Source organism: Solanum verrucosum, unplaced genomic scaffold (assembly GCF_900185275.1).
Source record: "Solanum verrucosum unplaced genomic scaffold, falcon-dt-bn FXZP01000228.1, whole genome shotgun sequence".
Classification (NCBI taxonomy): domain Eukaryota; kingdom Viridiplantae; phylum Streptophyta; class Magnoliopsida; order Solanales; family Solanaceae; genus Solanum; species Solanum verrucosum.
In genome coordinates, this window is record NW_026020210.1 from 2421854 (window position 1) to 2482801 (window position 60948).

At 32.0% G+C, this 60948-nt stretch overlaps 2 protein-coding genes and 1 pseudogene across 2 annotated transcripts; 2 read left to right on the plus strand and 1 right to left on the minus strand.

Annotated features, from left to right (window-relative positions):
* Nucleotides 1-22455: 22455 nt before the first annotated feature.
* On the plus strand, nt 22456-23551 carry LOC125830362 (uncharacterized; annotated as a pseudogene).
* Nucleotides 23552-45357: 21806 nt separating this feature from the next.
* LOC125830394 (probable sulfate transporter 3.4) lies at nt 45358-49887 on the plus strand. Its single transcript, XM_049509586.1, has 12 exons — nt 45358-45794; nt 46526-46733; nt 47296-47467; nt 47569-47634; nt 47724-47837; nt 47918-48034; nt 48120-48246; nt 48418-48704; nt 48792-48982; nt 49063-49148; nt 49236-49312; nt 49399-49887. Exons 1-12 carry the CDS (start codon nt 45401-45403, stop codon nt 49552-49554), a joined length of 1995 nt encoding a protein of 664 aa, XP_049365543.1. The 5' UTR covers nt 45358-45400; the 3' UTR covers nt 49555-49887.
* Nucleotides 49888-50664: 777 nt separating this feature from the next.
* LOC125830448 (uncharacterized) lies at nt 50665-59824 on the minus strand. Its single transcript, XM_049509645.1, has 3 exons — nt 59567-59824; nt 54456-54682; nt 50665-50836 (listed from the first exon to the last, which is right to left on the minus strand). Exons 1-3 carry the CDS (start codon nt 59788-59790, stop codon nt 50829-50831), a joined length of 459 nt encoding a protein of 152 aa, XP_049365602.1. The 5' UTR covers nt 59791-59824; the 3' UTR covers nt 50665-50828.
* Nucleotides 59825-60948: the final 1124 nt, after the last annotated feature.

The window sequence follows — 60948 nt, forward strand, 5'->3', positions numbered from 1 at the left end:
TTTAGTTAAAAATTATTTAGCAATTATGTGTGTCAAAAATAAGTAATGGAGTTACCATTTCAAATTATTTGAGAATGTATGCTTTTTATTTGAGTCGTGTCCTTTAGTTATAAATTTGTCTTTTATTATTATTTGTGTTTCATAATATTTTAATTTGTTTAGATTGGGGTATAATAGTAGTAATTCATTATTATTTTATATTGGTAGTTAAATAGTACCCGATAAATTAATTTACTATTAACTATTATAATATATAATTATGCTAAATATACTAATATTCTTTCATATAAATTTTACAATATCATTTTATAATAAGTTTGATTTTTAAATTGTTCAATGAATATATTATAATTATATTTATCAATTAACCGTGCATCGTGCGGGTACGTATACTAGTTTTTATTAATATGTAATTGAAGTATTAATGGATAAAAAAAATGACAAATGAATCTTCTAGACCAACTCTTCTTTTTTGCTTTATTTATGTCTTATAATTAAAACATCTCCCCCACATTCTCATGTCATGTTAAGAGTTGAACATGTGAAGGACAAAAACAGTAGTCAAACTTGATTAATTGCATCTTCAATAAAGTCCAGGGTTCAAGAAATGGAAATATATACACTAAGTAGTGATACCAACTCACAAAACATAAATAACCATCTACATTTGGCAATATTAGCTTAGCATAGACAATTCAGTGAAGAGAACTCAAAGAGGGATTGTACTTACAATATTCTTTTCATTTCTGTACCAATTTAATTTAATTTGTCGTGTGCTCGATATTTTAAATTTGACTCAATATTTTAAAATTTTTGAGGGTTCACATGAGGTGTCTTTGAGTAACGATGATTTAGGTCATTATAAAGATTTTGTCTGAACAAGTCAAGAAAGTAAATAATTCATCACCTTGTAACATAGTTGAGCTTCATCGGCATTAAGAAAAGTTTCCATCCAAATAATTTTCATGTTAATTGGATGTCTTATTTTAGCGATGAACTTTTCGTTATTACTTTTTGCAACACTTTCTGAATATGGTCTAACATAAGTAATTATTGAAGTTTCTTTCATACTCAAAGAATAAAGAAGAAAATGTGATAGGAATATATACGCTACTGTAAAATCGTTTTACGGCTTACATTACACTGACTATTATATTCAACAGAAATATCAGAGACTTTAAAATTCCTAAATACCCCAAGAAGCTCAACCTCTCTTATATATAAGGACTAACTTGAAGTTTTATAGGCATCTTTATTCTATTTGTTCTTATTTGTAACGACCCTCTTAGTCGTTTTATGTATTTTAATCATTATTTTTTTTTATTAGCCCTTTTTAGTAGTTTTTCTAAATAAGTTATGACTTACAAGAATGAGTGGAATGATTTTCAGATTTAATAAAAGATTATTTTTGTTGCTAATAATAATAGAAAAGGAAAATAAATAAATAAATAATAAAAGGAAAAAAAGAAAAGAAATAAAAGGGTAAATGTTGCTGATTGTTGTGAACAACAGCAGTTCACTTGCGCAGCCGAGAAAAAGAAATAGAAAGGGTTGGAATACTCACCTGCGCCGTCGACAAGAGCATTCAGGTGAGAATTGTATCTCCAAATCTAGTGATTTTACAATTAAAGGCTTAGGCGAGAGAACAAACATATTACATTGACGTTAATGAAGTAATATGATAGTGGGATGGCAGGAGATTGTTGTTGTTGTGTATATTATTAGATAGGATTCAATTTTTAATAGTTAAATAGTGGTTAATAATGATTGGCAAGACCTTAGTTTAATGATTAGGTAATAATGGCCTAAATGATTGGAAGGAATATTGGTGGTGAATTGATGATTTCATGTTGTAACTTCCAGCGAATGAATTAAGGATTCACAAACTTTATTCGTCTTGGATATTTTGTTCTTTATCCGTATACTTATTATATTATAATTCAAAGTTTTTCTATACTGAAATAAGTAATTAAATATAATGGTATAAACTTATATGAATACCATTAGGTTGATATATGGAGAAATTGGAACTTAACCCTAGATTTGAAATTTGGAGAAAATTGAAGAGTTGACATGTTATTGGTATCAAGATTAGGAATTTGATTATAAACTTGGGTGAATTTTTGGGTCAAAGCTAAACACATAGTAATATGAGTGTTGTTAGTTTTGGGAATCTTACTGTGGTCATTCATTTGAATAGATTGCTTAGAGTTGGAAGTTCAACGAAAAGGGAAGGCTCAAGTTCCGGAGTGAATTCTTGATTGATTAAGGCAAGTGGATTTCTAAACCCTTGTTAAGCGTATGGAATTCGTGTATTTCCTTGTGGTATATGTTTGGGAGTAATGTGATCAATTATTTGTGTAATGTGTTGAGAATTGTTTGAAAGACTTGTTGAATCATCGTTGAACTTGTGATTTGTGCAATGTTATGAAAATGGTCATCTCCTCATTATTTGTGTGAACATGTCATTTGCATTATTCTGAGACATGGTTGTGACAAGTGTTATGTGCATTGAGAAAGAATAAGAAATTAAGGAGGATGTACCATTTCGAGGGACGTATCGCGCGCCGCGATGGATACTATATTTCGAGGGACGTGTCGCGCGCCGCGACGGATATTATATTTCGAGGGACGTATCGCGCGCCGCGATGGATGCATGGACAGATATGTCCCCCATGGGTCCCGGACTGAGAGACAGCGGGTGTGTATCATTAGGTCAGACATGCATCACTATAATTGACATTGCATTTCATTGCATTGCACATTTTTATTATTAATGAATTTGATCTTGTGTGTTGCTGATCTTGTGAGTGCCTTTCTGTGAAATTGGTTATTGACGAATATTGAGGTGTATTGAGAATATATGACCTGTTAGAGTGCTATTGTTGAGTTGTATGCTTTGTAAATTGTAAATTGTTAGGTTGGGTTGGTTTTATGCAGGTTGTAGTTATGGAGGTTAGGATGGGGTGTAAGGAGTACCCGTATTCTGTACTCTTAGCTTGTGTTTAGAGGTTTGCTTGTTGAGTACCGTGTGGTTTGGTACTCACCCCTTGCTTCTACAATCTTTTGTAGGTTACGAGCCCGGATCTTCGTGATACCTTCAATTCTCTTCGTTTCCGAGGTTTTCTGTGGAGATCTGAGAGGTAGCTGTTTGTCATCTCAGCGAACCTTCTTACTCCTGTTTATGATTTTGTTTTTACTTGAAAGACAACGTCATTTGAGACTTGCGTATTTTCTTTCAATTCTAGTATTTACATTAGAGGCTTGTGCACGTGACAACCAGGTTTTGGGGATTTAATTAAGTTGACTTGTTTTCGTAATAGTAATTGCTATTGAACTTTGCTTTATATCCGCACTTTATCAAAATGATTGGGTTTTAGGCTGACTTGTCTTGGTGGGATACGACGAGTGCCATCACATCCATTTTTGGGTCGTGACATTATTGAACATTACGTATTCGTATATATATATTTAAAGCTTTTTACTATTAATAGATATTATATTTACTTAATTTTTAAGGTAATATCACGAATCTATGACAATCTTTGAAGATGCAATTTGTGAAAAAATGATGATATTAGTCGTTCTTAATTTCATCGTACAACATATGCTTGATGAAATGGAAGTGGAGCTAAAAAAAACGTGAAGAATCAGTTACTAATGAAGAGATAAAGTTGAAGATTGAAAAAAAGAAATAAAAGAAAGAGAAGCACTTAGGTCAACAAATGGACATACGAAAATGCTGCAACTCGTCGAAGATCAAAGAAAAGAGAATGAACAACTTCGTAAGAGAGTAGTCGAGCTCGAGACAAAGAAAATCGCTCTGGATAAATCTCTTATTCAGTAACTTGAACTTTTGAAAGCAGACCTTGATGTATTCTGTAACAAGCCAAAGAATGTGGCTTGAACTTAATTTCTAATATGTTTGTTTTCTTCCTTTTAAGTTTTTATTTTATTTTATTTTATCAATGTCGTCATTTGTTTTTTATTTAAAAAGTTATTGTTATGTTATTTAATTAGTGTTGCTTTTATATATAACTAGGTAAAGAGTGGATGTGTAATTTTCTTATATAAATAAAGTATACTATAACTATATTAATTTAATATAAGATTTAGTTTTTCATTTTTTGTAGTCTTTCCTTTATTTTATCATTTATATTTTTTTAATTTATTGTCAGGCCCCGAGCCTACACCCTGGGCGGGACCGGCACCCGGAGACCATTGCTGGCCCCAAGCGAACCCTTGGCCTGACTTTCTTAACTCAGCGGAAACCTAACTCAACAGAATAACTCAATGCCATGCAAAGACATAAAACAACTTAACTGATAAAATCTGGCCCAAAAGGGCAACTCGAGTCTCAAAATAGAATATCTACATATATACATAGATGAGAGACTCAAAACTAACTGACTGACTGTCTATGAAGCCTCTAAAATACTGAGATGGATGTTGGGACAGACCCCGCAACATCCTAATAAAACAAAACTAGGAACACAAAAATATCTGAGTCCTCCGGAAAGCAAGGAGGCTCACCACTGACTCTGGAGTGCTCAGCTGGATCAACGGCGTGCTGGGTGCTGATCCTGGGTACCTGCGTCTGCATCATAAGACGATGCAGGCCAACTGGCATCAGTACATGGAATGTACGAGTATGCGAGCTGGAAAGCTAAACAACCACTTAAGCTTGAAAAGAGTAAAAAGGAACTCTTACCTTGGCTCTGTACGACTTATGAGTAAAAGAACTCAAATGTAAAGCAAGAAGACATGCAATACATATAAAGCTTGTAAAACAATGTAAACAACTTAGTTAGTTAAGGATAAAACGATAACAAACTCAACTTTACTTATATAAAAGTAATATAACTTTTGTGGGAGGTTCTTTAACCGACAACCACCACTATGAGCCCTAGTGATGATACAACATTTTACCTCACGTTGCCCAAGGACCATCCTATACCTTGCCGTGATATAGAACCTTACTTTACTTAGTGGATCCACTAGCTTAATCTTACGTGATCATCTAAAAAGAATGATACGTCAAGTGCCATGTTGGCGCATGGTTCTTATGGAGAGTTGAGTTAATATGAACTCGCTTCCCCAATTCGGTGCTCAATACTACTCCCAAAAATACTTTGGCTCATAAGTGTTTTAAACACCAACTTCTTTCTTTTAGTTTGAGATAATTGCTCAAAACTTAGCCCAAAGGCTCTTTTGGAAATCATAGTTCCTTTCTTACTTCAAATGTAAAAACATTTATAAACTTCTTTGGAAATACTTAGTTCCCTAATAACTTTTGAGAAATGGACTCAACTTTATGCTCTTGACTTAACTTAGAACTCTATAATCTTTACTTAACTTGAAACTCTATACTCTTCACTTAAATTGAAACTTGAGCCTTGAACAAAGTTAAAATGTTCAAAAAAGACTCTTGAAAAAAAACTTTAAAGACTTGCTTCTTAACTTTTAAGCTAGACTCTAACTTCACTTGACTTGGATCCTAACTTTCTTGAGTTGAATTATGGATTCAAGAGTAATGATTTGGGTTTGGAAGGACCCCATGATGTTTAGGAATAATTTAGGACAGCTAAACTTAAGAAAAATTACGAAATTAAATTATGAAAACAGTGGAGTCCGCGTCCTGTCCGCGACGCGGAGCAGATTTTGTTCACAGAGGGAACAAGTCTGCGACGCAGACTTGTTCCATGCAAGCTGCCCGACTTTTCTCCTTCATGTTGCCAACTCTAAACCCTCTTAACTTCAAAGGTTCCAGCAGCAAACACTTGGGATCATAAACCCCTCAACATACAGTGGATTTCAACTCAAAAACACAACTGGAAACATGTACTAAACATGGAAAAACCAGCAAGCTACGGCTTCAAAGCTTACCTTATTTAGAAAAGGAGAAAAGGCTTTTTTATAGATGTTGAGGTTGAGTAAGGGGGGCGGAAACAATCACAACCAATCTTTTCTCGGAAATAAAACGAGTTTGGCGTGTGGGGGAAAGAACGAACCCAATACTATGAACTCACATACCTTAATAGGGATCACCCCCGACGAAAACCACGATGATCTTGACGAAATCCTTGCTTCTTCTTCTCTTTCTCCTCTTCTTTCTCTCTTCTCTCCAAAACCCTAACTCTCACTTTAAAAAGGGAAAACTGATTTAAAATCAGTCTAACACTTCAATATAACCAAAAGAATTGGCTAGGGAAAAGACCAAAATACCCTTAAAATTTTCGGACTAAACTGCCCTGTGCGACTGTGCGACTGTGCCAACAGCCCAACTTCCAAAGGGCATAACTCACTCATACGAACTCGGAATCGAGCAAACTCAGCGGCGTTGGAAAGATCATTCCAAGGGCTTTCCAGACATAACTGGAAATTCGCCTAAATCATTCTGATAAAGAAGTTATGACTGTTTGAAGTTGACAAAAAAAAACTCATTTTTTTCCCATACTTAACTAAATTTCCAGATTCTGCCTTCTTCAAAAAATGACTAATTCCAATTATAAACTTCTTCATAGTTATTTCAAATTGCACGACGTTACATTTATTACTTTTGTCCTATCATTAATTATTTTTGTTCTTTTTAATTTTTTTAATCTTTTTTTTTAATTTTTAATTAGAGATATCATTTGATTATATTTTATTACTTATTTTCTTGTTGTAAATTAAGAAATGTGAATGTTATGTAGCAAATTCACTTATATGAGAATACTATGATTTTTCTTCATTATTATTTAGATGAAGAATTAAGGTGAAATATTTAAGAGTGAAAAATCAACTTGAATTGTAAGTGATTTAAAAGAAATGTATGATCATAATCAAATTTCAAATTCAATTTTTTCATAGAACTTTCAAGACAATTAACTCTGATACCATAAAGAACTTTGTTGACAAAAAGTTTTGATTTGATATTTTGCAAACTTTTAAGTATTTTATTAATTAAATGCTTCAAATTACATGTTTTGCAATTTTAATGCAATATATCAATAATTATCCTTATTTTTGAAAACGTTAGGATTTTTATCAATTAATTTTGATTATATTATTTTGAGAAAATGACCAAATGTCGCCCCAACATATTAACGAATTCTCAACTACACAATTAAACCTTATGGGGGTTCTATCACCCCCTGAACTGTCTTAAAATAAATAAATAACCCCTTTTGAATCTTTGGACAATGCATTTGTTCATTTTGAGGAGCATTTTTCAATATAAAACTACGAATTTCATCACACTTTTGAGCATAAAATGAATAAATCTTGAGAAAATTGTATTTATTAAGTGATAATGTAGATTCTTCATAACCTCGGAATGTCAAGCCTTGTTTCACAAGAAGTCTTACTACATCAATTGAAGCTGCTAATCGGATTCGATATCTATGCTTATCTTGATTAGATTGTTTCTCAAATGAAGCATGAATAGATTGTTGTTGCTGCATTAGATCTTCACATTTTCCTTTTGACTTATTGTAAATGCTAGTATGTCCACCAACATGTGTTTGTAAACAAGCCTTTTTATGCCAACTCCTAAACTCCATACTCGATAATGATTCACCTCCACCTTGACGATTGTTATTTTCGTTGAATAAATAACAATACAAACAATAAGTTGCATCTTTTACTTATTCTATACTCGAACCAATCAAGAAATTAATTAAATCATTTACAATTAAAATGACGCATATCTCCAGAAATATCAGTTTGTGGAAACTCTCTTGATAGAGATTGATGACAATGCTCTTTTTTATGGAGATAAGTGTTGACACCCAGTTTTGGCCTAATATTTTTAAAATTCATAAGTTTTAAGTTTGAAATACATTTTTTATAATTTTAAATAAGTTTATCAATATTTATCCTTATTTGTCAAATTTTCAGAATGTTTTATTAGTTAATTTTAATTACATTATTTTTGTTATAACCGATTGACTACGTTCAAATATTTATTTATTTTGATTAAATTATTATTTCTATTAAATTGTATTTTTAAATGTCATTGGTTACGTTCACAATATTTTTCAATATTTATTTTATTCGTTACATTTGTTAATATTTATTTTGATATCTTGCATAGTCTAGAAATTTATTTGAATAAAATTTGATACACAAATATTTTATTAACTAGTGAATTTGACCCACAGTAGTTTTAAGATGATAATATTATATTAACGCGGTTTTCAATTTCTTATTTAAATAATGTCTTAGTGACTAAGTTTTGGGGGTGGTGAAAAATTCTGAAATGAGTGAAACCCTAAGAGATTTTTCTATCATATTCTCAAAGTTGCCGCCACCCTCCTTCCTCATCACCTCCCAAAGTACATTTCCGGCCAGCTTCAACTTGCAAGCAGCAACCAAACAACACCACCACTGCTCCATCGTTCAACCATCCAAAACTCTACCATTAAATCCATCCGAACTCCATCAACGAACCAAACCCAACAACAACCAGCAAACCAGACCACCACAAAACCACACCGAAATCCGGCTGAACGAACACCGAATCACCACAAGCCGACCCCAAAACCCCCACTTTCATTTTTCTATTTTCCAACGAATATCCGACCCCAAACAACAAACAACCACCCTTCACCCTTCTCCAACCAGAAACCCCAAAAACCACTAGAAAATCCAACAACAACCAGTCCCAGAGGCGGATCTAGGATCTAGAGTCACTGGGTGCCAAGCAGAGGCAGACCCACATGATTTGATAGGGGTGAAAGTGCATCCGATCCGTTAACTTTAAAAAAAATCATGTGTATATATGTATATCTATCGTGAGAAACTGACATAAAGTAGGATATAATCAACAGTGCACCCATAAGAAGCGTAGGGGTGCTCTTGTTTAGTTGGTACAAGTCAGAGGAACCACTCGTGAGAATACGGTTCAAATCTAGCTAGAGTCTGATTTCATTATTTTTATTTTAGGTTTAGCTTAGAAATCATATTTGAGCCATTAGTTACCAATCAAATACTACATTATTCGCTAATTGTAGTAAAAGTTTCGTTAACTACCTAAATTAAGATAGTATTGGTGCACCGAAATCTTCAAATTTTTGACTTGTCTCTAATGCCCAGTAGACTCATCGATTAAATCAATTTTAGATTAAGATATAATTATTCGTCTTGTGGTTGGATGGGACAGAGGGATTGGGCGACGGACGAAAGGCAGAAGCTTTAATTAATGACAAATTTTTGTTGTTCAAAAGTTTAAAGGAAGAGCCAGAGTTTCAACGATGAAGAGATTTTTTTTTCCATATTTAATCATATAAAAGAAAAGTCAAAGAGTTGAATTAAATTAGTTAACAAATAATTATAGATTAATACTTAATAATAAGTTAACAAGTAAAAAAAAATCAAAAAAAACAAAAGAGAATGTGCCTTGTGGTTTAAAAGAGAAACGTTGCCTGCAGTTAAAAAGAAGAACTAAAACCAAAAAAGCTGCCTGCAGTGGAAAAAGATTAAAACAAAAAGCTGCCTGCAGTTGAAAAAGATTAAAACAATAAGGTGCTAGCTGGAATCGATCCCACGAACTAAGACCCGTTAAGTAGATGGTCTACCACTGCACCAAAGAATACTTTTGTTCGCTGGGTGGCACGTTTATTATTTATAATATATTGTATATAAATACTTATATATAAATAGAGTTTCCGTCGAAGTTTGTGGGTGGCGTGGCATCCCCCGGGCCTTAATAGATCCGCCCATGACCAGTCCCTTCCCCTTCTCTTTTTATGATTTTTCTTTTGTTTTGCAAGTGTTCTAGTCAATACCCGATGAACAACGACGAATTTGACCAACCACCGCATGCCTACTGCTTTCACGATCACTGATTAAGTCCAAATCTGGCTGGATTCATGATTTTTTGGTGAACACGCTTTTTCTCTTTGTGTATTTTTGTTTTGTATTTTCTTTTTATTACTATGTGTTTATCATATAGCTTTCTTTGGGACTGTTAATGTTTTTCGGTGAGCATCACTCTAAATCATCTCCGATAAATCACTGTTTGTGTTGTATTCTTTGTTTTTGGCTATATTTTTTTTACTACTGTTTTGAATATTTTCTATTATTTTTGTTTGTTGGTGAATCACATTTATTAGCTACTAGTTTGTCTTCTTTTATTTATTGTAAAGTGATATACATATAATAATTAAATTATTAATTAATGGATGTTTGGTGTTGTATCTTCAATTACGTATTGTTGGGATTTAATTTTGGTCACTGTTGTTGCTTCTAAATTTCTTTTTATTTTATTATTTGTTACAAAGTATAGATAAATGTTGTGGGTTAGATATATTTTTCACAAATCTTAATATGGTCTTAATTAATGGATGTTTGGTGTTGTATCTTCAATTGTGTTGTATGTATGTCATGGGCTATGAGTTTGGTTCTTTTTTTATGTCTATATTCTCATATTTTTAATAGTGTAATTGTCAAATATTAGCTATTTTGAAAACATAAAATTGGCCAATGAAGAAATCTCTCCGTCGATTTTTGAGGCCTCCCCATGTTAAAAGACAGAAAATTAGTTTAAGTTTATAATTTTTATATGTTAAAATTGGCTGATGAAGAAATTACCATCGATTTCCAAGGCCTCCCATGTATATAAGACGGATTTTTATTTTAAGTTATTATTTATTTCATTTATTTTTATTCGTATTTATTTATCACTAACATTTTTACTAAGTGTCTTTACAGGTACCCGGAGTTGCTTCCCAGTGAAGTTATTCGAATTAAATTTGAACTATATTCTTTATGCATTATTTTGTTTATATTGGCATTAGCCAAACCTTAGGTCGATTCTTACATTATTATTTTATTTTATTATTTGTGTATATTGCATGTTGATTGTACTTGTATATTTGTTTTTATCTCCTCCTCAATTTGAAAAAAATGAATTCAGTCGGGACCCACATTTGTGGATTTCGAAGGATGCCTAACACCTTTCCTTCGGAATAATTTGAACCCTTACCTAGAATCTAATGGTTTCGTAGATATTTTTTAATTGGTTTCCTAGTTTTTCAAAAATTAGGTGGCGACTCCTTCAAAACTCATTTATTCTTTAAATTCTTTCAAAATCGAATTAATTGATTATTTTTGGAGTCACCACGACGTTTCACCTTATTTGAATAAAGTAGGGATGTAAACAATAAACTCTTCTAATAGCGTCATGATGATTTGGATGAAATTCCAAGATTTGAGTTCTTTCACCTGGCTTAGCGTTTAAAGAATTTAAATCAAATTCTTGTGAAGAATGTGATGTAGCTTTTAAATAACTAACATTTTCTTCCCGATTATGTTGATTCTGAACAATAGAACTTGAATTTGATACTTTAAAAAAATACTTCTCCATTGACTATGAATCTATATAAAATAGTTGAATTATTAAAAGCACTAAAGATAATTTTTTTTACAAATTACACTAGATATTACCATCAAAAAATCAAATGGTATATAATTACAATTACCAAAGAAGTAGAAAAAACAATCTAAAAAATTTCACAATTTAAAATGAAGATAGTCAATATTCAATCAAGAAAGACAAACTTTTGAAGAATATGGAGAGAAGAGCTTACCTTCAGAAAAGACAAACAATAACTCTTTAGATTTTAGCTTTGAGCCTCCACTTCAGATAATCAGAGCTACTACAACCTTAAAAAATAAGGACCCATTTATTTTTTAAAAACTTTTGCTACAAATTTTTTAGTTTGAATTTTTTGAAAATTGAAAGAAAAGAAGAAGGAAGAGAAAAATGTTTTCATCTTTTAAGCAATAGCATGAGTTTTGACTTTTCATTTCAAATTGAATGTGAGATTTAAGTGTGAAGTATCAAGTATGAAACAAATCAATAATAATAAAAATTATGGGAGATGCTTTTAATATTTGACTTTTGAGTGTTGGGGAAGAACTAAAGAAGTGATTTAGGGATTTGGGATGTGAAAAGTTATTTAGCCTTTAGGAATGCGACCCTTGAATTCTTTTGGGTTTAAAACACTTTTAGCATGCTTTTTTTTTTAAAAAAAAAAGCTAAAAAAATGTGAAATAACGAAACTGAAACTAAAAACTAAAAACATAAAATGCTTACACTGGAATTCAAACTCTAGACACAAAAATTAACTTAAAGGAGACCTAGCGCTACGCTGTAAGTTTCTTCTTGTGATTGAGGGGATTCAAAATTAATATATCTACATAAATACAGAAAATTTACCTTAATATACACTATAATTTTTTTGCCGAGGGAGTTCGGGTGCACCTTCAGAAACCCACGTGGGTCCACTCCTGTCCAGAAACCCCCACTGTCCAGCTCTTCTCTCTTTCTTCTCCGGCGTGGCTCCATCACCGGTGAAAAGCAACCTCAATGATACCATGACATTATATAGATATATGTGATGGCATCGTGGAGGTCTTACTGAAGGATTGAAGCAACGATCAATGGTACCATGACAATATATATGAAATTAAATTGCGGTGAAAAATAAGGAATATTATAATTTGAGAAAAAAATGAATGTAAAAGGAAGACAAATAATAAAGAATAAAAAAATAATCGAAAAAAGAGAAAAGAAAAGAAAAGGAATAGAAATAGAAAAATAAAATAAAAAATGCAAAAATAAAAGAAACCAATAAAGGAGAAAAATAAAAGTAGAATTTTTTTGAGAAATATAAATTAATAAAGAAATAAATGAGAAAAAAAGAAAAGAATTACATAAAGTATATTTTTTATTAAATTTTATTTTAATAAATAAGCTAGTGATTTTAGTATTTTTTTTAAAATTAGTTCTTGTTGTAGTCTAAATTTAATTTTCCTACATTCTTATTAGTCTAAAAAAAGTTAGCTATTATATTTGTTTTTGGAATTTTGTTGTATTTTCAAAAAGAAAATAAAGGCAAAAAGTAAGAGAACAATCTTTCACCTGAAAAGAAAGATTGAACCTTTCCCAAACTAAAACAAAAAAGATAAAATACAAAAGAGCACTAACGTGTATAATTAATTTGCTGATATGGGGCATAAACTTAATTTTCCCTATATTTTTTTTTTGGAAATGGCTAAAAAGAAAAGAATGTCACATAGAATGAGAGGAAGAAAATTGTAACACCCCAAAAATTTCTAAGACCCAAACCATTCTTGAATTGCGTATAAGGTCATACCGAGTGTTTCCTAATTGTTCTTAAATGCTAAGGTCAATTCATTAGTGTGGAAATGATTTTGAATATGAATTAAGGTCACTAGAATCCCTAACACAAACTTGAGTTGAAAGTTTCCTTACCAATTAAATTTTGACATAGGATTCTACTTAGGTCAACTTCAATTTACCATATCTCTCAGATCATAATGAATTAGCTTGCCCATAACCTATCAAATTAAAAGTATTTGAGTCCTCTTTCCAACTCCACCAAGTTTGCCTCATTTTGAGTTTAAAACGTTTTACCCAATTTTATAAGGCCCTACAGACGAAGGTTCACAAATGGCTATACAACCTGTGAAGTGTTTCACTGTCACGACCGTGACCGTTGTGATTGACACCCACACTAACCATCTGGTGGGAGAACCATTACTACAACTCAACCAAGTAACTTAAGAAACTAAACCATTTAAAGATACAGAAGCAGATTTAAATGATGAATTAAAATGAGGAGTTCCCATAAAATCCAAAAGTCTAGCAAACAACTATCGCGGAAATTCAACCCCTAGAACTGAAAGTCATTGTACCAAAACTCTAATAATCCACAAGTCTAAGAAAAAGAGGGTGCAACCCTGAAACTAAACATAAGTAAATGTCTAAAGGTCTAGTCTGAGTCCGAAAAGAATGGACTAAAACAAAAGATGGATCCATGGCATCCTGAAAGAACTGGCTCACCCTCGAATTTGGTCTCGATCAATAATCTCCTAACTGAGGTTTGTCAGTAGCCGTCTGAAGATGCCCTGTACTCAACAAAGAAAGAGCAAGTGCAGTATCTATACACAAAGTCACGATGTACTGGTAGGATCATGTGGCTACTCCAGTAGGCGTAATATAAGCAAGTCATCACCACACAATAAACACACATAAACAGAATGCACAATTCAATCATCATTTTAAGAGCAACACACAATTTTCCAATTACCATGCCAGGTATATATGAATGTAACAATCACAAGTGGTTCTGTCATGGAACCTGTAAGGAAATGCCCAATTCGGATTTTTGAAGGGTAGTTTGGTCTTTTCTTTACCCAATTAATTAAATCCATTTTTAATAAAATAGTTGAGGTCAAAACTGTGTTAGTTCAGTTTACACTTTTGAGAAATAGAGTTAGGGCTTTTGGAGAAAGAACGCAAGAGAAATAAGAAGAGGAAAAACAAGATTCGCCAAGAACGATTGATTTTGGTTGTGGATTCGCCAAGGAATTGACCCTACAAGGTATGTGAGTCTCTCATAGCGTTGGTTTCATTCACCCATGCGCCAAACATGTTTAGTTCAGTGAAATTCGTCCTAAAAGAGTTTGAAAGTTGATGTTCTTGACATGAATTCTTGAATTTGAATGTTGTTCTTGAATTTGGATGAATTAGAGAAGTTTCTGAGTTTGTTACGTTGCATTATAGAGTCGTTTTGAGTTAGGTTCTTAAGTAGATTTGTTGGGTATCTGTAGCTAAAAGTAATTTGAGAAAAAGAACCGAGTTTGGGTGAATTGGGGCTGGAAAACGAAGAAGAAATTTCGTCGGACGAAATCAGAGGGTGGCCGCGCGTCGCGCAGCTAGTGCCCAGATTTGAAGTTTCAGCTTCGCGTCGCAGAGCTGACATGAGGTGTTCTGTCTCAAAAGACATTTTCGGAACCAAAATTTAATTATGCCTCCGCGTCGTGGACCCACCTTCAAATCTTGATTTTCGGTCTTTTCTCATGTTTAGCTATCTAAAATCATTCCTAAACAACATGAGATCTTTCCAAACACAAATCATAATCCTTGAATCCATAATTCAATTCAAGGATCAGTTAAGAGTCAAGTCAAGAGCAGTTAAGATCAAAGTCAAGAAAAGTTAAGAGTCAAGCCAAGAAAAGTTAAGAGTCAAGTCAAGAGAAGTCAAGAGTCAAGTTAAGAGAAGTTCATAAAGTTTTCCAAAAGTCTTTTACAAATGATTTAACTTTATTTTAAGACTTGAGTTTTGAGTTCAGTAAAGAGTAAAGTTGAAGTTCATTTCTTCAAAAGTATATAGGGACTATGTATTCCCAAAGGGTTTAAAATATTTTCACATTTTAACAAGTAAGGAAACTTTGACTTCCAAAAGAGCCTTTGAGCTAGTTTTCAGTTAAAGAGTAAATGTTTTCACATTTGAGCAAGAAAAGGAAACTTTGTTTTCCAAAGAGCCTTGAGCTAGTTTTCAGAAAATAGTAAATGCTTTCATAATTAAGCAAGAAGGGAAACTGAGATTTTCCAGATAGCCTTTGAGCTAAGTTTTTGAGCAATTATCTCAAATCACAGAAAGAAGTATGTTTTTAAACATAAAGAGCTAGTATTATATTTTGGGAGTAGTATTGAACACCGATATGGGGACGAACTTGAGTTCAGATAATTCACGTCTCGATAAACCATGTAGCCATCATGGGTAGAAAAATGTCATACTTTTTAGATGAACTCTTTAATGTTTTTTAGCATAGACTAGTGGATCCACTTAGTAGTTCAGGTTCTATACCGATGGCAAAGTATAGGACGGTCCTTGGCAACGTGAGGTAAAACGTTGTACCATCACTTAGGCTTATAGTGATGGTTGTCGGTTAGAGAAACTCCCACAAAAGTATTTTGTATTTTTATATACATTAGCTTATTTGTATTTTTACATACATCTCAGAGTTATATGTATCTTTGCATACACACAGAGTTGACATCATGTTTTAAACAATTTTCTTTATATTGCACTTGTTTTTAAACTGCTTTATATTGAAATAAGTTCAGTTATGTTGAGTTGCGTTGAGCCAGGTAAGTTCTTTAGTTCCTTTCAGATTCTTTTCAAGCTTAAGTTGTGTTTAGCATTCCAACTCGCATACTCGTACATTCAATGTGCTGATGCCAGTTGGCCTGCATCGTCTTATGATGCAGACATAGTGTCGCTCCTGAGCCTACACCCTAGGTGGGACTGGCACTCGAGAACCATTGCTGGCCCCAAGCGAACCCTTGGCCTAGCTTACTTACTCAGCGGAAGACTTAAACACAAGAGATATAACTCATGCAATAACTTAAAAGATAATAACTTAGCCAAAAATGGCATCTCATGTCTTAAACGTATACAACTGAAATGAATAAGACTAAAGAACTAATACTATCTGTCTATGAAGCCTCTAAAACAAGAGGGATGTCGGGATAGGACCCCCGATCATCCTAACAACTGAAAAATAGAAAGTAAATGATAAAAGAGTCCTCCAGAATGCAAGGAGGCTCACCAATTGACTCGTAGCACTGAACCTGATCAACGAGGCGCTAGATGCTGATCCTGATTACCTGTGTCTGCATCATAATACGATGCAAGCCAACTGGCATCAGTATATTGAATGTACGAGTATGCGAGTTGGGATGCTAAACATAACATAGGCTTGAAAAGATTCTGAAAGAAACACTTACCTTGGCTCTTCTCAATCTATGAATAAACTTAACTGAACTCATTTCATTATAAAGAAGTTTAAAACAAGTGCAATATAAAAAAAATGGAAAATTGTTTAAAACATGAGGTCAACTCAAAATCATAATATCATAAAAGACATACCATGTTCCCTCTCAAAGTCTACTTGTGTAATGCATGAATGAAGTCCCATACCCCCATTCATACTAAACAGAACCCCTTGAGGAACCATGCAATTACTACTATGGGAGTTTCTCTAACCGACAACCACCACTATGAGCCTAAGTGGTGATACAACATTTTTACGATCACGCTGCCAGACTGTCCTATACTTTGCCGTCATATAGAACTACTTAACTTAGTTGATCCACTAGCTTAACTTATGCGAACATCTAAAAAGTATGACCCATTAATACCCATGATGACTACATAGTTTATGGAGACTTGAGTTAATATGAACTCGCATTCCCATATCGGTGCTCAATACTACTCCCAAAAATATACTTAGCTCATATGTTTTTAAAAGCAACTTCTTTCTTTGGTTTGAGGTAATTACTCAAAACTCAGCTTAAAAGCTCTCTTGGAATCGATGTTCCCTTTTCTTTCTCAAAATATGAAAACATTTTCAAACTTCTTGGGAATACGTAGTTCCCATATACTTCTTTGAAGAAATGAACTCAACTCTTTACTCTTTGCTTAACTTGAAAGTTAAGTCTTCAAAAAAGTTAAAACATTCATTAAAGACTTTTGAAATTTTTTATAAACTTTGCTTTGATTTGCTTTTTAACTTCTAGACTTGACTCTTAACTTCTCTTGACTTTGATCCTAACTTTCCTTGAATTGAATTATGGATTCAAGGTTCATGATCTCATGCTTATGGATTATTTCATGATGTTTAGATTTAACTTAGAGTATTGAATCAACTAGAAAACATAAGTACATTGCTAAGGAACTAGTACGGAAGATTGGGGAAGAAATGGGAAGGACTGACGACCTTGGCGCTCTGAGAGGCGCGGGGCGCCAGAGCACAAACTTCAGAGCTGAAGTTGTGGCGCTCTGGCTGGCGCATCGCCCCAGAGCCCAAACTTCAGGCTCTGATGTGGGGCACTCTAAGAGGCGCGGCACCCCAAGCCCTTGCCCAGAAAACTCCGACTTTCCTCCATTTTTCATCTCTAAACCCTCTAATTTCACTTAGTTCTTTCCCCAAACACTTAGAATCACTAATACCCTCAATATACAATAGATTCAAACCGAAATTACACCCAGAAATATGAATCAAATCGCAAGAAACTCCAACAACACAACCCATAAGAAATTCAATGAAACTTTCAACAATGTTCATCAAGAACTCAATTTCTAACTTTCAAAACTTAAATTCGCTGAATATAATCATGGTTGGCGCGTGGGTGAACTAACCCAACGCTAAGTGATCTTACATACCTTGTAGGGATCACCCTCGACGAATTCCACAAGCAATTCTTGAACGTTCTTGACGAATCTTGAACTTCCTTCTCTTTTCTCTTTTCTCCAAGCCCTAGCGTGAACTCAACTTTTTTCTAAACTGAATAAAATCTGATTTTTACCGCAATTAACTCTTAAAAACGAATTTGGAAATTAATTAGAGAAAAGACTAGTTTGCCCTTCTATAAATCCGGTTTTAGATTTTCCTTATTCGAACATCCCAACTTCTAAATGGTATAACTCACTCATACGAACTAGGAATTACGCAAACTCCGCTGCGTTGGAAAGATCATTCCAAGAGATTTCCAACCATATCTGGAAGTACACCTAAATCATAGTGAGCTAGGAGTTATGGCCGTTTGAAGTTGACCAAAAACTCACTTTTAACTTAACTTAAACAAATTTACAGATTTCAATTCTTTCCAAAAATCACTATTTCCAATTCTTAGCTTCTTCCTAGCTATTTCGAATTGCGAGATGTTACACGCAGGTAACCATGATCAACATCCAGCGATCGTTGATCCAATTGAGCTTCAGAGTTGTTGGTGAGCCTCCTTGCATTCCGAAGGATTTTTTTTCCCATTAATTTATCATTTTAGTTCATTAGGATGTCGTGGGTCTGTTCCGACATCCATCTCAGATGTTTTATAGGCTTCATAGATAGTCAGTCAGATGTTAGTTCATTCGTCATCGTTTTGTTATTGGCTTATGTTCAGATTTGAGTTGCCATTTTAGCTAAGTTAAATGTTTATTTTAAAAACATTATTAGTTCAGTTTGAGGCAGTTGAGTTATTTAGCATGTGAATCCTTTTCTTAATGCTTAAAGTCTTCCACTGAGTAAGTAAGCCAGACCAATGGTTTGCTTGGGACCAACAATGGTTCTCGAGTGCCAGTCCCGCCCAGGGTGTAGGCTCGGGGCGTGACAAAACTCACACCCAAGCTGTTAGTGTGTCGGAACGTGACACCCAATCCAATATACATGTGTCGAAACGTGACATCTAGTCCAATATATGTGTCGGAATGTGACACTCGATCCAATATATGTGTCGGAACGTGACACCAGATCCAATATATGTGTCAGAGCGTGACACCCAATCCAGTCAGCACAATCACAGTCACAATCACACCCATAAGAACAGTGTACATAGTAACATAGTCAAACAACAAGTTTGTGGCATGTAATTGTTCATACACATTCATTTCATTTGATTCGGTTCATGTTTCCATATTCACATACACACATGCATACAATGGAGCAATTAACAAGAATATATAACACATTCAGGAAATCAAACCATCACCTCCCTCAAAATCAAGCCCGAATACTCCTAAGACATGTGAGCCTTCCCTTTTCGGAGTTTTTCAGCTCGTTTTTGATCTAAAACATGTAATTAATGCAAGAATCACTAAACAAGGTCTAATTTACCCGGATAAAAACAAAATTATTAACCCAAGGCCAAACCCATGATCCTAATGTTCAACTAGGGCTTTTCCCACCATTAACTTCAGGTCAAAACCCTCCTCCAACGATAATTACCAAAGATTCTAAGAATTAAATTACGAATTTAGGGAGTAATTAACTTACCTTTAACGCTAGAAATCGTGGGAATCTGATAAGAAGCTACTCTGGATCGTCCCTCAGCTCTGAATAATGAAGTTTTGTAGAAAATAACAATTTTGGGTTTTTTCCCGATTTAAGTCGCAACTGTCCTGCCACGGCAGGCCCCATCCAGCCACAACGGCCCCGCCCTAGCGGGATTAATTCCGCCCCAGTGGCTTGCACGGAGAGAGAAACTCGGAATTTGAGTTTCAAGCTTCCATTTCACAACACACCTTCAAATTTGGATGTTCTAAAACTACCCTTCTACGTCAAGATTAGTTTTGTGAGTTCTAGTCGCCCGAATTCGATTTCGTAAAGTCGTACATGCTCCTTAATGTCTTAGATAACCACTTAGGTGATCAAACTCATAATTAAATCTCCCATCCATTACCAGATTTCCCTAGATGTCACCTGACTCATATTTCGTCCAAGTCTGGCCTAGGCTAGAAATTTCCAAGTTATTACTCATAAGTTTTCTGGCCCAAATTTCTTCCCCATTGGCTTTTCCATACCGATGGGAATATGTCGTTACATTCACGGACCGTATAGCCTTAAATGGTCCATAAAACCTTCCTTTTAAGGCACTTTGTCAATTTTTAAGTTGGGGTCATTTTAGTCTTTCCCCATATCCTCTTTAACCCTATTCTAAGTCATTTTTGAATGTTTTAACTGAGGTTATCATTCAACTAACTAGTTTTCTTCAATAAAAAGCATTTAAGTATTTATAAATTCTCTTAAAACTCATTTAGGGTTCCTCTTCTTCAAAAAGAACCCTGAAACCTTCAAGTCAAAAATCCAAGATACAAAGAAAACCTTTCCACCCAAGGTTTCTCATGTTCTTCCACTCTAAAAACTTCATAAAAGAGTTTCTTTTATCATGAGTAAGTACATATCAAAGGTTTCCTCCAAAAAGCTAATGCTTCTCCTAAGTTCAAGATAAAATCAAGTCTCCACAAAAAAATTCAGTCTAAACAGGAAACTTGATTTTTAATGACTATTGCATAGCGAAGGGACATAAATCCAGTCGCGATAAGTGTATTTATAACGACAAATTAATTTTCCGGACGTTAAGATGGTATCATGTCTATAAATAATGTGTTATCCGGTTGATAATAATAAATTAAAAGGGAAGTTCTAGATATTTCTGATTTTGGCTATATCTTAATTATTTTATTCTACTTATGTTTATTACTTTTGTAAATGTAAAAGATAATCGAAAGCTCATATTCTTGAGAAACCTCTGGATCTTCTCCGTCAATACAAATTTGGAACCCTAATCTTCAAATTGTTTGCCTTTTGCTTCAGCAAAATTAAGGTCACAGCCTCCGTTACCCTTCTCACTTTTTCAATTAAAACTACTATCTAAGATGAAACTGATCCACGTCAATGGTTTCAAATTTCTCGTCAATTATAGAGTCCATGGTCCCCCATACGAGACATAGCATTCTCACTTTTCTAGGTATCTCTCTTTCGATTTCTCTTTTTCTGTACACTTTCAATTTGAATTAGGGCTAAAAGATTGTGGTAACTCTTCATGTCAATTTCATTTTCATATATGAAACAATAATTTTCTTATTTTTCATGTGTTCTTTTGCAATGGAATAAGGTTAAAGCACAAGATACATTCCATAGTTAGATAGAAGAATGGTGCAACGATTTTGAAGAATCTACTACAAGTTCTTAGCAGAGTAAGACTCCAGGAGACACTTAACTGCTATTGCTTCAAGAAACAGTGTTAAATGGGTACAAATTTTTATTATTATTGAATTTGATGGCTTGGATTTTGAGGTTTTATAGAAGTTATAGGCTGTTTCTAGTTTTTGTACGATTTTGTAGAGCTTTTTTTTTAACTACACTTCTTTGTTGCTCTTTCAATACATAACAACTTTTTCAAAAGATAAGAATTTTCTAAAACTTCTACATTTGAATGGAACCCAAAACAGCTACAAGAGGTCCCCTGATCTCAATGAAATCCAAACGAGTGATAAATTATTAGTGATGCCTTCTAAATATGCCATCTGAATGAGTTGTGATATAGTATACCAATCTTTCGTAGGTTAGAAGAACAAATTTTTTGTGTTGTCTTGTTTTCCCCTATGTTCTGATTCTAGTTTCATTTGTTTGTGTGGCACGTCTTGGGGATTCTTGAGTGATATCTATCATCCGTTTTAGAGGTGAATCTTTAGTTTGTGATTGTGATTATGATATCTGCTGCTCATAAGTCGTCTAACCATTTATTTAGGATTTTTTTCAGTACTTTGAATGATCGTATTGATTTAAGTATTTGTAGTTGTTTATACCTTTATCAGTTGCATGACTAGGATCAAATTATGTTTTTGCACTCTTGAAAGGACACTACGTTTAATTTTCTTGATTGTTGAAGAGGTTACATCATTCATACTTCACAATCTAGAGAGAGGTATAATTTGACCCTTCGCAAGAGAGTTAATAAAGAAAGCTATAATTTGATCCTTCAAATTACCTTTTCCTTTTGTAATGCAAATCTTGATGGTTATTTCCTATGAGTATTGTTTTTCTCTCTTTGTTCTTTTGATTAATTAATATTTGGCTAGAAAATATAAATATTATTTTAAATCAAACAGAAATAGTTGGCTTGTATCCCCTTTCCATAGTTCGGACAGGTGGCTCAAAAGATCTGCATGGCTCGAGGAACATCCTAACAATATGATAATGTCGAATTTAGAAGACTTTTTTTTCACGTAATATAGGGACATTTGGTTTTGATTTTTCTGCTCGCTTATGCTGAGAAGACATAACTGGACTTTATAATGTTTGTCATTGTTGTGCATGAAAGAAAATAATTGTAGCATGAGTGAGGTCCACTTTCGAAAGGCATTAGGGCTAGGAAGATAGAGAGCCATAGAGTGCACTACCATAAGGATGTCATGCCAGGGTGTGAGTTGTGGACTGATCGACTTATTTGTGCTTTCGAGTTTGTTAGAGAAGATAGGAAACTTGGACCAAATTAAATTTCTACCAAAGTTTTACCACCTAATGAAATAGATACTGAAATAGTTAAAAGGCCAGTGTATGCTTGTAGATGTGAGGCTTCTGTTTAAAGAACCAACAGGGACGATTTGCTTGATTCTACCTCTCTTGTTGAGTTGAGAGATCAGGATATTTTTCCTGCGGATGACAAGATGGATAATAAAAGCTCTTCTAGATAGAAGCATCATAATTAGGAAAGAATAGGATAGGGATATTAAGTGCCTATTGGTTGGGTTAGGATTTCTGAATTTTCCCAAACCATTCAAACAGATTCTCAATGGTTAATCCAGCAGTTTTGTCTTATTGATGATGAAAATGAGTTCATTTTTGTGGATTTAGCCTCTCCCTACTGGGAGCGTCCAACTAGACCTATCTGGTGGTGCCATGTGATTTTTGGTCATCCTTTTGTAGATGCATGGCTCAGTTATGTCACGTGGTTATATTCCATAATTGGTGTTGCTTTAAGAGATGAAGGTCGGCTAATAAGTGAAAATATGAAACACCTCTTAAATGAGGTCCCAGTAAAGGTGGCTGGAGGGATATAATTAGAGTTGTTAGGCCAATCTGCTGGTTATACGCATGTTAACGAAGATGACATCCCTGTTATAATTTATTCTTGGAAAGCACAAAATCTTTTTATAACAATTCTGCACGTGAAAGGATCAGCAAAAGACATCAATGTTTTGGTTATCACAGAAGTTCAGGAACAACTTCTTGCTTGTGGCTATATGCACCATGGACAGTACATGAAGTCATTGTGCATTTAGCTATGTGCCTTGCTAGGTAGGATTACATATTGTTTTGGAAATTGATATTTGATGCAGCAGATGAAGTGGAATTGATGTTCGTGAAAAGGAGGAACAAGGAAGATCTGAGTCTCTGTTTCGAAAATTGATATTTGGTTCTGCAGGTCTAGTGTCAATGATTTATGTGTCATGTTTAGTTTCTTCAAAGGTATGTGTTTGGTTGTGTTCATCTCAATGTTGGGTTTGCCTCATATTGTTTGGGATAAAATATCTATTATATTTGAATAACCAGTACAATGTTTGAATAACATGTACAAGGATATTTGAACCTTGGGCATCTGAATTGTGTTGTAATTCCTTTGGTCACACCCTTTATATCTATGGCTTGTGTGTTCACATCTCATCATGGGTCTTTAACATTTTCTTACATCTGGATTTAGTTTCATTTTATTTGAACTATTTGGTATTTGAATAATCAGAATGATAAGTTTAGTTATGTAAAAAATGGGCATCTCTCAAATTTCAAAAACTTACCCACTTTACTTACTTGAATATCTACCATTTGAATTGAATTAAGTTAGTTATTTTTTTTGCAGTTTCTCAACAATTGATTGTTCAAAGGATGCTAGAAGAACCAATCCTTGAAGAAAGTATATAAAGTAGATATTAGAGACTGATATCTTTATGAACAAGAGAGATCCATTCTTATTCTTTTAGTTATTTAAAGATGTCCCCTTTCTAAATGTCACAGTTCCTTCTTTTTGTACAAATATAATATTGTAAAAGTGGATTTGTATGTCTGACTTTCTGTACTGGTAATTCTTTGTTTTTTTTGTAATAAATTATGAAATCTTATATATGAATATTGATTATTTGTATGTGTTCAGATGTATTTATATATTAGTGTGTGCGCGCATATAAATCACTCATATAGACTTGATTTATTGTTGTTATTAAAGGATTTTAATGATGGGAATAAAATATTTGCGGAAATAATGTTTGGTGGTTAAAAAGAGTTTTTAACGACTAGATTCTTGTCGTCCCTAAAGATCTTATAACGACCAGATCCAGATCCGGTCGTTGGCTTTTAACGACTGGATCTCAGGTCGTTAACTTTTAACGACCGGCTATGACGGGAAATGTTCCGATCGCCATTGACTTATAACAACTGGATGAAGGCTTTTAGTGACTGGATTTCCTCTCGTTTATAACCTATTTTCTTGTAGTGATAGCTTCATAATCAGATATGTAAGGTTATCATATTGTTGGACTAGTTCATCCTCACACCCTACATCTACTTTTAAATCAGTAAAAGAGCAATATAGAGTTTTATCCTTAGATTTGAGTACTCCTGAGATGAGTTGACATTGAGTTCTAAGTTCTTGAGTTGTTGATTATTGAATTTCTATTTCGAATAATTGAATTGTCATATATATATATTGTGCATTGCGATTATTGAGTTGATTATTCATGTCTATTTTTCAGCCTGAACATTATTTCTGAGTATTCATAGAGTTCTTATTGAGAATCTTTTAAAAATACTTAATTGTTTGAACTGGATTTTTGAGGAAGTAAAGAGAAGTTTGAGAAAGAGTACAAGGGAACTAAGTATTTCCCCAAATGTTTCATTTTTACATGAAGAAAAAAAGCATTATTTTGAGAAAAGTAAAAGTGTATTCAGAAAGATTGAGTACAGAGTTATTACCATCCCAAAGAGGCTCCTTTTGAGTAATTATCTCAAAGGTTTGTATTTTTACATTGTAGAAAGAGAAACCTTGCTTTCTAAATGAGCAATGAATTTCAGAGATATTTTAGAGTAGTTACCTCTTTTAAGAGGATAGTTTGAGCAATTATCTCAAATTAGAGAAAGAGTATGTTTTATACATTTGAGCAAGAGTGTGTGTGTGTGTATATATATATATATATATATATTATTGGGAGTAGTATTGATCACCGATATGAGAGAGAGTTCAGATAACTCACAACCCCCATAAACCATGTCTTGCCAACATGGGTACAAGATCATACTTTTTAGATGAATCCTTAGTGCCTTCAGACAGAGCTTAGTGGATCCACTTAGATGAGAGGTTCTATACCCCAACACGGTACAAGACAGTTCTGGCAGGGATAAGACGTTGTATCATCACATGGATCATAGTGATGATCGCTGGTTTGAGAATCTCCCAAATAGAATTAAAGTGTATTTTTACTATATCATTTATTATGTTGAGTTTTAGAGATGAATAAGTATTTTTGTAAAGTTTAAATGATTTCATTCCTTTAATTCCTTATATTCAGTTGAGTTTATTTTATAATTATTGTAGTTCTTTCATTCAGTTATGTCGCCTCGACTATATTACATACTTGTACATTCAATGTACTGATGTCATCCAACTTGCATCTTTTAATGAAGCATATACAGACACTTAGGATCGTCAAAAAAGTCTGTTGATATCACTTCATCCGCTTGTCAGCTTTTGAGTGAGGCCTCCTTGTCTTCATAGGACTCCAATTTTGTGAGTTATTAGTATTAGTTTTTGAGAAGTCGTGGGTCTTGTCCTTACACTTATCTTTATACAATAGAGGCTTCATAGATAGACTATTATTGGAGAGTCTTTCAGTTTTAGAGGTTTTCTTTAAAACTTATGGACTATGGTTAATACTCAATATATTCAGAGAGTTTTGAGATTTAATATACTGTTGATTTAATATTTCTTTAGTTTGATGCTTGTGTATGCTTGAGTTAGTTTTCCGCTTGTAGTTAGCCATGGTGAGAGTTTGCTTGGGGACCAACAATGATTCTCGAGTACCGTTCATGTCCAGAGTGTAGGCTCGGATCGTGATAGAAATACTACACTGTTTCACATGAAAAAATATGTCATTTTTAAGATTTTGATTTAACCAAAAACAAACCTAAATTAACATCCTAATATATACATAAAAAATTTGTGGAAGAGATATGACAAGTTAATTGTTATTTTTTCATTTTACCCTTTTTAATCAATAATTGTGAAATTCTTATCACTTCCTTTTTTGACTTTTAGGGGTCGTTTGGTGTGAATAATAACTCAATAGTCATGAGATTAAAATAATAGTGTCATTTGATTTGTTGTTTGGTTGGCGGGATAACTTATTCCGATATTAATAATTAGTACCGGAATAAGTTATCCCTCTCCTTGGGTGGTAGTAATTTTGGGATAACTTATTCTGAGATAAAATAGGAAAAATGACAAACGTTATCCCTTTAAACTCTTTTTATACCTCACTTTTCATATTCATGTATATTTACATTATTTTTGATACCATGTATAATAGCAGTCACAACCTTCACTAATCCTTATATTTTTATGATAATTCTTTATATTTTTTCTATTAAAAAATACACTATATAAAATAATTTCTTTTTTTATAAATTTATTTAAGTAATTTTTATGTTTATTTATATTTGATTTTTCATAAATCCTCTTTTGCTTTAACAAATTTAAGATGTGAATTCTATTTTTAAGCTAAATAAGAAGAAAGTTTTATTCTTAAATAAATACAGTACCATTATGGAAATGCACACACAAAAACATTTAAGCTTAATAAGATGATTTTTTTTTACTTTTAAGAATAAATACTAAAACTTGCAAAAAAATAAATAAAAACTAAATAAAGTGAAGGGTATTTTTTTATGCAATGCATATTATATTGTATACAACAAATCAAACGGTATAATCTCAGCATAATTTATCTCATCATAACTAATTCTAACATAACTTATCCCATCATAACTAATCTCATCCCAACTTATATTCAAACCAAACGTCCCCTACAATTTTCATATTTTTCCTTTTATTTTCAACGTACACACTGCACTTTTATTCACTATCTTTGTTCTTCCAACCTTTTTCCCCCCTTTTTGTAAATATTCATTTAGAAACAAAGAAGAGCAAAAGTGTTTTGGAGAAAGATTATTGATCTTTTTTTTTTTGGTATATCAAGCATTGTGTGAAGCAATCATTATTTATTTTCTGATCAAGTTATTGAATCACATGCAATTATTTCAATTCTTTAGTTTATAATTTCATCTATTTTTTTTGTTGATGTTTTTATTAAGTAGCATATATTGTGCTTTTATTGTTTATTGAAATTCAAATGTCAGCTCACGCTATAGCAAAAGTCCCTATCGTTGGATTTCTTTTGTTAGTTGCTTATTTTTAGTATTCTATTTTAATATTTGGCCCACAGACCGATCCAAGTCACATTGCTCACGCCCCATAGACCAATGGGCTTACTTGAACCAGGCTAGAAACTTATTCATAGCCTGTGTTAAATTCTATTTTATTGATTTCAATCGATAGATATTAATTCAACATATTGTCAATTATTCAATTTTATGGAGAAAGCATTCCAGATCAGATTTATTTGATCTCATTGAAAGTTTGGACTCATTAATTAAAAAAAACACAAAATTTCGATAGAGTTTTCGTCAGAAATGTTTGCATTGGAAATTCTGAATTTCCATGAATTTATGACAGAAAAGTTCATCAAAATTTAGTGTTTTTTCAATGACATAATGTAACTTATTCTAGTATTCCATGTGTCCCAATTTCTATAACTCATTTCTTTTTTAATCAATCTCAAAAAGAATGACACATTTTAATATTTAGTAATAATTTAATTTTAAAATGTTCATTTTTTCCTTAATAAAATGATTCATAGTCACATAAACATCTGACTTATTTTATACGACAAGTTTTAAAAAAATAAAAATCTTTCTTAAACTCTGTGCTAAATCAAACTTTATCACGTAAATTAGGACCGAGAGAGAGGTAATACTAAGACCTACCATTTTTTGTTAGGTCACAAGACTAGGGCTTTTGAGCATGATCATGCTAATTGCTACTAGTCTATACTAGAGTGGAGTGGAAAGTAATTGATAAGGATTCATTTGCAAGCATAAGAAAAGGTTGAAGTTGGAGATTACTCTACATTATACAATACTATTAAGTTCAATGCTTCATATAATATAAAGTCAATGTCCCTATGATTATTCATTAGTATTGAGTAGTCATGAGTACTCACTCCTCTATGGCACTATCAATAGTTGAATGGTATATTCCAAGAATAAACTTGTCCACTTACTGCCAACAAACCCCTTTCTCTCCTTTTGTGGGGTTGTTATATATCTATACATCTATGATTTATCTTAGGTCTTTGTCACTTCAATTGATTATCCAAATCTATTCATTTAGAGTTTAGGGTCCAAAACACTACTAGTATATCTTTTTGTTAATGGCTCCAATTTCTCTTTGATGTTTTGCCATGTTACTCTTTAAGTCATTCGGTGGCGGAGTCATAAATTTATATTAATAGAATACAAGAGTAAGATTTTCCATTAAGTTGAAATTTTGTGACCTAAGGCAATTTTAAACACCATTTACCACTACACTATATTTTTTTTTTCTTGCTTACGTTAAGGAATTCAATAGTTTATATATAATATAAAAAATATTTATTTATCTATTCTATTTGGGAGGCATAAATTTTCAATGGAGGGAATTTAATTGAACCTCTTTCCCCTTATTAGCTTCGCGCCTACCTACATTGTATCATCGTCATATTTTACCACTTATAATTTCAAAGATGATCGATCAAGTCAGTCAATTCTTATATAATTGTACCAAAGTCATTAAACTATTTTTTGAAATAAAAAATCACTCAATCTTATGCAAATATTATGAAACTCAATAAACTATTTTGGATCCACATGATATGCTCATTGGTACCTAAATTCTTGTTGCTAACATGCAAACTATTTGTTAGGGTTTTGCCCTGATTTTCTTACCATAATTTAAGATTTATTTTTCCTTAAAGAAAAGACAAAACATTACCATAAATGTTTTTACTTTTCTTGAAAGGAAAATATAATATTCTTTCATATTTGGTTTATTCTTTCCTCTTATAAAAAGGTTTTTGGAGTAGCTAGTTCTTTTCTAGTAAGAAAAGGTTTTAGGATTCTATAAATATAGATTTGTTTCTTCTAACACAAAACAATAGCATCCACAATGTAGTCGTTTAAGAGTCTTGTTTATGGGAAGATTTATTCTCTCTAAAGTTTCAATGTTTTTCTTTATATTAGTTTTGATATAATAATATTTTGATTTTTAGTATAAGTTTTTGTTATCTGATTTATCAACTATATGATTTGCAAATTGTAAGCTTCCGCATGACGCCCTAATCACCTTCATAACCCAACAAGTGGTATCAGAGCACATGGTCCATCGATCCCATGGTCCGACGGTCCTATGGTTCAATGAGGTTGAAGAAAGGCTCAAGATGGTTTCAAATCAATTTGTAATCAATTTGATGATAATGAAGATTTTTTTGTCAAGCTACATGTGGAGAAGAAGTTTCAACCATATTTTCAACATTCATGTTGCTGCAATTTTTAAAAATAATAATAAAATATTTTTAACCCATATGTTTTAAACTTTATTTTTAACCATGGCAATCAACGGTGATGAAGATTTTGTGAAGAACAAGATTATCATGCAATGAAGAAGACAGATCAAGCTTTGTCAAGAAAATCCAGCCAAAAAGGGGAGATTTGTTAGGGTTTTGCCCTGATTTTCTTACCATAATTTAAGATTTATTTTTCCTTAAAAGAAAAGACAAAACATTACCATAAATGTTTTTACTTTTCTTGAAAGGAAAATATAATATTCTTTCATATTTGGTTTATTCTTTCCTCTTAGAAAAAGGTTTTGGAGTAGCTAGTTCTTTTCTAGTAAGAAAAGATTTTAGGATTCTATAAATATAGATTTGTTTCTTCTAACACAAAACAATAGCATCCACAATATAGTCGTTTAAGAGTCTTGTTTATGGGGAGATTTATTCTCTCTAAAGTTTCAATGTTTTTCTTTATATTAGTTTTGATATAATAATATTTTTATTTTTAGTATAAGTTTTTGTTATCTGATTTATCAACTATATGATTTACAAATTGTAAGTTTCCGCATGACGCCCTAATCACCTTTATAACCCAACACTATTCATGGTGGCCACTATCAATACACAACTAGATGATTACTCTTTTGTATGATTGACCTTACTCCATGAATATAAGATTTATATCTCAAAACACAATATTAAGATGTGACCTTTGAACCAAATCTACAGTAACAATGCACAAGTTTACATGATGTACTTATCTTCTTCTTCTTCTTAGGATGCGTTTGGTACAAAGGAAAATGTTTTCGTAGAAGAAAGTTAGTTTCTTATTAATAATTTAGTGTTTGGTAAGTAAGCAAAATAATTTTATCTCAAAAACACTTATATGTAAATTAGTAAAGTACTATATGGGGTAAGATAGGGTTGGAAAGTGGGGTCGGGGGTGGCCGCAATGGGATTTAGGGGTATTGGATGAGTTGGGAGGAGATAATGAACTTGGATTTATAAAACTTATTATCCTTATTTCGGGAAGTAATTTTTTCTTATTTTTAAGGAACTTGTATTCCTGAAAAAAAAAAGGTTTTGCAAAACATTTCAACCAATTTAACATGAAAAAATTGAGATTGTTTTCCTCCATACCAAACGTACACCCTAAAGGGTGTTTGGATAAACTTATTACATGCCGGTCAACAAGTTTATAAATATATTTTGATTTATTTACGGTGTTTCATAAATATAAAAGTAGGTGTATAGACTAAAGTTAAGCAAAAGTCCTAAGTCGATCACTCAAAATCATAACTTTTCAACTTTTAAGCACTTTTAACGATCATTTTTTTACTATTTTATCTCTAATATCCTTTGTAATATATATCTGAAATATTCTTCACAAAATAAAATTCTTGAAATATTCTCCCCAAAACAAAGTATCTAACCCTCTTCATTCAATTTCTACCATCCATCTTATCTTTTGGTAAAGATACTTTTTGATTTATATTTTTGTAACTATACTCTAGGGCTTTTGTAGATGTTTTCCAATATTTATTGTAAAACATATCAATTGCTTTTATCAATATATGAACACTTACATTTAAGTATATAAACTATTTGTTTATAAAAATATCATTTTGATCTACCTATTTTTAATCAACTAAATAATAACGGATTCTTAATGTTGTGGAAAAGTGGAAAAGTTTTGTTGTAGGTGTGAAGAAACGTCTTGATGCTAAAGATTAATTATGGATTTTAAGTGGAGTTACTTTAAAGGTTTAGTGATGAGTCATTGATTTATGAATTCTTAATTAATATTTCCTTTGACCAGGAATTATTTAACTAAAATATGTATTTGTTTTTGTAAATTGCTTTGAATGACTTACATGGCTTTACAACAATACTAACAATATATTTAGTGAAATTTCATAGTATGGATCTATAAAATAAAGAATATATATATATATATATATAAAAAAAAAAAATTGAACTTTACCTTAATTCATAAAAGTAAAAATATTATTTTCAAAAGATCTTCGATTTGAATAACACAAATTAAAGCAAGTTTAACTTTTTTTACAGACAAAAAGAACATCGTAAATAATAGGAAAAACATTATATAACATTCAGAAAATAAGGAAATAATATGCTATAACCGAAGCACAAAAAACGAAAGGCATTATAACAAAAATTATAGGGCAAGAAAATACAAGACCAATGCTACTATTACAACTGGTATGAACGGAGAAACATGCAGGTTCACCAAATTGCTACCAAGCCTATATATCCGCAAAAAAAATTAGACAACGCTCAGCAACCTACTAATCTTATATCTTAATCTAATCTATTTTTGGGGAGGAACATGTACTTAAAATACTACTACCTTTAAGTGTCTTGGCACGAGGCACCACATACTTATCCACCAATAGACACCTATTAATAGTCATCTATTTGAATTTGACAACCATTTTAATTTAAAACAAACAAATTAAATAAATACTTATATTATTCCAAAAATGACAAATCTCCTCTTCTCAAATAATAACTAATCTAACAAAATCTCCAACCCTCTATTCTTGAAGATAACTAAGTATATATTCTGATAAAAATTTCTTTTTGGTTCTCAACCTTAGCTGGAAACACAGCTAGCAGCATTTTCACACGTAAATTTTATTTGAAAAAAACTAGGAGAAGTATTAAATTGGAATTATGGAATATAATCAGGACTTTAATTTTATCATTAATGGCCATTGAATTCTCAATGAAAAAAGGACATGAGGACCTCCGTTCACTTTTATTTGTTCACTATTTCAATGTTGAATATTTATCTTTATTTCTTATCATAATTGAGTTTTCTTTTTCCCGAAAGGAAAATACAAACTCTTCATATATATATGGCTAGTCATTTTTCTTGTAGGAAAATATGTATGACTTTATAAATAGATGTTTATTCCTTCTAAATTGATAGCATTCACAATGTAATCATAGGGCTTAGAATATTTCTTTTGTGTAGGGGTAGAATTTGTGAGACACAATTGTTATGTTAACACTTGTGTGAACCTCTTTTTATTTCTGAGTGAATTGTGTGGAGATATTTCTTTCTAATTTTGTACTCACTTTTATACAACGGATTGCTCCACTCCTCTTGTGGAGTAGGTCGATTGATCGAACCACATTGAATGTTTGTGTCTCTTTTGGTATATTTCTCGTTTGTCTTCTTAGTCATGATCTTTCGAAGTTTGTTTTGCTAGCTTATGCATGACACTTGATTATTTCGGTCCTAACATTCAAAAATAAAACTTCATTTATTTTTTATTTTTAACATATTTTTATTTTTCAAAACATAAGACTATACATCAATTATTATGAGTATTTTAGAAAAATATTCATATTAATCATTATTTCTTAAGAACCGACAAGTAAAACTAAACGGGGGAGTAAAATATACTGATATATTGATTTCAAGAGTAAATGTCATATAATACTTCTCCAATGTTTGTACTTCCTCTGTTTCAAAACAAGTAGGGAAAAGTAATTTAGGGTGACAAACAAGTTTCAAAATTAAAAGAAATTGACACAAGTCTTAATTATTGAGTAGATATGACAATTTTAAAGTAAGTGAATGATATTAATTTTAAAACCCTCAAATTGTATTATTTACACAAAGGTTCTAGTTCTCCTTCCCACCTCTCCCCCTCCCCATCCTCACATGATCTTGTGTTGTCGCCGCCGTTACCACCAACTTCTCCTTTGCTACCACAACCTCCTCCTCTTACTCCTTCTCCATCACCACCACTTCCTCTTCTTCCTTATCTATCGCCATCACCACCTCCTCCTCCTCCATAATTACATCCATTGTCGTTGCAATAATCACCACTTCCTTCTTCGCACAATCACTATTTTCTTCATTGGTTCTTCCTTCACCTCATTTTCTGTCATATAAATTAAATAAATTTTGAAGTTATTATAATAATTATGTTTAGGTTGTTGCAACAACGTAACTTCATCAGTTGTTTGAGTGTTGCAATAACAACTTTGAAGTTGTTGCAACAATTTCAACAATTGTTCTATATAATGACCTGAACCACCGTTCAAAGACACCTTATGTGAAATCTAAAAATTATCGAAATACAAAAATTTGGATACACGACAAATTGTTTAAAATTAAATTTAATTTGGGTTGACGTCATCCCGCCATAACGCATGCATGACCACTATAGCAAGGCTGACGGAATCAGAGGCTAGATAAAACGACGTCTGTTATTTTTCTTCCCACTTTCTTGAAGAAAAAGGGGGCAAAGATTGCTCCAAAAATTCTCTTAAGCCACTCTTAGCTTGGGAAGCATGGAAGAAAGAGATTTTGGGGGCAAGGAGGATTTAAACCCCAGAGATTCCCGATCTACATTCATCAGGACGCCCTTCCCCCGCGCCCACCCCCCACGGAGTCAAAAGCCTATGCTCTGAGTTTTTCAGCAGTTCATGTAAACTAGGTTTTCTTAATTGAATAGTTAAACTTGTATTTACTTATATTATATCTTGTAGATTATTAGGAGGTTTCATGCATAAGTCTTTGGGCACGGAGCCTAGATGGTTGAATGTGTGGTTAACTGTTGTTTAGGCTAATGATGGACTTGGTTAGTTATTTTTGGCATTATGATGTTTGTTGAGTGTTATCTTGGGGAAGAAAATTGTGGGTACATGGATTGTGATCAGGATGTATTCGAAAAGAAATTATCTCGGGTAGGTGGTGATTGTTAGTGTTTCCCGTTTATGATATATGTGCTTGTCAGTTGCTTCTCTATGTATTTCATGCATGATATATATATATATATATATATATATATATATATATATATATATATATATAATTAAGAAAAAGGATAGAACATGGGGAATGTTGATGTTGAGGGTGATGTTCCTCCTTCCCAGTCACCCCACCTTCTTTCGCTGCGACTTCTCTTTCTAGGCCATTTCAACCTCATATCATATCTTAGCCTAATTCTTTCTACCATATAAAGAATTTTTGAATATAAGATCATACTAACTTTGTTAACCAGTCTACTATTCTCCCTCAAGGTTTCATGCCAACACCCTGGACTTCGACCAATTTAGAACCACCTGCAAGACTCTTACTAAACCATCTTGACTCAAATTTCCCTTATTAAATATGTTTCAGACCACCTACACTAACAATACAGTGCAAACCAGTGAATAAATCAAACTCTTAGTCAACATCTTGACTTAATGATACTTGAGTTATGCAAAATATGAACATGTAACCACAATTTAACAAAACAAATATATATAACTATAATCACAGATATAATAATAGCCCGGACTTCCAATCCTTGCCTTGATTTAATATATACCATAAACAAGATCTACTACAACATAACAAGCCAATCTGGCTCTCTCATGAAACTCATACATACAATTGTTAGTGTATCAATGTGGTATTTGTTTCCATTGTTAGTGTACTAGAGTGGTACCCGATCTAATAACAATATGTAGCGGAGTGACATCCAATCCAATAAATATATGTATCGGTATGACACCCAATGCAATAATATATATGTATCGATGTAATACGATTCAATAAATATATATGTACCGGCAAAGTACCCGATCAATAAATGTGTATTGATGTAGTACCCAATCTAATAACTATATATGTATTGATGCAGTACCCGATCCAATAACTATATATGTACTTTTATGGTATTCAATTTCATCATCAAACATACAACACAATTACCAACACAAAATAATTTAAAATGCATATCAATTACCATATCAAATACCATAATATTTATACTACGGTATAAAAATTCTAATATGATATTCGACATATATCATACCATATTCATCCCTAGTTATAAGTGCACATTAGCAGCCTTGCTTCACATGTATTGAGATAAAAAAATATCGCTATCTCATTTTTAAAATTTAAGCTATAATCTCTCTATATTAAAATGTATACTCAATTTATATTTGACATATATCATATCAACAAAAATGAGTAGAAATCTAAATAAACACGTAGAAAAAAAATTAATTTAAAGAAAAATAACACCTAATAAATCATAATCAAGGATTTTGTAATCTTCAAGAAAAATTAAATTAAAGACAAAATGTAAAAAATAATTTTATCTTAAAATTTTAAAATACTCCCCCCATTCAATTTAACTTGTCACATTTTGACTTGACAAACTCATTAAGAAAATAATTATTGATATTGGTATTTTAAGAACATAAGTATTTAATGTTGAGGGTAAGATATGGAAAAAAATTTATAGCATTTTCTTGATATGTCAAAAGTGACAAGTAAAAATGAAAATATATTTTAGGAATAAATGACAAGTAAAAGTGAATGGATAGAGTAATAAATTAATATAATTATTTTTAGAGAAAACACATACTCCCTCCGTTCATTTTTATATGTCATCATTACTATACATAGTTGGTCTATAATACTTGTCATTTCATAAAATCAATGCATAAATTACAATACTCTTCCTATTTTATACCTGTGAGTTATTAGCCTTGAAAATATACATTTGACCAACATAAAAAACTAAGTAAATAATTCATGTTCATTGGTTAAATTAATTAATTCATATTTATTGATTGAAAAGTTGACTTCAAAAAAAATAAAATAAGAATAGAATAGTAAAATTACTTAATTTTTTAATGCACGTAAAATAAAATGATGACATATAAATAGGAATATAATTTGGGATGAAGCTATTTAGCATGCACATTGAAATTTGGTCCATTGAAGGTGGATTCTTGAAACAGCATTTATGATTTACAACTGTTTTTTCCATTCGCCGCATATAGAAAGGGACTACATGTCATTGCCCTCATTATTTATGAATCTTTTTAAAAAAATTATTTATGAATCTCCATTCTCTAAAGTTGACACGTCTTAAAGTATATTATATTATGCTGCCTTTGATATATAGGAAAATATCTTTTAAAAAAAAGGGTTGATTTATTTGATGACTTCTTATATTTGTCACTAAATTTTATATAGAATTTTTGAAGGACATCTGAACACATGATAAAATATTTTTGTTAGATATTCTTAATCAAATTTTAGAAAAACAATTCTACAGATTTTCAAGTGCTCATTCGTATATAAGTTTATCACTTAAAATAAAATAAAATAAAATAAAATAAATAAAATAAAATAAAAATAAATAAAAATAAAAAAATAAAAAAATAAAAAAATAAAAAAAATAAATATATATATATATATATTATTTATTCATACATGCTAGCCTTGATAAGTCGTAAAATGTCAATCATATTTTAATTGAGGTTAATATATATAATTTAATGAGATGACATATTTTATGGATAGTTTAACTACATAAAAAACGTTTGATAACAAACACATTTTTTTTTTCAAAATGAATTGAAAGTATCTAATAAAAATATTATATCATATATTTACTTACTCAATTCAAACAAGTTGTAATTGAAATGTCTAAATTAAATTTATCGACAAGTTTAAGAAAATGTCTATGTGTTTAGCCAAATAAAGAAATCTAAGAAAATATCATGAGAAACATATATTCTTGTGGCAAATGAAATTGGGGCTTCTCGTTTAGTTTTAAAGGGAGAATCATGCATCTGCATTATATTACGCCAAGTGAAAACTTTTGACCTCCATTTATTCTCCACTTCAATATATCAAAAGATACCTTTAATTAAAATGTTAGCCTCTATACAAATATAATTTAATCGATCATGACAATTGACAGTTATTATTTTAATTTTCAGGTTATACTTGTTTTGTTTAAAATTACTCATTAGGGGTGTACATAGTCGGATTGGTTCGGGGTTTTTCAAATATCAAACCAAACTATTTATGTCGGATTTTTAAATCTACAAACCAAACCAAACCAATAACTCGGGTTTTTCAACCTCGTGTTTTTTCGGATTTTTTTGGGTTTTTCGAATTTTCGGGTTTTTCTGATAAAGTGTTCATATAAACATAAAATTTACTTGTACTTCAAATATTTCTTTAGTCCTATCAAAATACAACTATCTAAGGCGTTTCTTAAGAAAATAACACAAAATATGATATGAGTAATAACACTAAAATATCCAACAAAAAAATAATAACAATGAAATCTCGTAAAAAAAATATTGCAAATTAACAAGTCATAATGAAAATGATCATAATTTAAAAGTACTAAATCATGCTAAAATAAGTTTAATAAGTATTAGTTACATGACTAAATGTTAAAGGAAATTAAAATTAGATTATGTATTTGAATTGTCTAAACCAATGTAAAACCAAAGAACAAATATTCAATATTATTGTCATTCTTAGTGTTGAATTGATTTTCTTTTTGCATTAGTATTAATTTGATTTTGATTTAAGCTTTATTATAATTACCAACATTTGTGGACTATAATCTTTATTGAACCATTTCTAAGTTTTTCAAACTTGAAATAATATATTAAAAGATAAAAACTATGAAAAAGTATAAGAAATATTTAAAAATGATATCAAAGTAAATATTTTTATGTATAAAATAAAATTTTAAAATTATATATATAATATCGGGTTGATTTGGTCTCGGGTTGTTTTTTTTTTTTAGTTAAAACCAACCCAACCCAAATATAGTGGGGTTTTTTTTTTTCAATACCAAACCAAGTCAAATTAACCACTAGTCAGGTTTTTTTTTCTCGATTTGACTCGATTTGCGGTTTGGTTCGATTTTCGGTTCGATTTTGTACACCCCTATTACTCATGTTGTGCTACAACAATAATATATTGAGCATAATTGTCGTAATAGGTCGACCTTCATGCTAGTTCTTGCTCCAACATGAAAGTTTCATTTTAGTGAAGGATACATGTAGTGATAATCAATTTAAATTAAGAATATCATGCATGTTAAGAGTTAGATAATACTTCCTCCATCCATTTTTAGTTGTCATGCTGCGCTTTTCAAAAGTCAAGTTGACTAATTTTTAAAATTAAACTAGATTACATTAATTTAATATTTTAAACATAAAATTTAGATATTAAAAAATTATACGAAAAGTACTATAAAGTGCAATTTTTTTGCATATCAATATGATAAAAAATATATCGTAAAATGTTAATCAAATTTTTTTATCATTTGACTCTTAAAAAAAATTAACTGTAACAATTAAAAGTGGACGAAGGAAGTTCTCGTTAAGTAAGAATGATAAAGGACTTGAATTGGTATATATGTTGAGAAAAGGTGTTGAGGAGAATAGGCATGTGTTTACTTGTTAGAGAAAGATGCTACAAATACAAAACCTTTACATGAATTGTAATATTTTCGTCATTTTTAATTGTCATAAATTTTTTTTATAGTCAAACAATAATAATTTTGACTAACATTTTATGATGTATTTTTTCATCATATTGATATGCAAAAAAATGGAGTTTATAGTACTTTTCGTATAGTTTTTGAATATCTAAATTTTTTAATCTAAAATATCAAATTATTGTAATCTAATTTAATTTTAAAAAATAATCAAATTGATTTTTTAAAAGCACAATATAACAATTAAAAGTGTGGTTAGATGGAGTAACTAAGAAGCTGCGGTCTGTGCGAGACGCTGCGCCTCCAATTAAGATTCCAACATTTTAAAGTAAAAGAAAGTTTAACATTGGAATTGTAATTTCACTTTAAAACTTGAGAAAATATTTTATAATATCAAAAGTGGAAAACGTGATGTTATATGGCACTTCAAATTAATAAAGAGAATAATGAAGCAGTACTATCAAACTATGTTTTAGTTTTTCATTTGAGGTTCGATATTTATATTGGATCTGAATAAATTTAAATTCATTCATTATATGATGATTTTTTTTCATTTTCACAGGTTCAAATTTGAGACTCTAATTAAGAACAAAGAAATTTTAACTATCTCATCACAATCCATATTGGTTAATAGCTAGAGGGGCGTGTTGAAGGTCTTAGAATTCTTTAACTTTGAGCCTATGCAAACATGAGTTAAAATAGTTGGTAGAGTGACTATTATATAGATCGTAATAAATGAGACATTATTACCAAGACCAATTAAATTGGAAATCTTCCCTAATACTTCTTCATATTACATGCTTGATTGTAACGATTCAATCTCCTATTTTGAGTATTTGTACATCTTGAAGTAAACACATAATATCTATTTTGTTTTATTTTTTGCTTCAAGAAGTATCTAGACTATTTACGAGGTTCTTAAATACTTGTTGAAGCAAAAAATAAAGTTGATCACCACATTTTTTGTTGTAGGAGAGAAAGGGTCTTTTTAATTTATTTGTCTTCAAGGACATTTTCGTTAAATGCATGCGATGGCTGCTTACTCTTTGGTCAATGATTCACCGATTACTAAATCGATGAATATGTCTTTCCGGGGGGGGGGGGGGGGGGGGGGGGAAAGGGGGGTCACTTATAGTATACGAACACTTAGTTTTACATGACATGCAAAAGTAGAACTAAAAAAAAGGAAGCAATCAAATTGGGAAAAAAGGAGTTTCACCAAATTGAAAGTTGCATGGAATCTACCAAGATTAGCATAATATGGACGGTTGCAATTAGGTGCTCGATTTGCCTTGGCTATTCCATTTTTATTGGTGGTGAAAAAGAAATTCTATTGCCAAATTCCAAAATTTTGTAATTAGTTTTCTCTTCATTCATAGTTAACTTTGATTAACATATTTTACAATAACATTTGACTCTCTATAATAGCTTTATTTGGTTTGATATAGAAAATGAAGTAAATTATAGTCTATTATAACAACTTAGAATTGTATTGATTGTGTACGAATAAAGTGTTACATTAATTTCTAAGCCTATAGTTGGATTCTTGCTTAATGTATAGTTCATACAAACATGTTTTGCATTATATTGGCTGCCATCTTAATATTGTTAGGGTTTTGTCCTGATTTTCTTATCTTATTTGAAGTTTATTTTTTTCTAAAAGAAAAAACAAAACATTAACATAAATGTTTTTACTTTTCCTGAAAGGAAAATATAATATTCTTCCATATTTGAGTTATTCTTTCCTTGAAAGAAAAGTTTGGAACTCTATAAATTGAAGACCCCTCTTCTCATATCAAAAACACAATAGCATCCACAATGTTGTCGTTTAAGAGTCTTGTTTATGGGGAGATTTATTCTCTCAACAATTTATAATATTTTTCTTTTACATTAGTTTTCATATAATAATATTATATTTTTAGTATCAGTTTTTGTTGTCTGATTTATCAAACATATGATATGCAATTGTAAGTTTCCGCATGATGCCCTAATCACTTTTAATAACCCAACAAATAATACTCCCTCCATGCAAATTTACTTGTCATATTTGTACTTAGCATACCCACTAAAAAAATTGATCTAATTAATTAATTGTCTTTCATTATAACTATCCCTAATTAATTGATGTTTAACATTAGGTCATTTGAAAAGATTTTTTGGATAGAAAATATAATAATAGTTGTTTACTTTATTTAATGTGGAGGTCGTTGTAATAATTGAGAAATAAAATAGTGTTTAGTTAATTGTAGCATCTTTTCTTATGTGATCATCTATTTTTTGACTTATATATATCTTGACGATTATCATGAACCCACATTGCTATTTTTACATTTATCTTTTTTATTTTCTTTTCTATTTTTATTCTCTCATTATTAAATATTCTAAAACTCACCAAACGGACAAACCTTTTGCATTATAGAAATCTATTGTTGTGCGTTTATGGAAAGATAATTTTTTTTGGTATATTCTTTAAGTTTCAAGCACCAGAACAAATCAATACTATTTTAATATTATTATATCAAATTCAACATAACTATTTCAATATCATTATATAAATTTTTTAAATTTTTTTAGCCTGATTTTATTATTCTAACTTTATATTATATTTTTTCATTTGAAATTTTTATTGTTTACATTTTTCATAAGGTGTGTCATGTGTGTTTATCCTACCTTCTCAAGTTCTTTAATTAAAAAAGAATCTTATCTTTTCGGGATTTCAGTTGTAGAAGATTACATTAAGTATGTTATAGTTATTCAATTTACATATGACAACTACAACTAAAAAAGTAAGACTTGTTTACAAAATTTAACTTTAATCCCCAAATTTCTTGAGACGGTCCTGATTCTCACATTCGTAAAGTATTATAGAAAGAAAAAGTGAAATTACAATTTCAAAAGTTGTATGACTATCCAGGCTTCTTTACTCGAGTTTAGCTCTCATGATCAAGTTCAACTAATCCTGTTTTTTTTTTTTTTTTTTTTTTTTTTTTAATTAAAGCGATTTTCTGAGATTCCTCATAATGAATGTGGTGTTCTAGTTCAATATTTCTTTCTCTTTTAATATACATGTATTTAATTCAAATATTTTGATAATTAATAGCATGTGTTATTTGGTCAATTTGACTCGACAAAAAGAGAACATAAAATATAGAATATAAACATAATAATTACAATTAATTTTAATTCAACAATTAAAATAATTGATCATACGAAAAGACCAGCTAACAATATAAAGGTTCATTCTCCTTATTTGACTTGGACTACATGTATAGATTGTTATTGGGAGTGCCATCATTTATAGTGCTGTTCTTTTTCTCAACTTATTTTTGAATTCTATTTCATTTTTAATTTTAGTTGGTAGTTAGGCCGCGAATTTTAGCACATGCTGCGTTAGGAATCTTTAAAGAAATAAAAAGTGTATGATAGTATATAATTATTTTTATGTGTGATTATAAGAGTCCTCTCCTACATATACGAGTTAGAGCCAGACCTAAAATTTTCGGTTCATATTTTAATTAGGTCTAAACATAAAAAAAAATTGTGTTAGAGTAAGCTCGTGATCGAACATGGCAAACTTTAATTTTACAATAGCACTAATATTGAACATGTTTTAAAGTTGGTGGAATAGAAATTTCAACATTACTGTTAATTAATCCATACCCGTTAATTAATTAATTAGTCAAACAAATATGTCTTGGTGCACTTTTCACTATAAATAGAATATTCTCTTTATATTCTCACTCAACTAATATATAGTACTCCCACTATCCTATTTTTAAAAGACTTTTTTAGTCTATTGTAAAATGAATGATTATCTTTTTATTTGAAAATTATTTAGAATTAACATATCTTTTTACTCTTAATAATTTATTTGGATTCAAATGATATAAAAGTTCATCTTTCCTAAGAGGTAGAAAAATGAAAAGAAAAAAAGAGTATGGAACTCTCACCATAACTCATTAATTCAACCATTTTTCCACATTTTGAATTTTAAATTTTTAATTATTTTAAACCTATTTTGATGATAGATAATTAAGTAGAAGAGATCGGTCGATCGTTTGGTTGGTGGAATGTGATAAATAAGAATATCTTATGGATCTGGATATTTTATGAGACTAAATAATCAGACTATTTTAGTACAAATAGTGGAATAAATTAACAACTCTGAGACTAATTGATATCCATAACCAAATAATTTCACATTTTATTCTAAAATTATTATCCTTATTCCATCAATCAAACGCTTACTATCCTACCATCATTTTGGGAACTTAGGCTTGAGATAAGTGTTTAACTTATAATATGACTTAAATTTAGTGCTTTATTAATATCTATAATTTAAAATTCTTCACATAATTAATAATGTTTAAAAAAATGTTGAGGGAAAACATTACGTATATTAAGAAGAAAAAAGAAATAAAAAATATTTTTTTTAAAAAAATGATTATATACATAATAGAAAAGTTAGCACAACGACAGATTAAAATATTTATTGGTCATGCCCTGGACACCAAATAAATATTCCATCTTTTTTCTAAATATAAATGTCAATTCCAATATTGATCTTTTTTTATTTTACTATTTTTCAATTTATGCCACATACACCGATTTGGTTAAAATAAATTCCCGCATTTGGTCTATAAATTATATAATTCTTGTCCCATCAATTAAACGATAATAATTTTTGCATTTATTTTATGGGATATGGGTTATAATTTTAAGATAATATGTAGGACTCTTTTATTCTCTTTTGATGGGATTAAAAATTATAATCCAAATAGAACTCATACATTTTAAATCGTAATTCTTTTTTTTAGCATCAAATTTTAGGGTTTTTTTTGTAACATCAGAAAACAAAAACCAAAAAAATCTTGTCCTCTGAATGTTGTTACAGCACAACCATTATTGTTGTCAGGCTAGCCATGTATGTTTTCTCCAAAAAATACTTCACATCATTAAGGGTTCTTTTGATATAAGGGATAGGGGACAATAATCTCGGAATAAAGTGTAAGATTATTTTATTCTATATTTGGTTAAGAATTCGTTTAGCCATAGATTTCTCAAGTAAAATTTGGGAGGAAATTTGATAAATAGTGTTTGTCCATACAATCTGTCATTATTTGGCAAATATTTTTAGCAAATAATCCAAATTCTCAAATACTAGAAAAAACTAGTATTTGGGATCTTCTAAAAATTTAAATTCTACACCAAATTTTTATCTTTTACATAAACACCCTCTATAGTAGTTGTTTGCACTGTAATACATAATATTTTATATAAACACCAAAGTAGTGATGAAATATTCAGTGAATATGAAAGTGATGATATGGTTATTAATGAAAATAATGAACAATCGACTCAGGGTAACAAAGTCATGTGTTTTGTCTACTTCACAATATATGGAATGATTCTTGTTGCACTCACTTTGAAGTATCATAGTGCTCTAGTGTCATGGACACTACTTATTATTTGTTGCAACGAAGATCCAATTGACTTATAATACAAATCTATGGTTAGTTTTGATAGTTTTTAAAACTTATGGGTGTAAATCATATTTTCTAATAAAGTAAAATATGTTTCCCAAATACTATGGCCAAACACATGGTGAAATTTCACCCAAATTTTAACCAAATAATATTTGCCAAAAATATTTGAAAATCTATGGCCAAGCGCTAGCTAAGAATATCAGTTAGTTTCAAAATTATTTATTTCATTATTTGTATTAAAATGATGAAATAAAGTTTTTTTTTGGAATCTCAAATAATCTGCAACCGCTATCATCTCTGTCACAACTTCTACCGTTTGACACAACTTCTACCAATCGAATGAGCACTCTGTGGGGGTAAACCCCTCATTGAGCCTCGACTCAGAAGGCATTGAGGAAAATACTTAAGAATATTCAATAGTAAATTTCGTTTTCTTTTTTTAGCTATCAATATAAAACTTTGTTCAAACGTCCAACAAATACTGCATAGACTTTTTTTTCCTTTTTGTAACATTAGAAAACAAAAACCAAAATAATCTTGTCCTCTGAATGTTGCCATAGCACCACCTTTCTTATTTTTATTTTTTATTTTCCTTGGGGATTGTGATAGTTAATGTTGTCCCTATAAAAGGATGGTAAGTGTCCTTCTCCATTTACCACCAAACAACTACCTCTCTACCACTCTCCCAACTTAGTCTTAAAAATCTTCGGTTCGCTTTCTATTCATTTGTGAGTCTGAACTCGATTGATTGATATCGAAGGCCTCTTATTATAATATGGTACTAAGTTCAAATAGAGTTGAAGATTTATCAACACATGCATGCAGTGAAGAGGGTTTTGAATTACCAATATCAAATCATGATGTACCACCACTTGAAGTGCATAGAGTTTGTTTGCCACCACACAAAACAACACTTGAAAAACTAAGACAAAGGTTGTTAGAAGTGTTTTTCCCAGATGATCCACTTCATAAGTTCAAGAATCAAACATGTTTGATGAAGTTGTATTTGGGACTTCAATTTTTTTTTCCTGTTTTTGAGTGGGGCCCTCAGTATAATCTCAAGTTATTAAGGCCTGATATCATATCTGGACTTACCATTGCTAGTCTTGCTATACCACAAGGAATTAGCTATGCTAAACTTGCTAATTTGCCACCTATTGTTGGATTATGTAAGTTCCCTACAATTCTTAATTTTGTTTAGCATATATATTTGATTTTTACTTTATAGAATTTGAATGATTTTAGAATTTAGTTGAACATTTTTTAACCATGATAATGGGTTTTTAGTTGTATTGGAATGAAATGAGACAGAGTATAACAACATTTGATATCAACTTTTAATTAGTTTCACTACTAAAACAAAGTTTTTTCAATCACGAATCACTAAGAAATTTATGCTATAGAACAGATTCTCACAGATATAGTGAGAAATTTTCACATTTTTTCGTATGAAAACATTATTCTTTTTTTCTTTTCTTTTTTTTCACCGATTCAGTCAAAATATCTAGTAAAAAGCCCCTAAACATTTTCCGGTGGGAAAATTGTGATTTTTTATTAGTGTTTGGGAGATGGTGAAATTAGCCCTTTATAATTTGATTATTTTTTGCCTTTAGATCTTCTATAAAGAAGGATATAAACTAAAAACAAATTTATAAAAGAAATGAGATATGTTAAGTTTATGATTTTTTTTAAAAGTGGATTCAACACTTGTTCTATTAATTGAAGGCAGAGACATGCAAGATATTTAATATGAATGGATACAAAACATTATTGCACCTACTTATTATGTCACAATAGTTTTGTACAGACCATCACTATAAATACATAATTCATACAATTTTCTCAGTAAAAATTCTGCTTCCGTCACTGTAATAATGTTATGTTCAATCTAATAATGCAGATTCAAGCTTTGTGCCACCATTGATTTATTCAGTTTTGGGAAGTTCAAGACACTTAGCAGTTGGTCCAGTTTCAATTGCATCACTTGTGATGGGCACAATGCTAAGTGAAGTTGTTTCTTACACTGAACAACCAATTCTTTACCTTCAATTGGCTTTTACAGCTACACTTTTTGCTGGAGTCTTTCAGGCTTCACTCGGATTCTTCAGGTAATCGTTAGTGTATATAACCTAAATCCTTTTCGTCCACTTGAAAAACGCAAAAAAAAGTTGTTAATTTTGACTTTCTAATTGGCTTAGAAAAAGGGAGAATAATTCTAATGACTAAGTGGAAACAAGTTTTAGAAAGAAGAATCATTTAGATACATTGCACTAATGAAAGCAACAAAAAAGAAAGGGAGTGGAATTTTATGCACTATGCAATAACAAAGATTCTGAGGTTAACGAACAATAATATATCCAGTGTAATCTCACAAGTGGATTTGGGAAGGATAAGATGTACGCAGACTTTACCTCTACCTTTGTAGGGCGATACACGGGTTAATGAGTTAATCTCCGTCTTTAGCCATATAGCTATGGTGATATTGAGTTGAATTGTCTTAATTCTAAACAAGTTGTGAGTCAGTTATATGAATCCTTAATATATCGTTTCCACTGTATGCAAGTCCAAATCATTCTAACTTAAGTAAACTAATAAGGATTCTGAAAAATTAATTTTAGAACTTTGTGTTTATGAATTATTTTAGAACTCAGTTAGTTTAAACGTTTGTAGGTTGGGATTTATCATCGATTTTCTGTCAAAGGCAACGTTAGTCGGGTTCATGGCTGGTGCAGCAGTCATAGTTTCATTGCAACAACTGAAAGGGTTGCTAGGAATGGTCCATTTCACAAGCAAGATGCAAATAGTTCCTGTATTGTCTTCTGTTTTCCAGCACAAAGACGAAGTAAGAAGAAGCTTAAATCTGAGTTAATAAGATTGTCGAAAAAGCAACAATCTTTGTTTACTCAACAAATTGAAATTTTAATCTTCTATATCTGTCTGCAGTGGTCTTGGCAAACCATTGTTATGGGCATGTGTTTCCTCGCGTTCCTGCTAACAACAAGGCAAATCGTATGTATTTGTTTGGTTTATGTACAGAAAAAGAAAACATACTAATATTCTGAATTTTGACGTTGTTGAATCTTCTTTGGTGGTATCAGAGCACCAGGAATCCGAAATTTTTCTGGCTTTCAGCAGCATCTCCGTTGGCCTCAGTTGTTCTATCAACTCTTGTAGTTGCCTGTCTTAAGTCGAAAGCTCATGGGATTCAAACTGTAAGTAATATGCATCAACTTTACGTTGATACGTAAGTTTTAAGCAGAATAAAACTGGAAATAACTTTGAGTTATTGCAGATTGGACACTTACCAAAGGGTCTAAATCCACCCTCGATGAACATGTTATATCTGAGTGGTCCTTATCTGCCTCTTGCCATCAAAACTGGCATTGTATCTGGGATCTTAGCACTCACAGTAAGTCGTTTTTATCCATTACAAGTGATTGATCATAGAAATTGTAAAGAAGTGGTTCCTGATCAACGTTTTCATGGACTTACAGGAAGGGATTGCAGTAGGAAGGACATTTGCTGCTTTGAAGAATTACCAAGTTGATGGAAACAAAGAAATGATGGCTATTGGACTAATGAACATGGCTGGATCCTGTTCTTCTTGCTATGTTACAACAGGTACCAACCTCATTCAGTGACGGAGCCAGAAATTTAAATAAGGGCATTAAAAAAAAAAAACTTACGCCAAGGGATCTCTGCCCTTGGCGTTATTGGCCTGTGGTTTTAGCTATTATATGTATAAGTAAGACTTTCTCTCCTTTTTTACCTAGATAAGTTTTACTTTTACAGGATCATTTTCTCGATCAGCAGTAAATTACAACGCTGGGGCACAAACGGTTGTTTCAAACATAATAATGGCAACAGCTGTGTTAATCACCCTGCTGTTTCTAATGCCACTGTTCTATTACACTCCCATTGTCATCTTGGCAGCAATCATTATAACAGCAGTAATTGGCCTAATCGATTATCAGGCTGCATTACGGTTATGGAAAGTTGACAAGCTCGATTTCTTAGCTTGCTTGTGTTCGTTTTTTGGTGTTCTTTTCATCTCAGTACCTCTCGGCCTAGCCATTGCAGTAAGCATCCCCTCGAAAGTTTCAGATTTTAGGTCCTTCTGATCTTACCTAACTAATATTTTCTGGTTTTTGGTCATGAAATTTTAGGTTGGAGTTTCGGTTTTTAAGATCTTGTTGCATGTTACAAGGCCAAATACTGGTGTCTTGGGCAATATTCCTGGAACTCAAGTATATCAAAACATGAACAGATATAGAACAGCTGTTAGAATTCCTTCTTTCCTGATCCTAGCTATAGAAGCTCCTATCTACTTTGCAAATTCTACCTACTTACAAGAAAGGTTAGTTACTAACATAGGCTGCACATTCTGTATTTATTTCACAGTTTCATTTACTTGGAATTCCATTTTGTTAACTACAGGATATTGAGATGGATACGCGAAGAGGAAGAGAGGATAGAAGCCAACCAAGAAACTGCAATCAAATGTGTAATTATCGACATGACAGGTCAGTTGAAGAGAAAAAAAGAAGAGAAATTTGCTGATATTCTGTATCTAACATGTTGAGTGACAAAACACCATCTTTGTTTACCAGCTGTGTCGTCCATAGACTCAAGTGGCATTGACACAATATGTGAACTAAGAAAGACGCTGGATAAACGATCTCTTAAGGTAAGTACATCAGCCATATAAAAGATGGCTCTTTTGTTTCCTCCATTAGTCAAAAAAATTCTTACAAAATTTGTTGTTGTGTTCAGCTTGTGCTGGCAAATCCAGGTGGGAATGTTATGGAAAAGTTACATGAATCTAATGCTCTTGAGGGCTTTGGACTAAATGGAATATATCTGACAGTTTCTGAAGCTGTGGCTGATATCTCATCTTTGTGGAAGACTGAAACTGAATTGCCAATATAAGATAAAGTTGAAATGGCAGGTGATGATACTACTCCAACTCAAGTTGGAAAGTTAACAATATCAGATCCTTAGTTGAAGTTTTTTTATGTAAGAGTTTAGTTCAAATTTGAGTCAAGTGTATGAGTTTCAATTCACTGTAGTCCTTGGGTATTACCCTACTTAACTATGTAACTAGCCAGTCTTTACTTAACTCAGTCCAAGCAACATTCAGAAGTCCCATGTCTTTCTTGGTTGAATCGACTCAATCAGCGATTCCCAACAAGTCTTTCTGAAATTTTTGAAAATTGTAACGTTGGAGAGTAGTTCATCGACTCAAATTATAGTGTTTCATCATCATGGTCAAGTGATTTCTTTGTTTTTCTCTCAATCTCGAACAATATAAACAAGTCTCAATCCCAAACAAGTTTAGAGTCAACTATATGAATCTTTACTAACCACATTTCCCATTCTATGTCAAATTTATATGCTAGTAAACGTCAAATAGTTGGCGTTCCATTGTTATAAAACAGCACAATATACTTTGTGTCATTATTACCATACATCACCAAAGAAGATAAACAGACTCCTGAGGAAAAGGGAAAAAAGAGGTACTAAACTTGATTTGAACAAGTACCTCCAACTTTTTCTCTTCATTCATTATCAAGGAAGATGAAATGTTTTTGCTGTACCATCTCTTTCTGCACTTTGAAACATTAAAAAAAAAACGCTTTCCGTTCCACATGTTCTAAATAATACTTCATAAAATTTACATTTAGCAGCTTGACTAGCTTTTTCTCCTATTCAGGACCTGGAAAATTATTCTGAATTTCTGATATATTAGTAACTCGAACAAATTCTTCAACCATTCGTATTATCCTGGTTCAAACACAAGGAAAGACAACCCAGTAGGAACAAGTAGGACCAAAGAACTTCTAAGTTCTAACTATCTGACAGAATATTGGCTGCAAAACGTTGCAACTTGACAAATGATCAATCCTGAGTGAATAACTTAATGTACAAGTAGCTTGTTAACAACGAACATCCAATTAAAGTTGCTATACTTTCTTTCTAAGTTTCTTCGGATTGCAAAGAAATCACCTAGTAACTCAGGTGCTTAGCGTGTCTTCCTCTGTGAATTTGGCAATTTCCTAGCAGTCCCCAGTATGTCATTGCCACAAGCATGAGATAAATTGCATAGAGACGCTTCAAATCTTCTCAAATAGTAAATGAGTTAAAGAAGCCACCGGCTGCATGACTAAAAGAAAAATGTTGTTTGCTGTTGAACATCTACTTAGTCAAACACCTACATAAGATGAATTTCAAATTAGTTGAACTAGCAGAAATACACAGCTATATAGAATTTATGTATAATATGTAACGTGTACTTTGAATAATATGCATGCCATTATATTTCATTAGTCATTATGTGATGAGTCTCCAAGCCTCTTAAAAGGATTTAAGTTTTCATACTCATGGGGCGAAGTGTTACCAACACCGACTAGAACAAAGTGTCCAACTAAAATACTAGACGATATTCAAAGAAAAGGAAAGGAAAAAGGGGGAAAGTAAAACCACAGAAGTAAAGGTGAGTGCCAAAGCATAAGGAAAAGGATCCATCTTTATTTAATTTCCACAACACTGGATTGGTTTCAATTTTGTCGCATGTATTCCTAGTGTCTTCCATTCCTACAATTTAAGATAAGTATACGTTTATCTGCATTAGTAATATTTTCCGACCACGTGATTCAAGCACGACAAAAAGGTCATTTTTAAAAAAACTCTGTTTTCTCTTAAAATCTAGTTGACTCTTTCTTTCTTTTCTTTTTTGGGGTTGGGGGTGGTAGGTATTTAGTAATAAACATGGCTTCCAGTAAACTAAATCCTCAATTCCTTCTTTGGTTCAAGCTCGTCATTCTTTTGCTAAGAAAATATGGATCCTCAGGATAACTATGGGCAAAGTCCTCTTCTGACTTAAATTAGATAGTACTTGATCTCGAGTTCTACGAAGAATCCACCTTAAGCTTCTAAAGAGGGGGTTATGAAGATATATTAGGCACTGAGGGGGGAGGTTGAGTTGCTTTGACACAGTTACCTCACAGAAAAAGAAGTTTAACCAAATTACAGAAAGACTGACAAGTTTTCCTAAAATGTCTCCCTTTCTGCATTGATACAACAAGGAAGTGGATCGGTTAAAACACTCAAAAGATGCACCTTTGGGAATATAGGTAGGAGCATACAGCTAATGGTATGCAAGACATTTTTCCAAATACTAGGAATGACATTTGTGAAGGATGAAATTTAGACTCTTTTTTTTTTTGAGAAAAGTAACAGTTAGTCTATATTTATCCGTAGGTATACTACCTCAAAAGTGTAGTTCCCCTCGAAAAGTGTTGTAATTACATAGGATCCTATAACTACCAAGTTACAGCCAGTCTATAGTTGTGCTGATTACTTCTGAGCTATCTGAGACTACTTGTTTACACCAAAAATAATACAGAGCTAAACAATTAAGCTTTAAGTCTTTGTATGTTGCTCTGCTTTCCTTCAAAACATCTCTAGTTCCTCTCTAGCCATACTGTCCACCATATACATGATGGGACAATCTTCCATCTCTCCTCCTTTCTTCCTGCATTTCCATCTCTATTCCAGCACTTCAAAACCTCTTTGATCCTTTCTGGTTTCACCCATTTAATCTCTCATATTGGTGAACATTTGCCACAACTGGCCTGTCCACTTGTGGTGTAAGAAGAGATGGTTGACTGTCTCTCCTTGCTCTTCACACAAAAAACACCTGGAACACAGGTGAAAACCTCTTTTGTTCAAGTTCTCATGTGTCAAAACTGTCTCCTTAGCTAACAACCAAGTAAAACAGTTTACTTTATAGGGTATCTTAGTTTTCCATATCCTCTTCCAAGGCCATTCTACTTCCTCAATGCCAACTGTGTTGAGATCTTCATATGCTGAGTTAACAGTGAACCACCCTTTGCTTCCCACATTCCATACCAGTGAATCCTCTTCAACAGACAAGTTACTAAATTGTGCTAGGGTGAAAAAAAGCTCTGCTAATCTACACATCTCCCAATCATTTAAGTTTCTCCTGAAGTGCAAATTCCACCCTTGATCATTCCATAATTTTGCTACAGTTTCTTGCTGCATTTGACATAGGTTGTAGAGGTCAGGAAACCTTTGGCTTAGTGGAACCTGTCCACACTATTTGTCCATCCAGAAAACCACCTTTCTGCCATTTCCCAACTTACAGTGTGATCTTTCTAGCACCAAATCCCATAGATCCCTGATAGATCTCCATACACTAGACCCATATGGAGAGGCCACCTCTGTTGTCATCCACTTATCCCTCATTCCATATTTTGCAGCAATCACCTCCTTCCACAATGAGTTCTCAGCAGATGAAAACTTCCATAACCACTTCATCATAAGGCTTTGGTTCTGAAACTTCATGTTTCTGATGCCCGCACCCCCAATCTTCTTGCTTATGTTCATTTCTTCCTATTTGACAAGATGATACTTTCTCTTATCTTCATTTCCTTGCCAAAAGAAGGTTTTTCTGAGTACCTCTATCTATTGATTACACCAGCTGGTGCTTGGAAAACAGACATCATGTGTGTTGGTAAGGCATCCAGCACACTGTTGATCATAGTAAGTCCCCCCCCCCCCCCCCCCCCCCCTAGATAAGCATTGGCTTTTCCAGTTTGCTAATTTTCTCTCGCACTTCTCTATCACGCCACTCCAAATGCTCATTGACTTACTTTTTGCACCTAATGGCATGCCCAAGTAGATGGAGGGTAGCTCCTCTACTCCCCCCCAAATGTTTTGGCCAGCTTCTCAATTTGTACTACTTCATTAATTGGGTAGATATAGCTTTTCCCCCAGTTCATATGAAGGTCTGACACAGTGAAATTTAGACTTTTTTGTAATACCAAGGACACAATCAAAACAAATCCCAAACAACTGGTACAATTTGAACATACTCTACAATTTATTACTCCATGAGTTACTGCCAAAACATCTGCTCCATCTTTGTGAAACTTACTTCTCAAGCAAGCAGCCAATAAGTCATCAAAGAGTTTGTGTAAATAATGGAATGGTTAGCATTACTCATTTTAAACTCTCCCACGGTGACATAGTATCTACGGATCCCTCTTTATCCATTGGAACTTAATCTCCATGACGCTGACAATGACAAACCTCTCAGTTAATAAGGACCAGCAAGTGGAAGAAAGACACTTTACTTCATGTAGGAAAGAGACATGGTGTTCAAGGAAAAGTCAACCTCGAGGTCTCTAACAATATTCTGCACTTTTATCCCATTAACGTCCATCAGTTTCTCAGATTCTGACTCCCTCTCCCTGACTTCCACTTTTGTCATGTTTGTGGTAATAATCACAAATTTTCAACTGCAACTACTGCTCTAAATTTTGTTCATTACATTTAACACAGCACATATAAGTACTAATTTGTATCCAATATATATAAATTCCAAAACATTTTTTATAAGTAAAAAAAACTCGAGTTAAAGTTCCCAAGGTTCATACATGCCACCATTCATAGCTATGACAAACTGTTGCCAAAGCACCATAGAAAAGAGAAATTTTAGAAAACTACCAGTATGGTTCAATATACAACAACAACAACATACCCAGTGAAATCCCACAAGTGAGGTAAAGTAAGGTTCAATACATAGATGCAAAATCAAATATATAGATTAAAAAAAAAAGATAGCTACAGACAAGAATGGACAGAGAACATCTACAGAATGTCAATTCACATCATAATTAAGAAGATGCAATAATCATAAATCCCAAGGAAAAATCATTAGAATAGCTGAAAAACACCCAACTAAAGTGAGGATACATACGCCAACAAGATAGAAAGAGCCATAGCAGAATAATAAAGGAGCTTACTTGATCGGTATCTTGTAATGGGAATTTCTCGTAATTCACGTTTTATACACAAATATTCACCTAACAATGCCATCACAGCAAGCCCAGTAACATTCACAATCCACCATGTTAATGAGGAAGGCCAACCACCATAGACAATGCATATAAAAAGATGGATGATGTAGAGTGTTGCAGAAAAATCTAGGCACTTCTTTGCCCTCTCAATCAAATAGAGTAAAATGCCAGCTCTGTGTTGGGGAATAAGACATTGGAAATTCAATTATGCAGGTCAATCAAATTCTCTGGAAATTTGGAAGCTTTTCACAGGTCAGTATTTTTCTCAACTGAGAACAGCATGTGCAGTGGAAAACAATAGAAAGGTCACATAATTACGTAACTTTGGAGTATTTACCTTATTCCAGAAAGGAAAAGAGTTCACAACTAGGGAGGAAAGGTAAAAGAAATATAATTCATTCTTCACGAATTTTTTTGGCCTTATCTGGTATTGCATTTGTTGTCTTTTCTTACATTACAAGCTCTCTCTTCCCTGTTTCCACCAATTTATATTTGGCAAATAGAACCAGAGATGGATCTAGGATTTGGAGTCTCCGAGTGCCAAGTAGACTCATCGATCAAATCAACTTTAGGTTTCGGATCGAATTAGTCATCTTTTCGGTCTATATGAAAAATCAATCAATAAAAATATGAATAGTAATAAGATCAATTTATGTATACAACAAATTCACACCCCACATTCATCTGAAATCAGTGAACAAAGTTAAAAACTTTCAATAATATTACTAATTTCATAAATATCCATCGTTCATTTACCATTGTCCTCGACAAGTTTTCATATGAAAACGGTCAATGATGACATCATTACTTACATTTGCAAATACATCACCGATTTATGTAACACACTAAATAATCATTTAAATATTGATCACCAATGCTATTCCCCACTACATTTTTCATGGATGAGAATGTTCTCTCCACAGTTGTCGTAGCAACATGTAAAATCAGAGTCAACCTCAGAAGATATGTGTTAACCAAATCACTAATTCCTTGCAAATTGGAGAACTTGGATTACCACCTCACATATGAATAATGAAAGTATCGAGTTGGTAACTCAAATCTCGAATCTGCCATTATCCAATTCACATGGATAACACTTTGCTAAAGTTTTGATTCTATCTTTGTCAAAGTTAGAGAAAGAATTGACCAGATTCAAGCTACCCATTGCAAGAAGCAAATCAATACTCACAACATCAAAACGATCATTAAGCTTTTGAAGTTGCACATCAATGACAACAAAAAAGGCTTCAACACACAAGTGGTGTGAATAACAAATAACCGGAGACTTATGCTTTGACTTTTCAGGTAAATAAGACTCGTCTAACTTGGGAATCAAAATATCATGTGAATCACAAAATGAGGAAACTTCATTCAACAAATATTCTCATCAATTTGGTGTAAGCAAGTAGTGATAGGAGATACTGAAAATGTGTTTAATATTATTGACTGGTTGTAACTAGAAGATCCTAGGAATGATGTAAGTAAAACTTTTTGGAGGGGGACTACACTTTGATGTAGTATACCTGTGGATATATAGAAGTAATGTTACCTTTCTCAAAAAAAATATTCTCATCAAGTTTCCCTTATATGCAATCTTTTCTTTGTAGCGTTAAGAAACTTCACAACACTAACAATATCTTGATCTAATTTTTTGTAAAATCTTGCTCAACTCATTTGACATTACCAACATCAAGTGAAGCATAAATACAAATTTGAATGGTTAATCCTTCGTCAGATTTTCCGCTTGATTTCTATCACTTGAGGTGAAACCTTCATGTTCAATAGATGAGAGAATAACAATTAAGTTATCTAAAATGCAATCCCCAACAAGTATCACGTTGTTTTTGGAGCCCTCGTTCTTGATGTAATGGTTGACCAATATGAACTTCACCGAATTCAAGTAATTGTTTTAACTTTTCAGCTTGGTGATGATAGAGTAAATCTCTACGCTTGAAAGATTCTACAGCAACATTCATAACATGATAAAAAAAGTCTTCAACATCCAAATGTTTTTTACCAATAGCTACAAGTGTTAATTGTAAATTGATGAGCAAAGCAATGAATGTAATACGTTGATGAACTATTTTTCATAATCAAAGTTTTGAGACCTTTTATCTCTTCATTCATATTACTAGCTCCATCTTAATTTTGTCCACGTATTTTCGATAGACTTAGTGAGTGATCGAAAAGCAAAGAATAAATTTCTTCAATGAGCATGACAACGTATTATTAATATGGATACGACCGATAAATCAGTCTACTACTTCACCATTTTTATCAATATACCGCAAAACAAGAGTCATTTGTTATTTGAGTGAGATGTCTTTGGAATTGCCATTTCACGACTTGGAATTGTTGAGATGAAGATTATATCTTTGAGTGATTAGGGTTACAGGTGTTAGAATTCTAATAGAGGTTACATGTGTTTAAAATGGTTCTTGTTTTGCAGTATGTTGATAAGAATGGTGAAGTAGAACGATCGTTTGTCCATGTTATTGATACATCGGCATGCTCATTGAACAAATATTTGTTTTTTGTTTTTTTGATCACTCATTAAGTCCATCCAAAATATGTGGACAATGTTATGATAGAGCTAGTAATATGAAGGGGGAGATAAATGGTCTCAAAACTTTGATTATAAAAAATAATCCATCAACATATTACATTCATTGTTTTGTTCATCAATTGCAACTAACACTTGTAGTTATTGCTAAAATACATTCGAATGTTAAAGACTTTTTTGATCATGTTAATAATATATTGAATGTAGTTGGAAGATCTTTCAAGCGTAGAGATGAACTCTATCATCACCAAACTGAAAAGTTAGAGCAATTACTTAAATCCGGTGAAGTTCATAGTGGTCAAGGATTACATCAAGAACATGGGCTACAAAGACCAAGTGATACTCGTTTGAGATCACATTTCAAAACTTTAGATAATTTTATTGTTATTTTCTCATTTATTGTTCATGTGCTTGAAATATTGAATATGAGGGTTCCACCTCAAGTGATAAAAATTAAGCAGAATATATTTGACAAAAATTAAAACATTCAAATTTGTTTTTATGCTTCACTTGATATTCAAAGTGTTGGCAATGTCAAACGAGTTAAGATTTTACAAAAAAAAAATCAAGATATTGTTAATGTCGTTGAGTTTCTTAACATTCAAAGAAAAGATTGCAAGATATGAGTCAATCTAGATGAGAATCTTTGTCGGAAGATGTTTCTTCATTTTGTGATTCCCATGATACCCATGATACCCATGATATCTTGATTTCTCAAGTAGAATGAGTTTTATTTTCATGGAAAATCAAAGTGTAAGTCTTCTCGTGTTTGTTTTTCGCACCCGTTGAGCATTGAAGTCTTTTTTGTTGTCAGTGATGTGCAACTTCAAAAGCTTAATGATCGTTTTGATGTAGTGAGTAGTTATTTACCTTTTGGGATAGGTAGCTTGAATCTGGTCAATTCTTTCTCTAACGTTGACAAAGGTAGTATCGAGACTTTAGCAAAGTGTTATCAATGTGAGTTTGATAATTGACAAATTCAAGATTTGAGTTACCAACTCGATACTTCCATTATTCATATGTGAGGTGGTAATCCCAAGTTCTCTAACTTGCAAGGATTTCATGATTTGGCAAAGGTTATTTACTTGTGAAGTTGACTCTAATTTTACCTATTGCTACGGTAACTGCGTAGTGTGGAGAGAGCATTCTCATCCATGAAGCACATAAAGAATGAAGTGCAAAATAGTATTAATGGTCAATATTTAAATGATTGTTTAATGTGTTGCATAAGTGTTTTTGCAAATGTAACTAATGATGTTATCATTGATCATTTTTAGAATATGAAAATTCACCATAGATAATTATAAATGAATGATGGATATTTATGATATTAGTAATATTATTGAAAGTTTTGACTTTGTTCATTTCATAATTTCAATTAAATGTAGAATGTGAATTTGTAGTATATATAATACATAAATTGTCACCTTATTAATGTTCGTATTTTATTGGTTGATTTGTCATATAGACTGAAAAGACAAACAATCCAATTTCGAAGCCTAAAGTTGATTTAGTCGATGATCTACTTGGCACTCGGAGAATCCAAATCCTGTATCCTCCTCTGATCCAAACCACCCACACCAATCCACAATTCATAATTTAGATTTTTTATCATACTAGGAGTACTCTAAAACTAGAAGTTCTATGAGTCCAACCTTAATCCTAAACTAATATACTACAAATATTGTTTGGCCATGCAGGTTTTTGGGCAATAAGGTCTTCCATTATCTTAATTTTTCTTCTTTATTCTACTTCATGTCAAGCAAAGAGAAGAGGTGGGTAAGTTTTTAGTAAATGAGATATCAATACTTTAATATCCTTTCTCACACTTTCCCTGTAGCAATTAGGAGAGAACATATGAAAATTTAGAAATTCATTAACATAACAAATTAAACAACCAGCCCAATGAAGCATACAAGCAAAATAATCCTCTACCGGTCCTTACAGCAAAAAAGGTTGGAACACTGCTTGATTTTTAACAAAACCACAAACACTCAACAGTGAATGACCACTTCTAGTTACTTATACTCAAATTCTTCACTAAGTAAATATAACTAAAAATAAAAAATAAAAAATAAAAAATGAGAGTAAACGAACACATGAGAGCCTTTGATGGGGTGGGAAATGATTTTTAGTAGAAGAGGGCCAATATTTTGTTACGTGTAGTTAATTTCTTCGTGAACCATGAAGTTGACTAGGTGCTATTTGTAGGGAACCATATTTTTGTGCAGACTTCCTATTTTTGTATACTGTTTGTACTTTAAATTCTTTTTCTTTTGATGAACAAGCTTATAGCAAAAAATTCATCACCATGCTAATATAATTAGTATCTTCACAGAAAGGGGAATAAACGAACACAATTTATACAATTTATTAACAAAGACAACTTATCATTATGACTAGGGAAAATGTTACAAACTCTAAACCACAAAGCCATTGACAAGCAATTGAAAAACTTATATGCGAAGACACGGAAAATAAAACAAGATCTCACCCGGCAAGTGAACTGAGAAGAAAGGAAGCAATGACGCACCATCCAGTGACAGTTGAAGCAGTAACAGTGGCGTAATCAAAGAAATAGACAAGACTCATTCGAGAAACACGAGACCCTACAAGAATTTCCAAGAATATCCCTAACGTCAAATAGTATAAGCATTGAATACACCCAATTTGAGCAACAATTAGCCACGGATCCCACACCACTGTACCATAGAACATGACTGTTGCTCAACTTTTTCCCCACCAACACACAACCAACAACGTTTCGATTCCCTCAAATCCACAAGAAGTATGTTTTTTTTCAATCTGAACTTCAAAACACACCAAAAGTACAATCTTTGATGACTCTAGCTTAACTTTTCCCCACCAACACACAACCAACAACCTTTCGATTCCCTCAAATCCACAAGAAGTACGTTTTCTTAAATCTGAGCTTCAAAACACACCAAAAGTACAATCTTTGATGAGTGTAGCTTAACTTTCCCCACCAACACACAACCAACAATGTTTCGACTCCTTCAAATCCACAAGAAGTATGTTTTTTTTTTCAATCTGAACTTCAAAACACACCAAAAGTACAATCTTTGATATACTGTTGTCTATTCCCTTCCTCACAAACAAACACCCAACCCTCAAAACCCACAAAAGTACTCTTCAATCTGAATCAAAAATTAACTTCAAAACACACCAAAGGTCAATCAATCTTCCACACAAACAAAAACCAACTTTCAATTTTCCTCAAACCCCACAAAACCAAAATACAATCTTTGATTACTTTTGCTGTGTTCTTCCACTCAAAAACAAAAAGTAAATCAATTTCTCCAACTCCCACAAAAGCCACCAAATTACTCTGTAATCTAAATCAAAATTCAGGTTATTCAACAATAAAAGGTCTATTTTTTAAATTCCCTCTAAACCCACCAAGGTATTCTTTAATCTGAAGAATATAACAAACTCAGAAACACACCAAAATACAATCTTTGATGTGTGTCAAAATTACCTAAAAAATACACCATAAAGGAGCAAAATCTGATCTATAACAGGGGCGAGATTGGTCAAAATTAAAGGAAAAATAACACTGAAGATATGAATAAGGAAGGAGATACGGAGCCTTAGTTTCGCCAGTAAGAAGAAAAGTGTTTAACTTGATCAAAGCATAGCGTAAAATCTGAATTTGTTTCTAGAAAATTAAAAAAAAAATTACAATGAGGATTCCAAAATTTTAATTTTTTATTTTTAATCAAACAATCTGGAATCCCACATTATTAATTGGAAAACAATGTGCTATTGGATTTGGGGTAATTAAAATAGGAAAAAATCTTTTGGCCAAAATGGTAAAATAAAATATTTTACGCATTATTTTACTTTTTGAATTTT

What these genes read in the sequence shown, in the direction of transcription:
- LOC125830394 (XM_049509586.1), top strand. Translation starts at nt 45,401, where the DNA reads ATGGTACTAAGTTCAAATAGAGTTGAAGATTTATCAACACATGCATGC. An exon ending in TTCTTGCTATGTTACAACAG is followed by an intron (nt 48,247 to 48,417) that starts GTACCAACCTCA and finishes TTACTTTTACAG; the next exon opens with GATCATTTTCTCGATCAGCA. An exon ending in TCTACCTACTTACAAGAAAG is followed by an intron (nt 48,983 to 49,062) that starts GTTAGTTACTAA and finishes TGTTAACTACAG; the next exon opens with GATATTGAGATGGATACGCG.
- LOC125830448 (XM_049509645.1), bottom strand. Translation starts at nt 59,790, where the DNA reads ATGTTCTATGGTACAGTGGTGTGGGATCCGTGGCTAATTGTTGCTCAA. An exon ending in CTTCTCAGTTCACTTGCCGG is followed by an intron (nt 54,683 to 59,566) that starts GTGAGATCTTGT and finishes TCCCCAACACAG; the next exon opens with AGCTGGCATTTTACTCTATT.